The 72,089-nt window shown below is 44.8% G+C and overlaps 2 protein-coding genes across 2 annotated transcripts; one reads left to right on the forward strand and one right to left on the reverse strand.

Moving 5' to 3' along the window:
* Positions 1–313: 313 nt before the first annotated feature.
* LOC306930560 (rho-related GTP-binding protein RhoQ) lies at positions 314–19,419 on the forward strand. The gene is made up of 5 exons (XM_079511585.1): positions 314–1,058; positions 1,487–1,545; positions 13,024–13,188; positions 15,812–15,907; positions 18,544–19,419. Exons 1-5 carry the CDS (start codon positions 917–919, stop codon positions 18,703–18,705), a joined length of 624 nt encoding a protein of 207 aa, XP_079367711.1. The 5' UTR covers positions 314–916; the 3' UTR covers positions 18,706–19,419.
* A 6,078-nt stretch (positions 19,420–25,497) lies between these two features.
* LOC306930779 (GTP cyclohydrolase 1-like) lies at positions 25,498–28,070 on the reverse strand (the record flags this gene model as incomplete). Its single annotated transcript, XM_079511875.1, has 6 exons — positions 25,498–25,627; positions 26,149–26,233; positions 26,340–26,371; positions 26,467–26,522; positions 26,681–26,790; positions 27,722–28,070. 6 exons carry the CDS (start codon positions 28,068–28,070, stop codon positions 25,498–25,500), a joined length of 762 nt encoding a protein of 253 aa, XP_079368001.1.
* Positions 28,071–72,089: the final 44,019 nt, after the last annotated feature.

The raw sequence follows: 72,089 nt of genomic DNA on the forward strand, positions 1-72,089 counted from the left end.
AGGGGCTAGCGCCCCTAAAAAAAGAGAATAATAAATTGTAGGTCACCGTCAAGCCACGTGGGTGGGAGTGTGAGTGAGCGAGTGTATCCATGTGTAACTCAGAGACATTGTACATCTGTAGGATACACGTTGGAGTTAAGTTAATTAATTGATTAATTATTTAATTAATAAATAACAACAGTGCGAGCGGAGTGCACTTTCTCCAGAGCCCCTTGGCTTCAGAGCGTTAGCTCCGCCCCATCCATCCAGCCAGTGAACCCACCTTGTCCACACAGACTACTAGACTAGAGCCCCAATCCAATGTAAACGAGGCGAGGATCGGATCGAGGAGTGGAGGCACCGGAGGACCGCGAGCGAGGACCGCGAGCTGGCAAACAGGCACCGACTGGGGCTCACCACTACCACGCGGCGTGCGCCTCACTCACGGGGATCGGGCGTGGGGAGAGAGAGAGAGAGAGAGAGAGAGAGAGAGAGGGGAGGGACCGGGAAGGGAACCCCTGGCACCACTACTACTAGGGAGTTATATCATATTCTTCACGACTGGCCGAACAGCTGGACTTCCCAACCCAACTCCAGTCCGTACTAATAGCCCTACATTGTGTCCTCCACTCTCTCTGTATTGTAAAAGAAGGAGGGTGAGATAGAGATCTAGAGGAAAACTCACTCGCCCAGTTTCTTTGGAAGCGGTGGTTTTGTATTGTAACGGTTCGGTGGAGTGGAGACAGTGCTGCTGTGGAGGAGAGAGATGCAGTTCCCCTCCTCGGTGGTCGGGCTCCTTCTCCGACGAGGAGGAGGCTGGTGATGCCTGGCGTCCAGGGGGGATCACCACCACCACCACCGCTCCTCGGCTCAGGAAACAAACGGGGCGTCGGGGGATGATGGTACTAGTGTCGGGACTGGGAGGATCATCATCATCATGGCAAACGGAACCGGCACTATTATGTTGAAATGTGTGGTGGTGGGAGACGGCGCGGTGGGCAAGACGTGTCTTCTGATGAGCTACGCCAATGACGCCTTTCCCGAGGAGTATGTGCCCACAGTTTTTGATCATTATGCAGGTAAGGCAAGCAACAGTCTAGTCAGACAGGACTTTTACATGTGGCGATTTAATTAAGGGCATCAACAGTTGTCCAATTATAACGGGTCCTTTGTGCAAAAACATTACAACGTATCATAGTATTCTATCTGAATAGGCTTGTTACTCAAACCAAACATAGGCCTATACATAATATACAGTCTAGTATAGAGACACGATAATGTATTACAATGTGTTAGATCTTCGATGCCTTGTTTTCTGCTGCTGCTCTGTGAGCTCAAAATGCATTGGCTTAGTTGCCTTAAGCATCTGTTGCTATAATCAAAACCACTTGTTTGCCGTCTTCATAGGAGAGAAGGGTAGGAGAGCCGAGAGACCCCCTCCCTCCCTTCTCTCCCAACCCCTCCCTCCCTCTCTCTCTCTCAACTTGTCTTTGTCATTGCCTTGCAGTGAGTGTCAACGTTGGCGGGAAGCAGTACTTGTTGGGACTGTATGATACAGCTGGCCAGGTAGGTTTATTCTAAACACTGGCCCAGTGCCAAGCAAGCATGCCACATTCAAGGACACAGCCCATCCCTCCTCCCTCCCTCTCCCCCTCTCCCTCTCTCTCCACTCCCTCTCCCCACTCCCTCATAGCTGTTCCCATGTGCTCTCCAGGGACCACTAACTATCCGCTCTGCGCTGCACCCTCGGGCATCATATTCCGGCCAGACACTAAGCCACAACAGGTGATGGTTTTCGCACATGGGGTTTAGTGCCAAAGTGTGGTGTGTAGGCCGTGGACAGTGGCGGTAGTGAGGGGGGCTTCATTCAATAGGTCTATTATGTGAAGAACAGGGCTTCTATGTCCAGCGGTGATGTAACAGTTTTGTTAATAGGGCAGCCTAATGCCTGGGTTTATTCTCTACAATGTGCCATTCAGTGGGCAAGAGTTAACTGTATGGAAAATGCTGTGGGCCCACCCCACACACAATAATGTTTCCACACACACACACACACACACACACACACACACACACACACACACACACACACACACACACACACACACACACACACACACACACACAAGCTCATTCTCAATTGTCTGGCCAACAATCATGACCGTTAATCACTTAAGCTTGGACAATAGCTGATCTACAAGCTCAAAGAGCGTCATGTTGCAACAGGCGTGTGAGCTTGTAGATCAGCTATTTTCTTTGGAAACTTCTGCCCATTTACACCTTTTAATGACATGCCCAAAATACGAATGCCAGGTTGAAGGTGGTTAACCCCTGGGCCCTGCAGTTCCAGTTCCTAAAGTTGTCGCGTGTCATTGACGCTTTTCTCAGGACCACATTTAACCGTCTAAATGTCAAAAAAATCACAGACATATGCCTCCCTTTCCGGACTCAACTCCCAGCCAAGCCTCTACTATCTGTGACTTAATATTTCGGAGAAAACAGATGGCAGTAAAATCACTATCAGCCTATAACACTCACAGGAATGAAAACAATATATTTTATGTGCTCTGGACGGTACATCTGACTGTGTGTGTGTGTGTGTGTGTGTGTGTGTGTGTGTGTGTGTGTGTGTGTGTGTGTGTGTGTGTGTGTGTGTGTGTGTGTGCGTGCGTGCGTGTATTACGTGTTGTGGCTCAGGACTCCTGGTCTGGAGGGGACGATTTGTTTTTAGCTGATTCGAAGCGTCTGTGAAATGGAGAAGTTTCCCCCAGATGTCTGCTGTGGGCGCTGTGTGGCTGCCCAGAGTAGAGTTACTTCTCTTTCAAATGCAGAGTCGTTGTCGTCCCGTCCCCCCCCACCTCAGCTGACCTCTTTATGCTGAGCACAAGGCCAGCTAGTAATGTTTATAGCCTCAGCATTTGATCAAAGAAGATCTGGCCGCGGCGCCCCAGAGAGAGAGAGAGAGAGAGAGAGATAGAAACTGAAAGAGGGAAAGGAGGAGAGAGAAGCCCAGGGAAAGAGGAAGAGAAATACAGAGAGTGAGAAGGGGAACGACAAGTATGGAATAAGGTGTGGAGTGAGAGAGAGATGGGGGGGATCTCCAAAGGCAGAAAATCTGCTTTAGATAATGGATTTCCCCTTTTAAGTTTTACCCAAGGCTGTGTGGTACTTTATGTCAAAGAAGGACCCCCAAATTATTGTTACTATTTGGCGTCGGCGCAGACACCCATCTGAAAAAAAAAAATTGCCAGGAAGAGACATTCATAAGAGATTTCTTTCAAATAACCTCCCTTCACACTCCGCTCTTAGAATCCTGTGCCTCAGTCTGGTCTGGGCTACACATGTTGCATTGGCTTCAAGCGCACTTTAATATTTATATTCCCGGCATGGCTGGAACTCCCACAGTCCCATGTCGTTTCACAGGGGCATCAAGCTGGGGGTGAGTTACTGTGTGCCTGACCAGTTTTTGGGCCCTTAACTATTATAATGGAGTAACAAAAAAGCACACTTGTGTGAAGTGAGGGGCGCTCTTATTATCATACATCACATTCTGTGCTCAGCCAATCAAATCATCACATTCCATGCTAAAAAACACATTCTGTGCTCAAATGGACATGCACACAAAGCTGTGCATAGGAGGGGCTAGCGCCCCTCAAAAATACATAATATTTGGAAGACCGATAAATGTGTTGGGCTCTTGTAGTCTAGTTTGCCTACATTGCCATTGTCATGCCTCTAGTCCTAATCGGATCCAGTTCCAGGCGGTATGTATGATGTCAAGTGTCAAGGTTAGGCCTACATATCAGAGGCAGACAAATCACAATATGACGCACTCTGTCATCTGTTGTCTCCGCTTCCCGTGACCTGCCACATTCCTACCTCAGGCATTGATGGCGCTATTGAAATATTCTATATATATATATATATATATATATATATATATATGGTCTGCGAAGTCTGTGACGAGGAGGGAGCAGGGAAGGAAAGTAATTTCTTATGCCATGCTGCTGCTGATACGGCTTCTGCAATCTGCACTCACGAAACCCTGCGGCAGCAGCGGTCGCCGGCGCCCAAGGAGGAAGCATGAGGAAACAGGAAGTGGATGCTAAGTGCCTGTAGTACCCATGGCAACGCTGGTCCTTTTCATGTTTTTGTGTGTTCTGAAGAAGGCTCTGACTGTTTTAATGTGGTCCAGTGACCAGTCACATCACAGCAGGGAGGCAGAGGAGGCGTGTGTGCGTGTGTGCGTGTGTGCGCGTGTGTGTGTGTGTGTGTGTGTGTGTGCGCGAAAACTGTAAGTGGCTTTACCCAGCTGGTTGCCTCAGTCGAACAGCCACTCTTATACTTTATACTATTACAGAAAGTTACCTTGGAATGAGTAATTTTCAGCAAGCCACACATGACCCATCCACACAATAACGAAACTTAAGGACATAATATTAAGAGCTCTGAGTCTGCAACGAGTTCCGGAAGCTAGCACTAATGACGGGACAGTAAACTAGAAACAAATATAAACCCGCTCTGTTTTTGCAGGTTAAATGCATGCTATTCCTGCTTAGTGCTAAATCTGTGATGGGTGACTTTCACTTGAAACGTCTCAGATCTGTCCGGGCTTGATTTCTTTACCGGCGGGCGGCCATGTTGAAAGAAACAGCCGCCTGACTCTGTGACACACAGCCAGTTTCAGCCAGGGCCCCCAGGAGAATGGAGAGAGAGAGAGGGGAGTGACTCACGCATATCATATAGCTCTCTTATGTCCCCGAGTCAACAGACGCACGCACGCAACGCATGCACGCACACAGCTGAGATCACACATGCCAAGTGGGATTGCCAAGCCTCACCCCTGATAGAAATGTATGGACATGTATTAGAGAGGAGCTGATATGAATAACTTCTGCCTGTTATCAGCCTCTGGCATATTATTTATGCACTCACACGCAGGCATGCACTGCAAAATCCACAGTGTTAACATTTGAACCCTGAGAGATCTCCATGATCGATTAACACTGAGGATTTAGCTGTGTAGGAATGCACCGCGCGCGCACGCACGCACGCACGCACGCACGCACGCACGCACGCACGCACGCACGCACACACACGTACGTTTTCTCCCCTTGCTTAAGTCTTTCTCCCTGAGCCGTAATATTTACGGTACACTCTTCAGTAGTCAGTGAAGGTACCGTTACATAATGTGGTGGGCATGCACTCAGGAAACATGCTCAACTCTGTGTGTGTGTGTGTGTGTGTGTGTGTGTGTGTGTGTGTGTGTGTGTGTGTGTGTGTGTGTGTGTGTGTATATGTGTGGCGCGCGCGTGCATGCGAGGGACATGGGTGAACACTGCGATTAAAACTTCTCAAAGTCAAACAAGGTTGTATGGTACACACATACACGCGCACACACACGCACACCCCCCCCCCCCCCCCCCCCCCCCCCCTTGGCTTTTACCAGTGACTCCTACAGGTTGGTACCTGTTGGCACCTGTCGCAAAATGTCTTGCTCATGCTGGGATCTCTGTCGGGGTCTCCGCTCTACATTTAACGTGTCTTCAGACAACTTGTTTTGACACTTAATGTAATTTAATTTAACCTGTTCTGTGGGGCGTGGAACTACGAGGAATAGCATGTTCTTCTGGTCAAACTCCTTCGTTGTCAGGTGACAAGAAGCGACATTGAAGTCATGTGTATCAGAGGAGAGACACATGGTTGTCTGTGCTCTCCCTAACCGGGTTGACGAACCGTAGGAGTTATAGTGACAGGGGGACTACAATTATACGCTAGGAAAATGGTGCATGTGCTGGCTATTTATATAAGTTGATGATAGAGATGCTCCGATCAATCGGCGTCCAATCACGATCGGCCGATAATGTCTCTATCGGATCGGAGTTCTCAAAATAAATCAAAACGTCCGATCGATTAATGTCCTGATTGTCACGTATCCAACAAACTTTAAACTGAGCAGATTGGACCTCCCGTTCCAGAGATAATGGCCAAAACGTCTTTAGTTTAATGTGGGCTAGTGGTGTTTTTGTTCTCTCTAGAGAGGCTGCTGCACCACCACATACAGCAGCACCATGAAATATCTGGGGGACGCAGTGTTGACAAACGTGCCTCTGTTTAACGTCATCAAAGCCCCCCTTGCAATGCACTCCCTTCCCAGACCCCTTGTTAGGATGTTTACTGCAGTGGTAGAGTACTAGATATTACTGCCACCAACTGCCTTCCATTTACATTTCACAAAAGTTTTGCTCGTGTCATACGTTCCAGTCCAAAAAAGCCAAAGCCCCCGCTGTTAATTTTGCATCGCATTGTAAACAGCTGTGCCTCGTTATAGCCACAAGTTTCTAACTTGCGGCCACAGTCGCGCTACTTTTCAGTTGTGTGGTAGGCCTACTTTTATATGGATTTAACTGTAACAGAAAGTTCTATCCACATAGTCCCATCTCCCAGTCACGGAGCTGGGACTGACACACACAGAGAAGCGACGACGAGCAGCACGTTCATATCCAGCTAGAAGCCAGAAGTGTTGCCAGTATAACTCTATGGCAGAAACAAGCAACCTAGGTCTATACAAAATAAGCCAAAAAGAAGCAACACTGGTCGTTTCTGGCCAGTGTTGCCAAATCTGTTTATAAGCGATTTTGGGATTATTTTTGTAGATTGAAAAAATATTGGGGGTCCTTTGCTCTTGGCATGAAAATGTTTGAGAACCACTGCTCTAAAACAATATTAGACAACGTTTGAGCCACAAACACATTGCTCTCTCTCAGTTGGAAACAGTTGTTTGTGTTGAATGTGCTAATTGCACAGAATTATTCAAAAGAGAGAAAATGGGGCACGCCATAAAAGAATGCACATTGCACTTGTCTTTTCATACGTCATGTGGAAATAAGGTAAATAAAAAAGTAACATTAATGTTGTCATTTTATCAACATGCCCCTGGCCCCTTGCCATTTTCATAATGTGGCCCACATGTTCAACTATTTGAGTATCCCTGGTTTACTGTGTCAGAAAAGGACACCAAACTCGCAGTTTGCAAGGTCCAAGGTGGGTGATTTCACAACGCTGTGATCGGTATCGGTAATATCGGTATCGGCAGATACTGCTTCCGGTGATCGGTGATCGGCCCCAAAAAACCTGATCGGAGCATCTCTAGTTGATGCATTTGTTTGAATAGCCCAGTGGTTCCCAAAGTGGGGTCCGGGGACCCCCAGGGGTCCTTGAGGGAGTTCCAGGGGGTCCCCATCTAAATGATAGTTTGGAACCAAATGGACCCTTATGGGTCTGTAACTCGGGTCTATTTGGTTCCATTTGTACACTCAGTTAAATTAACATTGATTATACAAAATAAATTGGGGGTCCCAGAGATATAAATGCCATTAAATGGGGGTCTGTAGACTAATGGATGTCAATCTGGGGGGTCCTTGAAATTAAACGGGTTGAGAATCACTGCTAGAGGGGTCCGCGGGCAAATTAGTACCAATTTGGGGGTCCTTGACATGAAAGAATTTGAGAACCACTAGAATAGCCTATTGAATAAGCTTAATAATAGTGTGTGTGTGTGTGTGTGTGTGTGTGTGTGTGTGTGTGTGTGTGTGTGTGTGTGTGTGTGTGTGTGTGTGTGTGTGTGTGTGTGTGTGTGTGTGTGTGTGTGTGTGTGTGAGAAACAACTAAATTGTTCTATTAACTATTGTTAACTTCTACCACCATTCTGCATATACTGTATCCGTATCAGTGAAGGAACATGTACAGTAGCTGCTGTACATGAAGTGAAGCACAGTGAAATCCTCAAGTGTTCATTTGTAACTCTGCTTCAGGGAGTTACAAATTGCTAAATGTAAGGCCTCATTCACACCTAAGACACACTTGTGTTCTGTGTCTTCTGTGTGTTATGGCCGCCTCAATGCATTTCCAATGGGAGTCACATGGTTTCATGACACAACCTTGTTGCATGGCTGTCTTCTGCCCTCCCCCTATGCAACAAGGTTGTGTCTTCAAACCATGTGACTCCCATTGGAAATGCATTGAGGCGTCAGGCGGCCATAACACACAGAAGACACAGGACACAAGTGTGTCTTGCGTGTGTCTTAGGTGTGAGTGAGGCCTTAGTCAGGTTTGTCACCAGCTGTGAATGTGTGCGATAAGCCTATCTCACAGAATTTCCCCGCCCCCTTAATACGCCCCCTTTCGGGGTTAGTGGTGATAGCGTGACGTCACTCCATAGACGCTACATGTTAACAGAGGTAATTTAAGAAGTCTACAACTTTTGTTTTCTCAAGGTAAGGTTTGTTCTATCTGTTCGAGCTGATTTACCATCTTGTTTGCTTCATAATAATATTGGTCTGTCACATTTTTACATTAGAAAATGTACTTAGATTCTCCAGAGAAAAAAACGTGTAAATGCTAATGTTAAATGACACCACTATTTACCGGAAGTGGGCGTGGAAAGCGAGATAGGCCTATTGTATCAGGTTGTGTAAAAGGGGGTTGGCTCACTTGGCTGTAAAAAAAACCCAACCTAATCGGAACTCGGCTGACCCACCCAGGAAGTGGTTAAACAAAAAATATACATGCCCAAAATAGGACGCCAGGTTGCGGGTGGTTAATACACGGCAGTGCTGCACGATTCTTGCTCAAATGTGAATCTCTCTTGAGATCACGATTCTCATTGTTTCAGTGAAACTATTTATTGTCTTTAGTCTGTAGTTGTTTAACATTTATTACTACATTCAAAAGGTGGCACCTGGGGAGCCAGCCAACTGCAGTGGCTTTATAAACAGACAGCATCAAAGACTGCTTGACTAAAACCTCTCTTAAAGTCACTCTTGTATAGCAAAAACACAAGAGCAACTAAAATGAACTACAGCCAACTAGTGCTGCACGATTCTTGCTCAAATTTAGAAAAGAGACCACATCTATAGGTGTCTGAATCTAGATTTATTATTATTATTTATTAAACCGTGCAGCACTAACACATAAGGTTAAATCTGACAATGTGGTAGAGGTAGAGACTAGAGACTCAGAGAGAGAGGCTGCTGAGAACCTGACGGCCTGACACACACACACACACACACACACACACACACACACACACACACACACACACACACACACACACACACACACACACACACACACACACACACTCTACGGATCACTGGGGACCAGAGGAAGGAGACCAAAGGTCATGATAACACGTGCATGTGGACACACACACAAACACACACACGCATGAACGCTGTGCTGCTGACACATGTTCTCCCAAATAAGGTGAAATGAGCTGAAAAGTACAGTATATAGCCATATCAGCGTTTCTTGTACAGTACCATGTTGTTGAATGACAGAGCTGCTTCAGGTAATCCCTTTAAAGTGGAGTTCAATCTTAGGTCAAAAGCTATTTGTAAATTCATTCTGTTAAACCAGTGATCTTCAATGTATTTTTTGTTTTTTCCCAGCCAAGGACCAAATTAGCGAGATGGAGCAGGGACCCCCGCTACATATTGTATAGCATTGTGTTGCAGATAAAAAATGTTCATATAAGACTTGTTTGACAGCACTAGTTCTCCGTTCTATCAATTAGTAACGCTCGTTGCCCAGGACGGAGATTAATAAAAGGACAGAGATTTATTGATATCAAAACCGATCGCATCGCTCCACAGGCTGGGAGCGTCTGTTGCGCAACATTCAATGTTATTTCCCGGTGGGATGTCATCGAAAATGTCCCCCCCCCCCATTTTAGCCGATGAGACTAAAATCTTAAAACGTGAATAACTCTTGATCTAAAATTTTCTTTTTCTTTTTTTTATCCCACGATTTTGCAACCCATTTTTTCACCCAGTGTCAATGATCTAATCATGTAATCCTGGGCGCTACACTTCCTCTGCCAACCTGGGGGGGCAGTGGACTGACCTCATGCTTCCTTCAATGCATGAGGAGTCCAAGCTGCTTCTTTTCACCTGACAGGGGAGAGTTTCCCCGGCTGGACGTAGCGCGTGGAAGGAACACGTTATTCCGACCAGTTCCTTTCCCCTCCATCAGACACTCCGGCTGGCCAGGAGGAGGTAGTTTAGAGACCAGGATTACTGCATGTTTTTTGTGAGGGTACCTACCCTAGGGGACACGGGGAGAACATGCAAACTCCACACAGAAAAGCCCTTTCGCCAACCCCGCCTCGGGTAATTCCGTCCAATTCTAAGCAAAGATTATGTGTTAGACGGCCCATCGCGGTCCCATGGGGCGGTCCCGCCGCCCCACCTCCGTAGTAACTCTGAGGACACGCAAAGATTTGGCGGCCCCCCTGTAGTAACCTCGAGGACCCCCTGTATTAAAGTAAAGCAACTACATACTGTACATAGTGTAGTGAACAGCCATATGAAATGTATATGTCACATATCACATTTAGTATCAACAATGGTGAAGCAGTACTTTTTAGTGAATGAATCAATGTTTTATAGTCTTTTGCTTGATGGGTGGGGTTTTGTTTTCCCGTTAGGAAACACATCGACAGTGATGCAAATAGGCTGCATCCTGCATCCTTAGACTCACTGAATTGAGAAAGGACGCAATCATGTCACCCTCCGGGGGTCCTGGGATGCAGTACTGTACTCAGTCTGTACTGTACACCAACGTCGTTGAAGTAGAACTTATAAAATGTCCCTGGGACCCATCTAAAAGACCACCCCTGGGTCCCGGGACCCATTACATTGAAAAAATCACTGCATGCTATATTGTGTGATATAAAGCCAACATCAGAGAAAAACGTAGGCGCAGTATTAGTAGAGTGTAGAGAGTAGGGAGAACACCTCCAACCACTGCAGATGTGCTACTGTAGTTAAAATTACATACATACTCAACCATAATTGGTCATAAATATATTTAACGATATTTATTTAAAACAATGTCCCAGAATGCAGCTGTATGTACATAGTACGTGTGTAGTCTCAAACACTGCAAGCCAAGGCACGAGCCTGAAGATTGGTTCACGCTTCCCTTCATCTTCTCCAATCTAATATAAAGTCCATATATCAAAACGCAGGATACAAAATATGACACATTTGCATCGCTGATCTACAGCTGTTTGGCATATTTCATACTATTCACAATCACCTCATTTGCATAACCACTTCCCTCAGCCTATTTTGCTGAGAATGATTTGTCTCTGAGGAATCACTCCATATAAACAGTACTGCCATAATGCGCCGTTGCAGTTTTATCGGGAACGAGACCTGGCAAAAGGTCGGTCGGTCCTGGCAAAGAGATTAGAATATCATCAAGACAACGTTGTCCCGAGATGTTGCAGCAATTTTGGGCACAGTGCGGACATTGCATCTAATTTGGTTTGATTTCCAAGGACTTTGACTATAAATCATCTGGACAAGCAGGCGAGATTGATTCACTTCCATCAGCCAGCAGGTTGCATCAGGTTGAGTCACATCTAATAGCTGGACATCCATCGATCCTGACCTGCTGCACCAGACATCACTGCATAACCCCCCCCGTCCCCTGTCCCCGTCACTCAAATGTAAATGTCAGATGAGTCGTGACTATTCATATTATGTGTGGAATTCAGATGATCCCATCAACAGGGGCTTATCTGCCTGTGAGGAGTCGAGGACAAGAAAGCACTTCGATCTCGAGCGCAGTTGTTAGCGTTATATGCTAATTCGTTATTTACACCATCTGGAAGGATATCGGATGTGGCAGTGTGTCTGGTTTGAAAGGTCTCGTGGCTCGGTTAGCTTCAGAATTCCCTCTAGTGTTGGGAGAGAAATAAATGATGTGGCAAAGATGAAACTTTCATATGAAGGTCATTCTATGCGTATCCGGACATTCTTTCATTTTAACTGACTCAGTCCCGACTGCTTGATTATTTTCTGCATAATCATTCCCGCCATTATATTGTTCATTATTTGCTTAGAACAGTCTAGTAGAGAACCTTGGCTGTGTCCATTGGATTAAACAGCAAAGTTATCTCTCTCTCTCTCTCTCCATTCTAAGTGCTTCTCCATCTTTGTCTTGCTTCCTTTCTTCCGTAGAACAGAAAGTAGGCCTAGGAGGCGGGGTGTCTTCATTGGGAGCTCATTTTTCATATGCCTTAATAATTCATGATGAACAATAATTCCACGGATATGACAGGACGGTAGATAGTCAATGCCGTCGTTGCCCTCTGCTCCCTTTGTCCCTTTCAAGCAGCATTCTGAACCACCATCCTCCCAAGCAGTCCCCACTGCCCTAATCCACTCTGAACCACCATCCTCCCAAGCAGTCCCCACTGCCCTAATCCACTCAGGCCTGCTCCCAGAACCTCCACCCCTCTGAACCACCATCCTCCCAAGCAGTCCCCACTGCCCTAATCCACTCAGGCCTGCTCCCAGAACCTCCACCCCTCTGAACCACCATCCTCCCAAGCAGTCCCCACTGCCCTAATCCACTCAGGCCTGCTCCCAGAACCTCCACCCCTCCCAAGCAGTCCCCACTGCCCTAATCCACTCAGGCCTGCTCCCAGAACCTCCACCCCTCCCCCCGACCTGAAGAACTCACCACCCCATCCCAGTCCCCACTGCCCTAATCCACTCAGGCCTGCTCCTAGAACCTCCACCCCTCCCCCCGACCTGAAGAACCCACCATCCCATCCCAGTCCCTTCATGTCCTGACCCGAACACCCCCACTGTAATCAATTACAATGAATTGAATAACAATCGACCTACGTTGGGTATGTCAATATGGCTGAAAAAGTAAAAAGAACAAAGTGAATATAGCTCATCCACAAGCTCTCAGTGCGTCACGATGCGACATGTGAGTGAGTTTGTAGATTTTTCACTATTTTTGCACAACACAGTTGTGTAACAAAGTATAAAATAGGGCTTTTATGTACTTAATTGATTCGTTAGTATATATATTTATTTTTAAACAGGCTACTAGATTATTCCATGAATTGAAAAAGTAGCTACAAAAATAATCGCTATAGCTGTAGTCCTACACCCTCCTCGTCGCTTCATTTCGGAGAGCCACCCAGCTGACACAGCGCCTGCTCTTTCATCTCCTCAGGAGGACTATGACCGATTGAGGCCGCTATCCTACCCGATGACCGATGTCTTCCTCATCTGCTTCTCGGTCGTCAACCCGGCCAGCTTCCAGAACGTGCGAGAAGAGTGGGTCCCCGAGCTGCAGGAGTACGCTCCCAGCGTCCCCTACCTGCTCATCGGAACACAGGTCAGTCGCCGCGAAACCGCAAACAGGCTCAAACTGACCTGACCTGCACTACTTCACAAATGGAGAGACTTTTCCATTTTAACTAAAACTAAGATGAGAGAACATATTACTCCAGTTTTAGCTTCACTGCATTGGCTTCCTGATGTTTTTAGGATTGATTTTAAAATTATTTTACTTGTTTATAAAGCTCTCAATGGTCTCCGCCTTTCCTACCTACATGACTGCGTGCCTAGATATGTCCCAAACCGCCCCTCAGGTCTTCCACTGCTGGAACTAGAAAACACGGTGAAGCAGCTTTCTGCTTCTAGGCGCCGACGGCGTGGAACAAACTCCCACTATACCTTCGACAGGCAGCCTCTGTAGACACGTTTAAAGCACAGCTCAAGAACTACTTCTACACTCTTGCTTTTAGTTGATCTTTTAAATTCCTAAAAGTCAAATTTGTAGTAATTGCTGCCGCCAAAAACATTACATTGGCACGTCCATATATTTGAATAATGATGAACCTCTGTGAATGCCATGGCTCATGTTCCTCCAACTCCAAGTTCGAAGTACAGTATAGTCGTAAGCAGTGTTGATTTCGTCGACTAAAACTAAGACGAAAAATGTTCGTCGACTACCTTTTTCCACTGACAAAAACTACATGGAAACTAAATAAAAACTAAGACTAAATATACTGACAATTTTGTCAACAAATACAAACTAGACAAAAATGTTAGGAAGGGACTAGTAGTGGACAAGAGATCCAGTATAAGTCATTTTTCAATTGGTTGCATGCTGAAAATAGCTGATCTACAAGCTCACAACGCGTCGCAGTTGTGAGCTTGTAGATCGGCTATTTTCAGCAAGTGTAAAAACAGTCATTACGACGGCATCAAGGCCCGCCAAAATACATTTTAGTCGACTAAATCAACTGTAAATTTAGGCGACTAAAATCTTAATGATATTTAGTCGACTAAAACTAGACCAACACTAAAACATTCCAGGTGACTACAATGTGACTAAAACTAAATTAAAGCTATTCAAGAGACTGACTAAAACTAAAATCAAAATTTGCTGAACACTGGTCTTAAGTGTGGTCACGTTGAGGGGTAGCACTCTTGAGTTGGTGAAGAATAGAAAGGGGTGTTAAGGTCCCCACACACCGAGCACGTTTTTTCTGATTTTTAGCAGCGTTTCTCCATCGGTTTTCCAAAAAACGCGTCCAGTGTGCAACCACCTTTAGACTGTACTTTAGGTCAAGTTTCATGTCAGTTTGTGTCTTTGAGGGGTGCTAGCCCCTCCTATGCACACCTTTGTGTGTATGAGCACGGGATGTGTTGTTTGTAGCATGGAATGTGATGATTTGATAGTTGACTAGTTGATAAGGGGACATTTTAATTTAATTTTTTTTGTTTTTGTAGGTCTCAATTGTATTTGACGTACAACAAAGTAGGGTTAGGTTATCCACCCCAAGCTTCCAAGCTCATTGTCAAAACTATCGTATAAATCTTAAACGAAATCACACCCGTGTGAAGTGAGGGGCACTCTTATCATCTTACAACATCAAGGAGGGAATTCGGTATAGCTTGGAGCAGCTATAAATGTTACTTTATTCAATGGTCGTCCAATTCACGTCTATTCACTTATAAAAACAATCTTCTTTTTACAACGACTCAAACTTAACACATACAGGTATGTTTTACGTGTAACCTCTATTAATCTAACTCTAATATATGAAAGTCTAACTCATGTTGCTATGATTAGGTTATGTAATGATGATGTAAAACAAACGGTGTCAAAACAAACATTATTTTCTCTTCATTGTCAATGGCGTTTTTAAAACAAACATTAAACCTGTATATAGGAGGGGCTAGCGCCCCTCAAAAATAAAGACTTGTCTGTTTTTCTGCGTTCCCCTGGCAACAAAACGGCAGTGAAGTCCACTCCACTCCAGCAGCAATGGAGACGAAGGAGTAGGCATCTTATGTTTGTGTCGGCTGATGTTCACTGCTCTTTTTATCAGTTTCCCTCATTAATCACCTTGCTCTTTGCAGCTGCATGCTGATGTGTGCGCATCAATTCATAAAAGGGACCAGAGAGAGAGCAAACAAACCTAAAAGAACCCCAAAAAAGTGTTAATACTGTATGCCTTCACTCGTTATACGAGCCTCTGCAGCACACAGGTGAATGCATTTGTCCTAATTGGTTATTAGCGAGATATAGAGTGTGTGTGCATGCGCATGTGTGCCACAACAAATGCTGCACTGCAATTAAAAGACAGTTGGAAACGTTGTGGTTGGCTGCAAAATCACTTGCACAAGAGCCGACAGTGTGGGCCAATATGGCCTTGTTTCAAATGTTCTAATTAAAAAAAATGTGGCAATGCATTTATCTTCTGCAATGCAATAAGACTCATGGTGTCTGCACGTTGCATACAGTGCCAAGGAGTAGTGCATTGATATCTGACACTGATATCTGATACATGTCCGTTGGTTTTAGCTAACAGGAAGTATGCATTGTGTGTGTGTGTGTGTGTGTGTGTGTGTGTGTGTGTGTGTGTGTGTGTGTGTGTGTGTGTGTGTGTGTGTGTGTGTGTGTGTGTGTGTGTGTGTGTGTGTGTGTGTGTGTGTGTGATTTTTAGATTGACTTGCGGGATGACCCCAAGACCATTGCCAAACTCAACGACATGAAGGAGAAACCCATAGCAACGGAGCAAGGACAGAAGCTGGCGAAGGAGGTACATATTTTTATGTCTTTATGCCCAAACTCCCAAAGCAATGGAATAACATTATGCAGTTGGAGTCAGTGAGTTAGAAAGGGGGAAGACAGACAGACAGACAGACAGACAGGGGGGAAACAAGGATAAGCCTATTTTATTTCGTTGTAGCATTAAGCCATCATGTCCAAGTTACATTCCTGAGGAACACTGACCCTGGAGTGTCTCCATGGGAATGCGATTCCTTTCGTGAAATGATCGGAATTTAAAACCCATTGACAGCCTGCACCCTAAAATGTACCCAGGACCGCATCCCGGGTCCAGTGAGTCCACAACGTAGAACGTGCATGTTGGAATGTTCTGACCAAAGTAGCGTGTAGCTGTCGAATGTGGTCTACGATAACTCGCCAGCTGTCGAGACAAAACGTTGTAGCTCTGTCTCAGCAGGGTTGTTTTCGTCGACTAATAGAATGACGAAAAATGTTCGTCGACTACCTTTTTTCACTGACAAAAACTAAATGAAAACTAAGCCATGATGACTAAAACTAAATATACTATTGATTTTGTCAGCAAATAAAAACTAGACTAAAATGTTAGGGAGGGACTAGTGGACAAGAGATCCAGTATAAGTAATTTTGTTTGCATGCTGAAAATAGCAGATCTACAAGCTCAACGCGTCGCAGCGCAGCAGCTATTTTCAGCAAGTGTAAAATCAGTCATTAGGCCGGCATCAAGCCCCGCCAAAATACATTTTAGTCGACTAAATCAACTGTAGATTTAGTCGACTAAAATCTTATGATATTTAGTCGACTAAAACTAGACTAACACTAAGACATTCCAGGTGACTAAAATGTGACTGAAACTAAATGAAAACTATTCACGAGACGACGACTAGAAATTGGCTGCCAAAAACAACACGGTGTCTCAGCCAATACTACCATATGGCATCGACGTCCATGGATCTTTGACGATATGTAATTTCTGTGGCTACAGTTATTAAAGACTTGTGTAAGCCTTCATTTCAAATGGTCATAAGAAATCACGTTGACTTTGATGCAGCCCCTCCATCCATACAGCATCCATGCTCGATTTCTTTTGAGGGGCGTTAGGCCCCTCCTATATACAGCTTTAATGTTTGTGTTGTCTGAACAAACAATGAATGGAGAATTTACGTCACGCGTGTCTGAGCAAATCGGCATATGTATGTCAGTGGGAACCCTTGGCCAATAAGGGACCACCATTCTTGATGATGATGTTGTACGATTATTAGAGCGCCCCTCACTTCACACAGGTCTGATTATTATCAAGTCTATTTTGGGGGTTTTAACAACTGCCGATTGAACAGCATACGCTGTAAAATCTGTAGTCTTCATTGTCTCCACCAGGCCGAAGGCATGGGGAGAGAGTATGTTTTGCACTCCGTCCGTCCGTCCGTGTGTCTGTGTGTGTGTGTGTGTGTCCGTGTGTCCGTCCTTCCGTCTGTGAACAGCTAATCTCCGGCACCGTTAACCCGGTCGATGCCAAATTTTGCACACACACTGCCAACGATGAACCTCTGCCCCAAAATTTCCAGAACCGCCTGTTATAGCACCACCAGGAGGGCGCTTTGTGCAAAACAAGTTTTTGGAAAGTACACCTACAGATTTTGTCCAAACATCACGCAAATTGGTACACAGTCTCTCTAGAGCCAATCAACGAAATGGGTTTTTCAGATTTCTCAGACTCCATCCTGATCCTGAAGATTGGCTTCCAAAGTTTGCAGGAGTGCTCAGTTTCAAACAAAATGCTGCAAATCATGAACACATTGTGTGATTTCCGTGAAATTGTGCACGCACATTCCCACTAGGCCGAGGAGGAAATGCCACATGAACATTTTCAACTCGGCCTCATGGTGGCGCTATAACTGGCCAAGAAGTGTTTTTACCTCTAACTGCACGGATCTGTGGATAACTTTGTATGCCAACTCCCTAGAGGCCAAGGAAAAACCTTTGCCTGGAATTTTTCACATCTGCTCTTTATAGCGCCACCAGTAGGCCGACATATGTAAAACACATTTTCTAATATTACTCCTTCAGATTTTATCCAAATTTCACACAAATCGGTACACATGCTCTTCATAGTCATGTGATCAAGACGGGTTTGTTTGATTTCTCATAATCCACCCTCATTGGCTACGATTGGCTTCTAAACTTTTCAGGAGTAGCCCGCTTTGTACCCGTTTTGTACAAATCGCCACAACTACTCAACGCAGCGTCCGATTGTGGTGAAACTGTGCATGCATATTCCCACTAGGCTTTGGAAGAAATGCCACTTGACAGTTTTCAAATCAGCCTCATGGTGGCGCTACAACAGGCCAAGCCGCGTCTCTCTCACACACACACACACACACACACACACACACACACACACACACACACACACACACACACACACACACACACACACACACACACACACACACACACACACACGTTTATATTGCTCCTAAACATTTTGCCAAACATCACACACACTCCTATCCTCCTGGTGGAGACCTGTGCCCAGAAGGGCACTTTTTCTAGTTAGCTCTGTTACGGGTCTATTTTTGTTTTTCAAACTTTCACAGTTAAATAAGCACTCCAGATTTGTGTACAAACCGGTGTTTGTGCTTTCAACAGATCGGCGCGTGTTGCTACGTGGAATGTTCGGCTCTCACACAGAAGGGCCTGAAGACGGTATTCGACGAGGCCATCATCGCCATCCTGACCCCCAAGAGGAAGAAGGGTGCTCTCAAGAGAAGACTGGGGCCACGGTGCATCAACTGCTGCCTCATCACGTGAGGACGACGATAGCAGAACACGTTCAACGTTGAACTCATACAACCAAACCCGGACCGAAGGCAAAAGACAAGACAATGCAGGGTGGGGGGGGGGGGGGGGCAAATCGAATTCCCACATGAACCTTGGAGAGCAACATACTGTAGACAGAGATTATAGGGACCGAAATGGGACGATTCAAGAGCTGCTTTGGAGCTGTAGTGCTCTTTGCATGGCCATAACTCTCTCCTGCTGTCCAGCACCGACGTTTCGGATGCAGTTTACTACCAAAGGAGCACCAACCCAAGTCAATATCGTCTAGAAGACTTTGTTTGCCTCTAAAAGTACCTTCTTTTCTAACCAGTTTTAATTAATTTTACCTGTACAAAGTTATTATAAGCGGCCTATATATATACACACACATAAAATGGACATCATGCTGTAACTTTCAAGGGAACGCTCTGCTAAGGATTTCATTTTACATGTGATAACATATGATCTTGGACAGATTCTTAAAATAAATGCTGAAATGCTTGTGTGATGACACAAGCAGCGGAACAGTCCATCGATAATAATTGGGAGGTTGACACTCTGTGGATACAGGCACATGTCCCCATTATTTTTCTTGGAAGCTTAAAGGGACACTTCACCCTTTTTGCAAAAAGAATATATGTTAATGACGTTTAGAAGGTTTCCTGGGGGTCTTTATGTGTGTAATATGTGGTTTTAGATATTTTAGATTTTAGCAGTGAGCCCAGTGTCTCTGATGTCATGGACACTGGGCTCACTTCCTTCCTGGACTACAATTCCCATAATGCTTTGGTGCAATGCTACTCCTTGTGGATAGGGGGAGGGGCTGTGTTACTGAGACAACATGTAGTCCAGGAAGTAAGTGAGACCAGTGTCCATGACAGAGACACTGGGCTCACTGATAAAATATAAAATATCTAAAACCACATATTACACACATAAAGAACCCCAGGAAAGTGTTCTAAATCTTCTAAACGTCATTAACATATTAAAAAAGGCTGAAGTGTCTTTTTAAATACCTCAAAATATTTGAACTCCAAAATGTTTTTCAAATATTTTGTTGGCCCAAAAACTCAACTGCTAATTGCTATTTGAGGACCTATGTCTGTACTATTGACTGCAAAACTGATTCGAGTAGGTCATTTGTTTTCTGGTTTCCAGACTGTCCCAAGATCATTATGTAACAAATGCATGTAAAGTTTATTGTTCTTTAATGTTAGGGTTTCCCTTGAGGTTATATGTACTATATCTGAGTTATTCCCCCCCCCCCCCCCCCCTTTCTTTTTTGTAATCAGTGTTAATAATGCAAGGCAGCGCTTTCTTAGCACCTGCCTAGCAAGTGCTTTACAATTACAACACGTCGTGTTGGACAACGAACGAACGAACGAACACGCATGATCCACCATCCATTGAAATGCTGCAAAGAGAGCCAGGTGTAGAAGCCACAAGTATAGTCTGTTATGCTTTCAGTCATTTCCGCCTGCCACATCTCTCACAGCGTGGCTCGGTACAGTATGGTGAAGATACAGAAGTATACACTGTGCAAGCTCAGCCTGGTGTCTGGGACTGGAGCCAACATCAGGAAGCCCAGAGTTATTTTGCAACTCTACCCCGTGGAAGGAGGATCATCTGATGTTGATCATTCATTCATTATCTCTGAAATATTATAAATCTGTCTGTGAAAGTGCTATCGTCTTTTCAGAAAAGGTTAATGATATTACCAGCTATCCTTTGAAAAGTAAACGTGAACGCTTGTCTTTTGTTTTTTTTAGGCTATGAACCATTTTGTATGACTGTGTCATACTTTTTTTTTTCTTCCAGATTATCTCTCACTTTGGGATGAGTATATCTGGAAATGGAAAGCTGAGCTTAAACTGTCTCATTTGTTTTAACAAAGCTCTCTGATGCACAGCCGGTACTCTCAGAGAATGACACACACACGCACGCACACCGATGGTTTGCGATGACCCAATACTGTATGTCTGATGCACAACATGAAGCACAGCCTGTGTCCCTTCATCCCGTTCAACAAAAGCACATCCTTTCCTCTCCTAATCCCTGTGCCTGCCCATGGAAGGCCAGTGGAAGCACAGAACAGAACAGGGGCCCAGCAGTAACCCCTGCAGTGATTAACCATCCCTTAATAAACACAGGTTTGATCCTCAACAACAACCAAAGTGTCCTTGAGCAAGACACGTACTGAATGCAGAAAGATACCCCAACCATGCTCACTCTTTGTAAGCTATAGTCTGTGGTGGATAGCGGTGCCAGCTAAATGCCCAAAATGTAAATAGAGGTGACGAATGTGCACGCTCGGGGGGCCTGGCGATGGCATGACTGGCTTCTCGTCTTTGAACCGTTCATTGCTCCTCCAAAATCTTGTTACAGTGGCATTTACGATTTGAGGAAACGCGGCGCATTAGGCGTTTGACCGTTGGCCACATAATTGTGTAATTTCCCACTTGGCAACACTGTAGAAATGGGAAGCTGCAGAGTACCGTAGGTCTACCGTGGGGCCCTAAAAACCAACAGCCAGAATGCAACGCAACATTTCAAAGGCTCAAAATGTGATAGTAGAAGCCGTCAAAATGGTGGGACTGTGGGACAACGTTTGAGTTTAAGTCTGACTGAACTCGCAAGCCAAACAACAGAAGCACAGCCTCTCTCCGCTGTCTTTACGCATTTGTTATTGTCTTTTCCTATCCTATTTGTAAAAAAAGAAAAGAAAACAACATTAATCAAAGGTGCCAATACTGAATGACTTCTATTACAGTGGATTTATTTTTTGTTCTAATTCAGATCATTGATTTGAAGCTTTAATGTAAACGGTGCTCCTCTCTCTGTACAGCCTAATTTATGCTCTGCCGCACGCCGAAAATACTACAAGCTCACAGTGCGTGCAAGCTTGTAGGTCTGCTATTCTAGGTGTGCGACGAAGCCCATTTGGCTTTATTATACTGTACACTGGCCTGTTTTTGCTTGTGTTCGTCATTTGAGGTCCACCCTCAGGATCTAAGTGCCCTGCAGACACCAATGCATTTGATTTTCTTCTCAATAAATGTATGTACTGTGTTAAATAAGCTGGCTTGGGAAGGGTTTATCTTGGAAGCAAAATATGGATCAGTCATGGAGAGCATTTATGAAATTAACTTTTTCCATTGGTTATTTCTAGAACTAATCAACTTTGTTAATAATACACCAGACTGTAATGGAATGGGTTCAACTTGCTAAGCTCTAAAGCAGGTCACAGTGATCAAGAGTGAAGTAGCCCATGTCTGGGAACAAGTGCTTTTGATAGTCATTCTAAATGAGGTTTGCACCTTGATGCAGTATATATGTGTGTGTGTGTGTGTGTGTGTGTGTGTGTGTGTGTGTGTGTGTGTGTGTGTGTGTGTGTGTGTGTGTGTGTGTGTGTGTGTGTGTGTGTGTGTGTGTGTGTGTGTGTGTGTGTGTGTGTGTGTGTGTGTGTGTGTGTGTGTGTCATTTCTTAAAATCTGTCCTGTGGACTAGACCAAGAACCTTTCAACTTATAAAGCTTTAGCGCCCCTTACTGGTTAAATCTCAAATTGATTTCCCACACCCCATTTTGAATGTGTGTATTTCCTAGTGGCGAGGCTACAGGTACTGAGCATTTGCGCTTTGTTTAGGAACCACTCCGTTACACATTAATACAATTCGGACACTAAACATTTATGAATTAATTGAACCACAGTGCTCTTCTGGCGCTGCTCCACTAAACAGCAGCAGCATGACCGATAATCCACCTTGAAGTTCTCCATACAGTCTAGCTCAGAGTTACATTAACATTGATTTTACAATCTAAATTGGGGGTCCCAGAGATAGAATGGGGGTCTGTAGACTAATGGATGTCGAACTGGGGGTCCTTGAAATTAAACGGGGTGAGAATCACTCCTAGACATAAAAATCTTCTCTTATGGGGGTCCCTGCTTATCTTTTCAAAATGGGGGTCCGCAGGATAATTAGTGTCAAGTTGGGGGTCCATGACATGAAAACGTTTGGGAACCACTGGTCCTTTTTTGTGCCAAGGAATTTGGCTGCGGTCAGCCGGACACCCATCTGAAAAGGTTTGGTGTCAAAATGTCCAAAACATTTTCATATTTAAAAAAACCCCCAAAACTTTCAAAAATAGCAGCTCGCTGCTCGCAACCAACATATAAATTAATGAAGTGATTGTGACGCTATCTACTTTTGCTGGAGGCCTGAACACGCCCAAGGACCCCACTCTGAGAACCATCTAGGCCATGGTGAATCAGACTAGCAACCTGCATCCAGGACAGCCTGTTCCTGCATCCAGAATCCATTAAATAAAGCTCTTCAACCTGATGTATAATTGGTTCCCAAACTGTGGTGCGTGCACCCCTTGTGGTGCACGAGCGCCTTCTAGGGGGTGTGCCACATGAAAAGGCTAATGGTGGTGCTATGGTTTTATTTTAAATATATTAACAATATATGGCAAGTATATGCAGAATATAGCCTACCCTGCATATATATGCCATATTCAGGTTCATATATGTGCATATATGTGGATAAATAGGAAATGTATGTCTCTATATAGCTTATGCAATTTATATTTCCATGTGGGGGGGTGCTTCAGCTAGGTCGGGAGGTAACAGGGGGTGCGTCAGCTAGGTCGGGAGGTAACAGGGGGTGCATGGCCAAAAAGGTTTGGGAACCGCTGCTGAGTATATCCTATACGATGGTGTCGTGTCACACAGAGAACATAGCAGATCTACAAACTCACAACGTGTCATGGATGCGATGCATTTGAGCCTTGTAGATCCGATATTTCCGGCCAGCGCACAACACCACCTATGATGGAACACAAATTCAGCATCAAGACCCTGCTTCACAATCACAAGCTGACGGTTACATACCGCCACACCTGACCACAGTGACATGGTACGACTCTAGAATTCGCTTCTGGTGAGTAGGAGCCATGCAGTTGCACCACCACCTCACACTAAATTCAAATGTATAGCCTATAGTTATAGCTTACATGACTTAAAAGCCATTTAACCTATAACTAGTTAGTGTGAGGTGGTGCAACTGGCTCCAGCTCCACAGGAACCAGGCACGTGCAGAGAGTGTAAAGGCTCATTCATAGTCTGGATTTTCGGTGGTGAGGTGACCACTCGTGACGTCTTTACAGTTAGGGCCAGTTGCACAGTGTGTGCTATTTTAGATGATTTTCTTTTCTTCTTTTTTTATCTATTTAGCCCAGGGCTGGGCCCTCGACGATGGCGAGGGCCAATATATTCCCACACTCATTCCAGAGGGCCACAGTGCATAAGTACTGTCGTAGCAAAAATAGCCGATCTACAAGCTCAAATTTTGAGCTTGTAGATCAGCTATTTTTGCTATATTTGAATTGAAACCCTGAATAATTTAATTAAGTGAAGGTGGGGGCCGCATGTGGCCCCCGGGCCGACAGTTGCCCACCCCTGATTTAGCCTAATGTCTTATATGTGTTGTGTTCTAAAATCTCAACAAATTACCGTTGTAAGTGTACTCGGTTATTTAAAACAGAGAGAATAAATTACCGTTGTAAGTGTACTCGGTTATTTAAAACAGAGAGAATAAATTACCGTTGTAAGTGTACTCGGTTATTTAAAACAGAGAGAATAAATTACCGTTGTAAGTGTACTCGGTTATTTAAAACAGAGAGAATAAATTACCGTTGTAAGTGTACTCGGTTATTTAAAACAGAGAGAATAAATTACCGTTGTAAGTGTACTCGGTTATTTAAAACAGAGAGAATAAATTACCGTTGTAAGTGTACTCGGTTATTTAAAACAGAGAGAATAAATTACCGTTGTAAGTGTACTCGGTTATTTAAAACAGAGAGAATATTTTATTGATTTGAAAATACATATACAGTACAGTTCCGTTCAGGTAAAATACATGTATTACTTAATACATTATCCCATCGTATCGACGTTTCACAACATTTTTAAGATCATGATCCGTCATCATGTACATACATGCTCTCTAACCCTAGTAAAAACTGAAAAATAAAATAGAATATCACATTTATAGAACAGCAGAATGAAGTGGTGGTTTCAACCAACAAAATTGCAGGAACATCCACTATACATGTAACCTCTCTGCTGCCCCATCTGGCGGAGTCAGGTTACTATACATGTGCATTGTTGTCAAAATCTACACAAATCACCCTTGAGATATTGCATAGAAAATACATTAGCACAAAATGCTAATTCCAAAACTTCCCAAAACAACAAAGACCTCACATTTTGTGAAGGTTCTCAAGTTTAAGACAAGCCCTAAATCAAGTGACAGTAATTACTCTTCTGAAGGACATGTGATACATCTAAATGGATAATAATTATCAGATGTACAGTGTACTACTGTACATCATCCAGTAGATGATTATGATTGATGATTTATTGCACACTGCATGGTGACTATACACTGGCAGTGCTAAAGGGAATTAACATTTTTGAACACAAGAGAAATGTCCTGCCGAAATGGAAACATCCACCATCTGAAAAATGTGGGAAAATTATTGATGGCATGAATGTCGTAACATTATTAAAAGATGACTGAAGTCTGTGGGCGTATGCATGAGCCTGCTACAGTACTTAGAGTGTGCTCATGTACAGTATGTTTTTTTTTTTAATATATTGAGCAGTGAACACCTGGTAAGATTTTCTCTTGTGTTGTTTAGCCCCCCAACCCCCCCAAAGTGGATCTCTTGCATTGCAATGCAAACTCTTCGATTGCCAGATGCGGTATAATAACGAACATTCAGTTCTTTCTCGTGAGAGACAGAAACTCCTCGCGGGTCTTGGGATCTTCTTTGAACACTCCCAGCATCACACTCGTTACAGTCCTGCAGTTTATCTTTTGCACGCCTCGCATCACCATGCACATGTGACTGCAAAGACATAAAAAAAGCAAGGCATTAATACGCAGATTGAATTAAAGCTTCAAAGCGAGTGCTGAAAGCTTCATGCGTGATGCATACCGAAAACATTTGGTCCCACTTATCCAGAGAAATGTATGAAAGACTGAGCAACGAGAGTGTGTTTCATGGCTGCTCTGAACTGAATCTATTCGATTATGTAGTTTATAAACCCACTAGCACCTCGTCTTGTCTACCGATTAACCCTCATGTGATCTTGAAGGCCTGTTGTCAATATATATATAAAATATAGCCTACTGAATGTTACACTGAACTGCCAACATGTGTTAAATAACACATGTTGATTGATTGAAATGGTTAACCTCTGTTCAACACCCTGTGTGTGTGTGCGTGTATGTGTATGTGTGCGTGTATGTGTATGTGTATGTGTATGTGTGTGTGTGTGTGTGTGTGTGTGTGTGTGTGTGTGTGTGTGTGTGTGTGTGTGTGTGTGTGTGCGTATGTGTGCGCGTGTGCGAGTGTGAGACACTCACGCTGCCTCCATCACCACTGCTACGCCTGCTGGCTCCAACGCCTCAGAGATGGCTGTGGCAATCTGTTTGGTTAGACGCTCCTGAACTGCATGGAGAGAGAGAACGACACATCGAAAATACCAATGGGAAAGATTGAAAAGTGATGACAGTGAATAATCCATAGCCTTAATTGACAGTAATAATGGGCCTACCTTGCAGTCTTCTGCTGTATATCTCCACAATTCTGAAAAGTTTAAATATGACTGTTAGTACTAATCTGTGTGCGTGCAATATGTGCGCGCATGAGAGAACATTTTGAAATCATTTGAACGTGCTTACTTGGCGAGCTTGCTCAGGCCAACCACTTTTTTGTTCGGGAGGTATGCGATGTGAACCTGAAACGTTGAAACAAAGCATAAAGCAAGAAATATATTTACAACGCACAACCTTACATCATTATTACGCCAGTCAATTGCTGAAGTTTCTCGTCAAACTGCAAACTCCTCAGTGTTTAATTCAACTCAGACTCAGGTGTGGTGAATGTTTTAATTACCCTGCCAAAGAAGGGCACAAGGTGGTGTTCGCACAGAGAGAACACATCTATGTCCTTGACAATCACCATCTCGTCGTGGTTCTCATCAAACATTGCATCGTTCAACACATCTGTAGGGAGATGAAAGGCGGATATAATACAAATACAATTATTGATATGATAGAATGACAGATGGGAGTGTGGAATGTTTTTTCTTCTTTTTTGCGATTATTAAATTCAAATTGTGTAATGCGGTGCAATGACTAAAAAAAGATAAACCATACAATTTCTATAATTATGATACATTGATTTTCTTTACATGGTTCTGGCTAGGAAAAACAGGATATATAAAATGTTCTTTTTTTTTAACCAGATAGGCCATTCTGTTCTCAGTATCCTGGAGAAAATGTTATCATTGAACATTCTAGCCTACTAATAATGTGTGTGAACAAGTTATGTCTCCAGAGAGAGAGAGAGAGAGATCTTAATATTGTTATTGGCATTTGTCAGTTACAATAATGTACTTTATATAATAAATCAGATAATGAATCAGATTCTTCTAAGAACATCTGTTCTGAATCTTGCATCCCTGGGATGTAGCATGGTGTTTGCGTTTCTGCTAATCACACTACAGCCATTTCTCATATCATTACCGAGGCACAGATTGCAATGATGACTGCTATAACACCATGGTGCCAAATAAACAACTTACACACCCACATGAATAAAACCACTTATGACTAGGACAACAATAAGCTGTTAATTGTCAACATGAGACATGGCAATGGGATAGACTAGAGACCCAATTTATTTCATTGCCATAGTGAAATGCCCTCCTGTTGCAAAGTACTGTAGCCGTGCTTCTGAGATGCCCCGAAGTCACACCTTTGGATGTTTGAATCCACAACATTGCCGTCTAGTGTCCTTTTAGCCTGAAAGGATGTGTAGTGTACGCAGGACAATTTATCCAGATTTGAACTTCCAAGAGTGGGTTACTTTTTTACAGTCCACAGAATCAAACAATAATGAACATAATACTGTTAATCATCAAAGTGCATTCACCTCGAACTGATTCATGATATCCTTTGGTGAAGTTCTGCATGGCTTTGGCCGCGCGCAGTGGCGTGCGTACGAGACCCTCGCGGTGCACGTCCTCTCCCAGCTCCATCAATATGGTGGCATATGCCTTCTCCATGCTGGACAGCTTGGACGCTTCCTCCACGTCCTTCTGCAAGCTCCTCCTGGACGCTTCCTCCACGTCCTTCTGCAAGCTCCTCTTGTCTTCTCGGCACAGCTCGGCCTTTTTAGAATCCACTGATTTTTTTTCACTGAAAGAGCTCATGTACTCAAAGTTCCCATTGGAGACGCCGTTGTTCTGGGAGGCGGCGGGGTGGTGGTGGTTGTACTCCATTCTTCAGACTGTTACTGTTTGCTATGATGGGATATAAGTGTGAGGCTTGGTGGCAGGTTGTTATAGAATGTGGGTCGGAGAATGGTGTGGTTGCTTTTTAAAGCATTTTGTACAGGCCCGGATGACGGCCGGGCGTGCCTTCAATTGTACTTTGAAGGCCGGCGTGCATGCGGTGCGGGTTCTCAGGAGAAAATGGACCATGAAGAGTTGTCTTAATATACAATTTCCTTGCATGCAATGTTGCAAAGACGAAGGGGCCCCGAGACATCTGATCACTTTGGTAAATTGATTTCAAGCAAATTAAAATAAGTTATGCAAATGGCGTAATGCACATATGGCTTCAGATTACTTTTTTTTGTAGGATGGCCTTCTGAGTTACAGACAGTACACAGCTTATCTTTAGCTGTGGCCTGCATACTCATTTCTTTAACTAAAGCACCTGCATGTGCTTTGAGAAAATTCTTGGAGCTATACTGACCTCTGACCGCTGACCTCTGACCCCTGAAGAAATGTGTGTGCTTGGCTGCTGTCAATAAATCCTCAACAAATGTCTTCTAAATCATGACCGTTTTCTGAAAAACCCATGTTTCTAGGTCAGTGGTTCTCAAACTATTTCATGGCAAGGACCCCCAATGTAATTGGCCGCCGACCCCCATCTGAAAACATGTTGTTCCAGGGACCCCCCCAGAAGCAAAGATTTGAGTTAAAAATGTCCGCTCTGAAAGAATATATACTCAAAGATTTGCGCCACATTTTCACAATTTAAAAAAAATAGCAGATCTACAAGCTCGTAGCGCGGCACTCGGTGCCGCGCTATGAGCTTGTAGATCTGCAATTTTTTCAATAGCTAAAGCATAACATAATGCCGCCCAGAATGTTAATTGAAATCTGATCGTGATATATACCAAATATGGTATAATCACCTCTGACCTCTTCAGATTTGGGGACAACAAAGACAAAATACTGTATGGTTTCAGTGCATACATACAGCAGCGGTGGCCGAACGGATAGCGGAGCGGTCTTGATACCGGAAGGTCGCCAGTTCGAATCAGTGGTCTGACACGTTAAAATTACCACCGCTGAAGTGCCCTTGAACAAGGCATTGAACCACTACGATGAAATGTGTTCTATGAGCAGGGCCTGGCTGGAAACAAGTTATTGAGCTTAGCCCAGATACCCTGGGTAAATATAGTAATCATTTCATTTCATACAGTATGGATAGGCTAGTAACTGCTTCTGCAACCGATATGACCAAACTTCATTGTGCACATGACACCACTGGGATCACACTGTAAATTGAGTTATATTTGAGTTAACAAGTTATATATCTCTGCTGTCGGGAGGAAACCTCATACTCCAAAATGTTATTTTTTCAGGAAATAAAGAGAACCTTATATACAGCCTCATCAAAGTTGGTGTTGTGACTTTATATATTGTCAATTACTTCCATGAGAGGGGGAGAGGTGGTGGAGTTAGTTGCTTTAGCAGACATTTTGAGGGTCCAATGGAGTTAAGAGGTGTTGTCCAAAGCACTTTTTACTACTTTCCATTGGTTCAATATTTTCGAAACAACACACAGACGTAAAGGGTGTTCAATAGCACCGATTTATGCCAAAAATAAATCAAAAACTTCAAAAATGGAGTTATGAGGTTTCCTCCCGACAGCAACGATATAATCTACCTCATCTATCTCTTCTGGCCAAGCAAATATTCCATTCTACACGCACATTTTATATGTCTTCCTCTTTTTTTTATCATTCACGAGTGAATGCATCCGATCTATTAAAATACATTATATAAGGAGCAGTTGTAGAAAAGGGTTACAGACAGTATATTACATTTTCACTCTACACGTTATATAATTTAATTTACATGTGACACAACGCGCAGAGGGAGATAGCAGGACAGATGTGTGAGAATGTTGTGGTATGGGATTTAAATCGGAAGCCTATCATGGCAACACATTTTATGTCATAATACTTGTGTATCTATAATGTCATATAAAATAAATCTAGGAAAATTGCTGCAGTGATGTGAAATATTGGAAAGGAGTGCCAATATTAATTTAATACATTTATAGCCTAATGCATTTTTGCCTGGGCAACTAGAACAGTGAAACTGAGGAATTGTCTGTTTGAGCTAGACAAATTAAGTGTACATCTTCAAAAATTATAGTCTTTTAGTGTGAAATTCCCCATTTATTTTATTATTATTCTCGGCCATATGTATATAAGACTTCGGCTCGAAACGTTACCACTTTAGTAAAAGATATGTCTGGGAGCAGAAAGAAATTGGTGTGCGGACTCTTTTATTTTTTTGAGGGGCGCTAGCCCCTAGCTCATATATACTGTACAGGTTTAATGTTTGTTTTTAGTTGTGTTCCCTCTGCGCTATGTTCCCTCTGCTGGTGGGAATGCAACAATCTCCATGTTGAGGGCCATCTCAGTTCATCCCCATTTTTACAAAGGACTAAAGAGTAAAGACTCCTTTCTTCTCCCATGTGATGTACTCTATTTCAGCTTTTATTTGATCATGTACTCAATTTCAGCTATTATTTTTTTTTGTTTTAGTCCCTTTTGTACTCCCTCTATTTTATTGTCTATAATACTGTACTTGAATTTTATTTATTTATTCGCTCTTGCTGGGAAGCACTTTGGAAGTCCTTCTGAGAAATGTTAAATGGTGCATTTATATAGCGCCTTTATCCAAGGCGCTTTACATATTGTGCATTACATTCACCCATTCACACACACATTCATACACCGATGGCGGCGGAAACCATGTAAGGCACCAACCAGCACATCAGGAGCAATTAGGCACTTCGACACTAACTCTGGGGAGCCCCGGGGTCGAACTGGCAACCTTGCGGTTACCATCCTGGGCCACCGCTGCCCCGAGAGGTGCTATATAGATAAAAAATATATATAGGCTACTTATGGAAGAAGAACTAATGTTAAATCAAATAAAACTGAATGATTTTGCTGCAATCCTTGCTAACACAAGTTGTGGGAAATCTAATTACTCCAATGAATTTCTATGGAAAAACACAGGCATCTACTAAATATGACTAAAGAGCAAGCTAAGCTGTTGAAATTCGCATGAAATGGCAAATGGGGATGATTTTCATCATGCCCTCACTCCCAGCAATCTATTCTTGGTCATTTCTTTGAAAAGCACTCATGATACGCCTCATAAGACATATTCACTGATCATTTCTCAAGGGATTTCAGCGTGGAAAAGATGCTTCTATATCAAATCAGAGTGACCTTACTGTAGAAGGAATTCATGTGAGCATCATACAAAGAACACCCTTACTAGTCACAGACTGGTGGGCTTTAATAGCTGATCTTTTATGCCATATATGTGGTTAACCAGACCAGTATACTGGATCTCTTGTCCACTACTTCCTAACATTTTAGTTTAGTTTTTATTTGTTTACAAAACTTGACAAAAACATAGTCACATTTTAGTCATCATGGCTTAGTTTTTATTTAGTTTGAATGTAGTTTTTGTCAGTGAAAAAAGGTAGTCGACGAACATTTTTCATCATAGTATTAGTCGACGAAAACACTGTTTTACATCATGGCTGGGGGATGTACTCACACTACAGAAACAGGAGATACTGCCCTACAGTGCATGGACCACATGGCATGGGAACTTTTGGTTCCCAATACTTACTTACAGAAGTGCTTCTCAAACTATTACATTTCAAGGTTTGGTTTACATTAGGGCCTAATGAAATTAATACCAAACTGGGGGGGTCCTTGAAATCTAAAATGTTTCATTCATGGCCTAATGATTAGGCCATGAAACTCATAACTCAGATAGTGTAACTTCTCAGAGTTATAATAACTCCTCAGAGTTTCAGACCTGTAAGGGTCCATTTGGCTACTTATTTGTCTCCACCAGGCCGAAGCATAGTATAAAGAAGGATAGAGACTGAACCGGCGCGATAGCCCCGCCCCCCCTCCGCTATTCATGTCAGTGGAAGTTGCTCAGTGGTGTTTTGAAGCACCCGGAAGAACCGTCTACTTCCGCATTTGACCACCAAATTTTGGTGGTCTGAGGTACAGTATGTCTGAGGTACAGTATGTCATTATAATCCCTTAACCCGGATGTTCACGTCCCTATTGTCCCAAAGCAACATGCAATCCTATACAGGGAAAAGGAATATTTATAGTTGAGTACCCTGCTGAAAGTAAATATAACATGCTTGCTTGCTTGCTTATTTGTAAAACCATTAAAAGTAATGCAACATACTGTTGGTTTATTCATGTATTCATACAGTTTCCTTTAAAACATATTTTGTTATTGATCATAAATGGGAGAGTTGGTAAAGCACTGGTGACTTATTTAGTTTGATGCAGTTGTAAGTAAGTTCATTTTTTTTAATCGGTGTCATCATTGACTTTTCCATTTTCTCTTTATATTTCAAAGCACATTGAGTCTATGCTTGTCCTATGAAATGTGCTATATATACATATTTTTGACAAGTAGTACAACTAGGAATAGTTGCAGTAGTACAGTAGCAATGGCAGGAGTGGTATAGTCGTATAGTAGTAGGAGCAGTAGTCATACAGTGGACAGTACTGTACTGTAATGATAATAATGTAATAATCAATGTAGTAATCATAATGCTGGTACTGTATTATGTGAAGCAAGGGTGCCCAAAAGGTAGATCGCGATCTACCAGTACATCACAGCGGCTGTGCAGGTAGATCACATGACCTGCCCCTAAATAATATATTAAAAAAACTATTTTTGGCATCTGCCACTTTAAGGTGACTTGATTGATTGACATCAAAAGGGCCTGTCAGCTCAAACCCACAATGCAATGTTTTGTTTTCAAGAGTGTTAGTTAGTATAGCATTAACAAATTAAATACAACAAACCCTACCCATTCCATTTCTCCCGCTCTATTTCCCATTCCAAGTGCATTTGTCTTATATATGTAATGCATATATGTATTCCAAAGCCCCCTCGGGTAAATATTTAAACTATTTTCAGCAATGACTTTTTTCTTCTTCCGGTGGGTAGCTCTTGTTGAGCTGGTAATTTTGAAAGTAGCTCTCTCTCAAGTAAAACAAAGTGTGCACCCCTGATGTAAAGTATCAGCAACAAGACCGTAGCACAGATTGAACGATGCATGGTTCAATCTGTGGTTGTATACAACCACAATGTGGTTCCTTGTAGCGTCTTTCCACCTTGTGATTATTAACCTTATAGCAGATCAGTGATCAATGCACTCTGAGTGAACTATGATATGAATCTAATTTCCAGCTCATGTATTTGGCACGTTGCACATGCACTCTAAATTCTCAACGCACCAGATGCATGACTGTGACTGGAAGCATGACTTGCGTTGGGCATGCGAGGGCCAACTTGCTGACTGTCACAATGCTGCCATATGACCAATACAAGATTGGTGAATTCTACATGCATGGCAATGTGTGCACTTATCCCCTTATCCCTTATCCATTCATGCTTTATTGTTTATTGTGTAGTGTTACTAGTGTATAAAAACTATATGCGTTTCTTCTGACACCATGGAACCCTGGAACCCTGGAAAATAAAATACAGGTGGGTCCACTCAAAGTTCACCTACAAAATATTTTGTCATCCAACTGCAATTAGTAATAAGAAATAAGTAAATGCACTATATGTCGAGATGCCAACTTGCACATTGCACACAAGTAGGCCAAGTATGGCCTACTTGTGCACAAGCAGAGTGCGCCATGAGGTGCACTTCTCTATTTGAGTGCTAGTAACCATGTCTAATACAACTGCTGTTTTAAATCCTTTAGACCCATTATTAACCTTAAAGGGCCACTTCACCCCTTTTGCAACCAGATCCTATTTTAAGGATGTTTGGGAGACAAGAAACACTTTCCTGGGGTTTTTATGTGGGTAATATGTGTTTAGATATTTTAGTATTTCAAAGTGTCCATGGGCTCCATGATGTCATGGACACTGGGCTCACTTCCTTCCTGGACTACAATTCCCATAATGCTTTGGTCCACTGCTCCTCCTTGTGGATAGGGGGAGGGCTGCCTTACTGAGACATGTAGTCCAGGAAATAAGTGAGCCCAGTGTCCATGACATCATGGAGCCCATGGACACTTTGAAATACTAAAATATCTACAGTAAAAACACATATTATACCCACGTAAAAACCCCAAGAAAGTGTTTCTTGTCTCCAAAACATCATTAAAATAAGATCTGGTTGCTAAAGGGGTGAAGTGGCCCTTTAATATCAACCCTGAAACATGCCTTAGTTACGTCACCAAGAACGATGGTCCCTTATTGGCAGACCAAGGCGCAGTTGAAGGAAACACATCGACTCACTGCCCTTGGAACGTTTCGGGATCCCCCAGGAGGAAGTCACTAATGTTGCTCTGGAGAGAGAAGTGTGGAACACTCTGGTGGAGCTGTTGCCCCCGCGACCCGACTACGGATAAGCGGTTGAAGATGGATGGATTGAAGCCCAGACGTCATGAGGTGCGCCCCGACATAGGCAGGCACACACACACACACACACACACACACACACACACACACACACACACACACACACACACACACACACACACACACACACACACACACACACACACACACACACACACACACACACACACACACACACACACACACACACATTATGGGTTCATAATTTCATAATCGTGCACCCCTACCCCTACTCAAAAATCGACTTATTTAGGGCCTAAGATGGCTTAATTTACTTTAATAATGTTGACCAAAAATACCAGAATTTCTGCTATTTTATTCATAAAAGACCACCAATAAGCTTGACAAAAGTCATGTGTAATTGCACTTAAACATTGTGTAATTTTCTTTCCATTATCCTGCAGCCACCAGATGGCAGCGCTGTCCTTTTTGCCTTGGCAAAAACAGACTGCTGCTCTGTAACTTTCATGTCCTCCTAAACCCAGATTTTAACCCATTTCCCCTACAGAAGATATTCACTGTACCTGTCTTTAGGACAAGCTCCCGGGGTGCCCGCTGGCCTAGTCGTCCAGGCGCATGCCAGCACATATATACATCTGACCTCAAACCTCAAACCCTTAGATCTCCATATATGGAGCTGACCTGTTCTGACATTCCATATGTTGATCCTACCCCACCCGTCGATGTCTCCCTTTTGACTGATACCTGTCCAATCAAACTCTAGACGGGCCCGCACCAAAGTTCTCAACAGGCCTGAAGATTAAGGCCCGGCCCTACCCGGGCCCTCATCAAACCCTGTACAGCAGGGGTGCCCAAAAGGTAGATCACAAGGGCTGTGCAGGTAGATCACATTACATGCCCCTAAAAAAATATATGTAATTTAAAATTTGCCACTTGAATTAAGGTGACTTGATTGACATTTAGAAGGGCCTGTCAGCTCAAACCCACAATGTATTACTTTGTTTTCAAGATTGTTGTGCACAAACGTCAGTAGCATTACAAAGTTATATACTGTGGAGTAAGGAAACAGCAAGACAGGAGACCTTGGGTGCGTCGAGGTAGTTTACTCACTTTCCACATACAAAATATTACAGTACACACTGTCGGTAGAAAGAAAAACCCTACCAATTCCATTTTCCTTCTATTTCCCATTCCAAGTGTGTTTGTCTTATGTCTTACTGTAGCCTACTGTATGTAACACCAGCGCCGCCGCCCCCCAGGTAAACAAATTTCAGCAATGCGATCTGATAATTTTTTTGGTGGGTAGATCTTGTTGCATCATAGTCATTTTGAAAGTGGCTCTCAAGTCAAAAAAGTGTGGGCACCCCTGCCATTGAGAATGCATTGGGCGTTTAAGTTACTCCGAAACTACAAATCATTTCAAAGTAAAAAGTTCCAGCATGTGTCTCCACAGTAAGCTGAATTATAAAAAGTGTGAATGGAGTTTCTAGGTGAAAGTGCTTTTTTGACGTGCCAATATCTGCCATTGAGCCCCATTTCTCAAATTTGAAAGCACTATATTTCTAAAACTATGAAACATTTCAAAGATTTCTTTTCAGGCAAACATGTCCACCGTAAGATGAACCTAAATAGGTTGTATTATATAGAAATTTCACGAAATACCTTTCGTTTATGGGTAGGTTTCCTTCAAAACCTAGCTGCAGAACATTATTTTATGTACTCCCAGGACAGAAAATTCTAGAATTTTCGCTGTCCTGGGCTCTAAGGGTGACGTAGGAAGCCACGCCTATCCCGTATAGATACCTGCGTGGCTACGTCAGCCCTCATTCAACTTTTCTTCTGCTAAGCTGCGAGAACGAACTTTAACATTCCAGTGTGTGCAGGGTAATATATCTCGCAAACTCGGCCGAGAGATTAATTCTTTAGGACCGTGAGATCTCTGGCACACTCTCGAAGCAAACAGAAGGATACTTCTCGAGAAAAAAAGCCGAACTTCGACACAAGTGAGTTCTAGGCAACTTGTTGCTACGCTAGCTTGTCGAAAAAACAGCTCGCGCCTCTTTTTCTCTCTCGCTAAAGCTAGCGTTTGTTAGCTTAAAGCTATCGATAGTTAGCTTAGCGCTACTAGGCAGATACGCCTGTGGTCTACTATTACACGCCACGAGGAAGATAAACCTGTGGCTGTTAAGCACTCGGACTCCTCTCTCTACAAGCTACCATGTCGCTGACGAGGGAGACCCAGCCCGGGGAAAGACGCCATCGACGACAGCCGGTGCCCGCCGACTGTCAAGAAGGCCCCAAACAAAAGACGTGCTCCACCTGGGGATGCGGGAACACGATGTCGGGCAAAGACGGGCATGACGAGTGCATGTATTGTCTCGGCCTCACCCACACCCGTGAGTCCATGGAGGAAATCGGTCCCGTTTGCCTCCATTGTGAGGAAATGGATGACGACATCCTAAACAACAGGCTCGGACGTGTCCAAAGGTATTATGACAACTTTGCCGCCCACGGACTCCGAGAGAGGAGCCCCACTCCTCCCCCGCGACGAGCTCGCATACAAGTCCCGCCAAAGGGGCTTTGGCCCCGCGTCACCACCGGAGAGGGACAACGAGCTACCCCGAGACAGAGGCTCGACTACTCGGGCAACAGAGCCCCAACCGGAGCCTCTTCTTCAAGAGCAGCACCTACCGGCGCTAGCCGAGACAGGTACGCTACTTCAGCCTCTGCAACCAGGGCTCACGAGGCCACTGATTACGAGGCTCATGGCGCGAGGCCAAGGGATACCTTCGCACCGCGCCGCTCTTCCCCAGCTCCACGTGCTCGACAACACGTCGTGCAGGCCACCATTGAGTGCCCGCCCAGACATACAGCTAGACGCAGACAGCCTGCTGTTGCACCCAGCTATATGGTGGACCGCCTGGACCCTTCCCCAGACCGCGCAATGACTCCCGGTGGGGAGCATTGGACTACCAGGGAGGAAGGGGAGCTTCGTGATGACGAGCTCCCTTCCTTCCAGGAGCAACTCCAGGACTACCACGTCCTGGACGAGGCCTACGCGGACGAGCGAGATGGCCATGATGACCTCTCCCCCGGGGACTACGTCAGCACCACTCGTCGCCCCTTCGACGACCTGGATGCCATGGACATACAGGGGCACCAGCAAGCCAGGGCTCCTGTCCCCCCGCCTCCTGTACCCCCCATGGATGACTCCAATATCTATGAGATTTACAGGAAGGCTAGTGCACGTTGTAACCACACATGGCCTAAGTCAACTGTCAAGGTACTACCATGGGAAGGCAGGACTGATGAGTCCGCCCCCCCCCCTGCACCTAGAAGACAGAAGCTCCCTATGGCACAGGGCTTCGAGGAGGCCATGATGCACGCCTGGGACGAACCCCTCCTGAAGGTCGATTTTCCCAAGGCCAGCGCCAAGGGGCCCAACGACATACCAGATAAACAAACCCTCGCCATAGACTTCATGCCAGCTATGGACAAGGCTATAGCGGCCTACCTGGCCAACCCTGCAGCTCCTAGAGTGGATCACCACGTAAAGGAACCGCAGCTCCTGTCCAGCAGCGTGAGGGAAGCCTCAAAACTGAACAAGTGGCAGTATGCACACATGTCCTTCGTGGCGAAGGCCCTCAATGCAGGAGCACTTCTCCAGGGTTACCATGAAGAGCCTCCTCATTGAGATGGGACAGAAGTCCATTAAAGTCCAGCTAGCGGAACTGCCAGAAGACCTGGCCGAGTTACGCCGCCTGAATCACGAGATGGCCACCCTCCAGAGGGACTCCACTCTCCACAACGCCAAGGCAATGGCATGTTCCATCCTCCAGGAGAGATGGCGTTGGGTCGATCAGACCAGCGCCATCTCCCTGGAGACAAAGAAAGAGTTTGTGGCTGGAAATATCCACCCAGACAGTATGTTTAAGGACGCTCTGGCCAAGATGTCAGAAACCATCCAACAGCTCGAGTCCTCCACCAAGACGATGAAGGCGCTCGAACCGCTGGCCAACCAGGCCGCCCCGGTAGGCCGCCCCAAGGCTAAGAAGGCACCCTGGAAGGCCAAGACCGATGACAAACCCAGGTCCCAGGACCGGAGCGGAGATAGACAGCGACAGCCTGCAGGCCGAGGCAGAGCAGACCGCCGCACCTCTCCGCCGCCCTACAAGGCCAGGAGCGCTCCCAGAGGCCGAGGCCAGGGGAAGCGCAAATGACCTGCCCGGGCCGGGTCATCTTCCCCACCACACTCAGAGTTCAAGGCCAGAGGTGGGGATCACAGATCTCACCTCAGAGCCTGCGCTGAAGCGCTTAAAGGGGCCTATACACAGTGCTGTGAGCACCGTTGTACAGACCCCGAAAATTGTTATGTGCAATTCACATGTGTATGTTTTTCCACGTTGTTCAATAAAGAAAACAAAAAAACAAAAAACACGCCTCAAGCCTGCTTAGGGAGCGTGTGCCAATGTTCTGTTTACGCAGCCGCTTCCCCATTATAACCAGAAGCACCCCTAGAGGGGGAAATATACGTCATACTGTGATGTCCTGTGATCCTGTGGAGTTAATCTGACAAATATCTGCTCAATCCTTGTTATTTTCCTTTTCAAAGTTTCACAAGTGGTTAATGATATCCTACTACACCTACAAGTGAAATTGTGAACCTGAAGGGGACTGAACTTAGGCCACAGTAGTGGCCCAGCTACCTGGCAAAATCCAGGCTGCAGCAGCAGACCAGCCACCTCCAGGCAAAGCCCAGGCCTCAGCAGCGGCCTAGCAGGCAAAGCCTAGGCTACAGCATCAGCACAGGCAAGACATTGATCAAATATTTACAACTGACTGTTTAAACAAAGCTAGAATACTAAGAAGATCATACTATGGCAGACAAAAAGGCTGCCATGTCGCTTAGGAGTGATAACACTGATATCATGCAGGAGCTCAAGGCACTGAATCATAAACTTGACCAAGTGCAAAACTACATTAAAAAGGATCTGAATAGTAAGGTGGATGGCCTTAAATCCTCTTTGGAGAAACTTGTGATTAAACATAAAAATGAACTCAAAGCTGAAATAGAAAACAAAGCTAAAGAGATCCAAGACAACATTGATCTTGAAGTTGGACACCTGACTGCACGTATGGACTCACTGGAATCAGCAATTCATGGGGGACAAACAAAGGCTGTGACTAGATTTGACCCTGATGTGTCCATTATCATATCGGGGCTTGAGGCTGATGATGATGAGGATGTGTTGGAGAAGGTGCGCATCCTTCTAGAAGAGGGTGCCCAGTGTGAGCCCATGCCGGAGCTGGTGGCAACCGAGAGGATGAAGGGACGAGGAAATAGTCCAGGTGTGATTAAAGTGGAGCTACGTACAGTACAAGAGAAGGTGGCAGTTCTTCGCCAGAAAAAGAAGCTACAGGATGACGATCGGTATACAAGTGTCTACATACGATCTGCCAAGTCACATACAGATCGACTGATAGAGCTGAACTTCAGGACCCTCCTAAGGGAGATGCCGACTGGCAAGAACTTTTACATCAGTGGAAATGGGAGGGTCCTGAGGAAAAATGACAACCCAGAAGGTGGCAGGGATCGCCGAGCTCCCTCTCCCCAGGAAAGGGATGACCCCCCTGAATGAGAGACCCTTGCCCAGCCTGTAAGTGACGAACATTTCAGCTTGATCCAGTGGAACGTGAACGGATGGACGGATTCAAATTGTGGTTTAAGAGCATTATTATTGCAGTCCCTTCACCCTGACTTTATTTCTTTAAACGAAACGCATCTGAAAAATGACACTATAATTACGTTAGAGGGATATACTTGGTTTGGTCAAAATAGGAATATGCATATTAAAGCCCCCAAAGCCTCAGGTGGGGTTGGCATTTTTGTTAAGGACCTGTTACTTCAGTGTTTCAAGGTGACTGTTGTTGATAAGGCTGTAGATGGTATTCTTGCTTTAAGATTTGAACATAGAGTATCACAATATGTTTTTGTTATTTTTTCATGTTACCTATCACCTGAAGGCTCTGCACGGGGAAGGGACTCAATGACCTTTTTTAGTCACCTGCTTGGCCTGGTGTACTCATTGGAAGCAGACGCATTATATATTTGTGGAGATTTCAACAGTCGAATATCTGATAGGGAAGATTGTTTAATGTCAGATGGGGTGCCACCAAGAATGGCAAAGGACTTTGTTATAAATAAACACGGTGACACTCTAATTAATTTCATTAAAGACTCCAAATGTTGTATTGTGAATGGCAGAGTCACCCCCATTAATGATGATTTTACATCTATCTCTCCCAAGGGTAAGGCAGTGGTCGATTACATCATGGTCTCTCAAGACTGCCTTAATTTATGTACTGAATTCCGGGTTATTACTCCCAATGATTTGATACAGAATAATGGTCCAGACTGCCTAAAACTCTTGGGGGATAGATGTAAAGTGCCAGACCACTCCCTATTGTTGTTGAAATTTAAAGCCAGTGCTGAGAGGTATCTAACTGTTCAGCCCACAACAGCCAAGAGCAAAACTAGGCGACCCAGAGTTTTTCCAGATAATTTTCTCTCATCAGAGTTGTGTTGCACTGTTCTACTAGAATTATTAAGTAACATAGAGGCGTGTCGGGGTAATCAGGAGGATGTGGATCTCTGCTACAAATCATTGTGTAGTGTGCTGTATGCGGAGATGGATAGACACTCTTCCACCAAGACCCCTACTACCGCAGGTAAAAATCTAGGACGTCAGCCTAAAGGTAAATCCTTTTGGAATCATGAATTGAAAGCATTATGGGCTGATGTAAGAAAGGCTGAAAAGACTTTTTTAAAATGCCAGGACATATTGCAGAAAAGGCATTTAAGGGATGAGTTTAAAAGATGTCAGCATATTTTTGATAAAAGATTACGTTTCTTTAAGCGGAGATTTAATAGAGGTCAAGCAATGCATTTGGAACAGCTTCAGTCCAACAATCCTCAAAAATTCTGGAGTGAAATCAACCGATTGGGCCCTAAGAAAACTGTTAAAATACCTATGGAGGTAAGATTACCTAATGGTGACTTGGAGGATAGGACTGAAAGTGTTCTGAAAATGTGGGAAAGTGAATTTGCTAATTTGTATTCAGGGCACTGTATCCCACCCATCTTTGATGAGAGCTTTCTGGCCAGCATCAGTAACTCCAAAGATGTTCTTGAGAGGGCGATGGATCAGGATAGATATGTTGTAAACCAACCCTTAAATGGTAATCTTACCTTAGAAGAAGTTATGAGGGCCATTGATAAAGCAAAAAAGGGAAAAGCAGCTGGAGTAGAGGGCCTTTATAATGAAGTTCTTAAAACTCCCAAGATATTGCCTATTTTGTTTAGTTTATTTCAGACATGTTTCAAATATAGTATTATCCCCTCCCTTTGGTATAAGTCTATCATTAAACCCATTCCTAAGTCTGCTAAGAATGACCCAAGGGTCCCTTTAAATTATAGGGGTATTAGTCTCATGAGTACGGTTTACAAACTATATTCAAGTATCCTGAACAGCAGGCTCTCCTATTATTTGGAGGTATCTGATACACTGGCTGATGAGCAGAATGGATTCAGGAAGCATAGGGCCTGCATTGATCACATATATACTGTTACCACAGTAATTAGAACAAGAATTGAAGAGGGAAAATCTACTTATTCATGTTTTATAGACTTTCAGAAGGCTTTTGATTGGGTCAATAGAGATTTGCTTTTCTTTAAACTAATCCAGAGTGGTGTTGATGGTAGATTTTATAAAGCTATTAAATCATTATATCAGGTTCCAGTAGCATCTGTTCAAGTGAATGATTTCACTACTGGTTGGTTTTCAACACCATTTGGGGTGAAACAGGGAGATGTTTTATCTCCAACTTTATTTGCTATCTTCGTTAATGATCTAGTCCAAGAAATCAAACATTCAGGTTTAGGGGTAATGTTGGATGATGTTGCTGTAAGCTGTTTACTTTATGCAGATGACATAGTCCTCCTGGCAGAGTCCGGAGATGCTCTACAGAAGATGCTGGATATTGTTCAATCCTGGTGCTCAAAATGGAGGCTTATGATTAACCAGAGTAAAACTCAGGTTATGCACTTTAGAAAAAAAGGTACAGAAAGATCTTCTCTGAATTTCTCATTTGGTACTCTGCCTCTGGTGTATACTGAAGCATATAAATACTTGGGTTTTATGCTGGATGAATTCATGTCCTATGATCTTGGAATTGGAACATTGGCGGACTCTGCTGGTAGAGCTGTTGGGTCAATAATTAGTAAAATGAAATTTTGTAAAGATCTAGGTTATTCCACATACTCACAGCTCTATGATGCATGTGTCTGTCCAATACTCACGTATGCAGCTGGTGTTTGGGGTTTTAAGGATGATAAAAAGGTTAATTCTATCCAGAATAGAGCCATAAGGTGTTTCCTTGGGGTACATGCATTTGCCCCTTCTTTTGCAATCCAGGGAGACATGGGTTGGGAACCGATGGAGACTAGGCAAAAGGGAGAAGTGATCCGCTTGTGGAACCGTCTTATTAATCTGCCAGAAGATAGGTTAACAAAAAAGGTATTCAATTGGGATAAGGCACACAATGGCCCCTGGATGAAGGAAGTTTTTTCTATTTTTAGAGAGGCAGATCTGTCGTATATCTTTCAAAATATGCTTTGTGGTAATATCAATAGGTTGAGACAAAAACTATTTAGTAATTACAAAGATAAATGGTCAAATGACATATGGTCTAAACCAAAACTTAGATCATATGTCCAGATGAAGCAGTGTTTTGGTACTGAACTGTATGTCAAATCCTTTCTGACCAGAAACCAGCGGTCATTGTGTGCCCAGCTGAGAACTGGTATCCTGCCTCTGGCTATTGAGGTAGGGCGGTTTTCAGCGGTCCCAGAAGAGAATAGATTATGCATTGTATGTGACCTAAATGATGTGGAAAATGAATTTCATTTTATGTTTTATTGTACCCTGTATGATGATTTGAGGGTTCCACTGTTTGAGGTAATGCAACAAAGAAATCCTGATCTATTCTGGGAAGATGATGGACAGAAGTTAGACTGGTTATTTAATTATGAAGTATTTAGGACAGCACAGTTTGTTTCTAGAGCCTGGAGTAGAAGACAATCCCAGCTCTTCAAGTAGGTACATGTGTCTCCTGTCACAGGCCTAATGGTGTATTTTATTTTATGTTATATATTATGTAATCTGCTCGTAAGGATCTGGAGTGTCAGTTTGGTATTCAATTGATCATTGTTTGCAAACCGTCATGTCGGTTTATTGTTATTGTAATTGTTCATGTAAACTGTAAAAAGTGTCCTGTAAGTCCATATGGGCTGGGCTTCTTCGGAAGCATGACACTTAAATAAAGAATCAATCAATCAAATCAACACAAAAAACAATAAAACCAACTCTGAAGGGCATAGGCCCAGTGGGAAAGATAACAGCTGTCACAGGCCAGAAACTCCACGCCAATTTTTTCCAAACTCAATACCGAAAAAATTCACTAGAGGGAGACATTTCACACAAGGTAAGTCTTCCCCTAGGCAGGCCATGCACGACGCTGACAAGCACAGGGAACCCTTTGTCACGTCATCTGTCACAATGGCGGATATCCGGGGCTTCCCCGTGGATAATGTACAATTCAGACAGGATACAGGCTACAGTTCACCTCGAAACCGCCCACTTCCAGGAAAATTATTTTCTCAGAAGCGAGCGGGCAAAAGGCCGCCATTCTGCAAGAGGAAATCAATTCATTAATGCAGAAAGGCGCCATCACAGAGGTGGCCCTCGACCAATCAATGAACGGTTTTTACTCCCGCTATTTCTTGGTAAAGAAAAAGGGGGGCGGACTCCGTCCCATTCTAGACCTGAGGGCATTGAATCGTCACTTAAAAAAGCTGCGATTCAAAATGCTTACTCCACCAGTCCTCCTACGCCTAATTCGCGAAGGGGACTGGTTTACGTCAATAGACCTGCAAGACGCATATTTCCACATTCCGATTTACCCGCCGCACAGAAAATTTCTGCGCTTCGGGTTCAGAGGAAAAGTGTACGAGTACACAGTCCTTCCCTTCGGAATGTCACTGAGTCCCAGAGTCTTCATAAAGTGCACCGCGGCAGCTATCGCTCCGCTCCGACAGCAAGGGATCCGTCTCGCTACATACGTAGACGACTGGATCCTACTTGCAGACTCTCCACGAGAAGCACTGTCGCACACACATCGTGTGCTCAGCCACCTCGACTCGCTTGGGTTTATAATAAACCACGAGAAGAGCATGCTTATGCCAACACAGTCAATAGACTTTATAGGCATAACACTGAACTCAATCTCTTACACGGCCCGCCTGAGCCAAGAGAGAATAGACGCAACACTGCAGTGCGTGGCGTCATTCAAAAGGGGACGCTCGATTCCTTTTCATGCATGCCTCCGGATGGCGGGGTTAATGGCCTCTGCGGTCTATTTAATCCGCCTAGCAAGGCTACATATGAGACCTTTCCAACGATGGATAGGCTCTCTACATGTACCAATGCACCGTCGGCACCAGAAGGTAACAGTAACATCACAATGCATACTAGCCCTTCAATGGTGGTCAGACAGGAAAACCCTCTCAGAGGGCGTCCCCATGGGAAAGCCTCTGATCAGGAAAGTCATCACCACAGACGCCAGCATGACAGGCTGGGGAGCCACGATGGAAGGACTCACAGCCAGAGGTTTATGGTTGGGGCCACTACGTGCCCTTCACATAAATTACTTAGAGCTCATGGCAGTCTTCCTCGCCCTGAAACACTTCGAGCAGCGCATCCTGGGTTGCCATGTCCTAGTCAGGACAGACAACACCACGGCCATGTGCTACATCAACAGACAAGGTGGACTCAGGTCCCCTCGTCTTCATCAACTGGCTCAGAAACTGATCCTGTGGTGCAACACACGCGTCCTCTCAATAGTAGCGTGTCACGTCCCAGGTCTTCTGAACACAGGGGCAGACCTGCTGTCCAGAGGACCTCTCCGCTACTCAGACTGGTCACTACACCCTCATGCAGTGGCCCAGGTCTGGAGCAGGTTTGGGAAATCCAAGGTGGATCTCTTTGCCACAGAGGAGAACACGAAGTGTCCCCTCTTCTTCGCAATCAGGGGACCATCAACGTTGGGGCTAGACGCTCTGTCACACCAATGGCCCAAAACCCTTCTCTACGCCTTTCCCCCGCTATCCCTCATCAGCCCCACTCTGGACAGAGTGAGGACTCAGGGTCTGAAGGTGCTCCTAATAGCCCCGTCTTGGGGGGTCTGGAGGTCGGAAATAACCCCTCTCCTCTACGACCAGCCGTGGAGAATTCCCCTTCGAGCGGATCTCCTCTCTCAAGTGAGGGGGGAGATCTTCCACCCTCACCCCCAGGACCTAGACCTATGGGTCTGGCCCGTCAAAGGGTGATGTTGACTGCCGTGGGTCTACCTCCGAACGTAATCGAAACGATTCAGAAAGGCAGAGCCCAGTCAACAAGGGACCGTTACGACACAGCCTGGCGCGTCTTCGAGCATTGGTGCTCACGAAGACCAGACCAAACAGTCCCCTACCAGGCCTCAGTGATCGACGTCCTGTCATTCCTGCAGGAGCTCCTAGACAGCGGTCTAGGCCTCTCCTCAGTCAAGGTCCATTTGGCGGCAATTTCTGCCTGCCACCCGGGCTTTGATAACCAGACGGTGTGGAAGCACCCGCTGGTAAAACAATTCATGAAGGGTGTACGCAGGGAACATAGGACATGCAGATCCCTCGTTCCCTCGTGGGATTTGTCCCTGGTTCTAAAGGCTCTGGCTACAGCACCCTTTGAACCACTACAAACCGTGAGCCTCAAGCTCTCCTGATCGCACTCACGACAGCAAAAAGGGTCAGCGACCTACATGCGCTCTCGATCTCTCCAGACTGCATGAGGTTCGATGAGGGGTCGACCAAGGTCACCCTAAAGGCAAACCCCGCCTTCATTCCCAAAAATGCTCTCTCAGTGTGTGTGCCAGTGAACCTACAGGCTTTCCATCCCCCGCCGTTCTCCTCTGACGAAGACAGCAGGCTTAATTGCCTCTGCCCAGTCAGAGCTTTACGCATATACGCGGATAGACTGGCTCCTTTCAGACAAGGAAGCCAACTGTTCGTGTCCTGGGGTGCCAGGACCAAAGGAAAGCCCGTCACGAAGGTCACTATCTCTAACTGGATAGTGGAAGCCATCCGTCTGGCCTACACTAGCCAAGGCGTGGATTCCCCTCAAGCCCTGAGGGCCCACTCCACAAGAGGTGTGGCAGCTTCCTGGGCACTCTACAAGGGTGTCTCCATTCAGGAAGTCTGCACAGCAGCAAGCTGGTCTACACCCTTGACTTTCGCCACATACTATAACCTAGATGTGGCAGCGCCTTCGCTAGCGCACGCGGTCTTGGGGGCCGCTGCTCAGTAAAGCATCAGAACAGCATAGCGCTGCCTCCTGCTCTCCACAAGGACTAGGTTCTGGACCCAAAAGGGTCCGAGCCCCTCCCAAAAGGTTTACCTGGGACCCACTGGAAGTTCAGGTCACGGGAGTTCATAAAGTCCCATAAACGAAAGGTATTTCGTGAAATTTCTATATAATACAACGTTAAAGGTTACTTTAGTAACCACGGTTGTATATATAAATTGAACGAAATACCTTTCGTGGAACGCCCTTCTGTTCTCTAAAGCAGAAGAAAAGTTCCGAATGAGGGCTGACGTAGCCACGCAGGTATCTATACGGGATAGGCGTGGCTTCCTACGTCACCCTTAGAGCCCAGGACAGCGAAAATTCTAGAATTTTCTGTCCTGGGAGTACATAAAATAATGTTCTGCAGCTAGGTTTTGAAGGAAACCTACCCATAAACGAAAGGTATTTCGTTCAATTTATATATACAACCGTGGTTACTAAAGTAACCTTTAACGTTTGAATGGGGTTTCTAGGTGTAAGTATGTAGGACTAGTAGCATGCCAAAGTTTGTGCTATTGCCATTGAGAATGCATTGGGCGGTTAAGTTAAATAACTCCGAAACTACAAATAATTTCAAAGTAAAAAGTTCCAGCATGTGTCTCCACAGTAAGCTGAATTATAAAAAGTGTGAATGGAGTTTCTGGGTGAAAGTGCTTTTTTGACGAGCCAATATCTGCCATTGAGCCCCATTGTGAATTTCTCAAATTTGAAAGCACTATATTTCTAAAACTATGAAACATTTCAAAGATTTATTTTTAGGCAAACATGTCCACCGTAAGATGAACCTAAATAGGTTTGAATGGGGTTTCTAGGTGTAAACCCTGTACACTCAAGACACGCTCCTTACATGGCCAGTATAGAATTCACTGTTGATCTGACCCCCCCATCCCAAAGTGCCAGCACTCGCCCAGCAGTCTGCTGTCACCCAGGCGGATGCGTGCGCAGATCTACAAACACACAATGCGTTGCATCGCAACACATTGTGAGCTTGTAGATTGGCTATTTTCAAATGGCTAAAATGTATACAGGATTGAAGTGGTTATTGCTAGCCCTAGAATGACTCCGTTTTTACGGAGTTCTGGCACAAAACGCGTATTTAGTCAATTATCTCCACTTTTTCACAAGATGCACACGGACAACTTTCTCTCCGGGCAAAGGGGCCCGGAATGACAGCTGGACTTCATTTATCAAAACTTCCTCCGATCACCACAAACGTCATCACCAATTGACCAGGGAAGCACAAATGTTTGGGACACACAATTGGCAGGTGCCTTGCGATAGGTGCTGGGTAATTAATCACACCACTTGCCAATTGTGTGACCCAAACTTTTGTTTCCCTGGTCAATTGGTGATGACGTCTGCAGTAAACAACAGGAAGTATTGGAGAGAAAGTCTTCCGTGTGAATCTCATGAAGTGAAGGAGATAATTGACTTTGACTTGAATTCACATTTTGTGCCAGAACTTTCACATGGATATGAAACTAGAGGACCATATTTCACTCCACGTCTTTGGAATGATATAATGGGTGAGTACAAACGGAGCATTTATCACATTTAGGCCGCGCATATTTTATTTCAACCAGGAGTGGATGGAAGGGATCTATGCCTGTGATACAGAATTTATAAAGTATATGAATGATCACAGACATTCTAGTTCTACTGTAGGTTATTGCATGCTTTGAAATAATCAAAATCTACAAAGTAACTACTCTAGTAACTAAAGTTTTCAAATAATTGTAGTGGAGTAAAAGTACAATATTTGCCTCCCAGATGTAGTGGAGTAGAAGTTAAAGTATTGCAAATTGGAAATACTCCAGTAAAGTAAAAGTACCACAAAATTGTACTTAAGTACAGTACTTGAGTAAATGTACACAGCTACTTGTAACTTTACACCTGCTGGCAAGCCTCAAGCCAAACGGAACTTTCTTCACCTGTAGCAGGTGAGGCAAACCATTACAAAATGTATGCAAATCTTTTGAAAATAGCAGATCTACAAGCTCACACACACACACACACACACACACACACACACACACACACACACACACACACACACACACAAAATATTTGCCTGAGATGTATAGTGAAGTAAATGTCCTAAAAATTGGAAATACTACAGTAAAATAAAAGCTCCTCAAAAGTGTACCCAAATACTTGAGGCCTGCATAGCCTGTCTCAGTATCACAATCAAACAATAGCTCAATAACACAGCATCATATTAACTTCATAATCACATCACACAAAACAGTGAACACAATGCTTCATCCTGACTATAGTTGCTGCTTTACCAAGGAACATCAAAGTGGAAAAGTTACACTATAATTCCATCAATTCCTTTAATGCTAAGCTAATTAGCTAAGCTAACACCTGTGGGAACTCACCTGAGCTTGCTAGAGACTTCTGTTTCCACAGTCTTGTTTAGAAGCTTTTTTCCACCATCCTGGTAAAACATCCATGTCGATTAACGTTACAATAATAAATGGTTATTTGACTCCCTTTTTTTAAAACTTCTAATCAAACAGTTTGTAACAAACACAGTGTGCTTGTTGATTGTGTGTATGTGTGTGTGTGACCGCAAGGGGGCAATGGGCTATGCCAACACTTCCGTGTTCATCTTCCTTGGTCTCAATTGCGCATGTTTCTTTCCTTCCAGGGAGCAATATGGAGTCCACTGTACGGTCTTCGCTTCCTAACCTTATTTAATTAACCTCCATCACTCCCTTCCTGCCAGGAGTGCTGCAGGACATTTTGAGGGGCAGATCAAGGGGCAGCTCAAGTGAAGAAAGGGCACCTTGTGCGGCGCGTGGAACCGCCGGCTGCCTTAACAGTGTGTGATATTTAGAACACTCTACTGTACACTCTACAAAGTACACATACTGTACAGTACATACTGTACACTCTACAAAGCAAAAATAAAATAAACTTTACAAAAAACAAACTTTCAAAAGGGCACATCTGAGGTTCTCTCCTCCGCGTCATCAGTCCCCATACCCGAGGCGGGTGTTGGCGAAAGGGCCTTTCTGTGTGGAGTTTGCATGTTCTCCCCGTGTCTCCTAGGGTAGGTACCCTCACAAAAAACATGCAGTAATCCTGGCCTCTAAACTACCTCCCCTTGGCCAGCCGGGGCGTCTGATGGAGGGGAAAGGAACTGGTTGGAATAACGTGTTCCTTCCACGGCCGGGGAAACTCTCCCCTGTCAGGTGAAAAGAAGCAGCTTGGACTCCTCATGCATAGAAGGGTGCATGAGGTCAGTCCTGGGGGGGCAGTGGTATGAGGACTGGAGGTTTCTGGCTGCCAGTGTAATCTGACGTAACGAACCGAGGTCGTTTTATGTGACAATGAACTAACTAATAATCCTACACGTTGCCTGGCGTGTTAGCTGTCATGACTCATCACTCATGATGATGAAACGTTTAGCAAGTCGCAGGCAGCAACATGGAGCCCCATCATCACCACCACTACACCCATCCGTCCTCTAGGGCCTGCGGTCTGTTTGTCATGAACTGCTGGTGCTGCTTGCTTGGCCTTGGCTGAGACAGGACACTAGCCTGCCTGGTTAACCATTCCCCCATGTTTTCAAGGGGGAGTGAAATATTAAAACTGACCAATAAAAACTTGATTAAAAAAAAAAGAAGAAAAACAAACAAAAGAAAATCTAGTTTTAATTGCTCAGTTTTTATATAAAAAATAAATAAATAAAAAAACCTTTTTGGGGTTTTTTGTTTTTGTTTTATGTTTTTCCTGGGGCAAAATACAAAGTTATTTTGTTTTTGTCTGTTTTGTATTGTTGCTCCCCATCCCCTTTCCCCAAGAGGACCACAATGGAAACAAGCCTAACAGCTTTCTTTTGTCTGTATCCTTTTGAATGTATTTTCAATTAAGTAATGAGCCACTTAATTCTTTGGATGCCCGCTAGGTGGTAGCATAAGCACACCTAACCTCTGCCATCCGTCCACTCTCACTCTACGCTCCTCTGTTTCATTCCCGGGTTATCAGTGAGGTGGGGGCTGTTGTTGAGAGCACAGTGATCAGTAGCTCAGCTCATAGCCCTTAGCTCTCGTCAGAAACGGTTACATGTCCGGCGTGATGCGAGACAAAGTCACAAATGATTTACGATCGTCGGGATGTGCGACGGCTCACCATGGACGGCGCTCGAAGCTTTAGAGATACAGGGCTTTGAAAATCATGTTATAATGGAGGCTCGTTGGAGCTGGATGTAAAAAGTCCCATAGCTGGTGGGGACGGAGGCTCTCCATAGCAACCCGAGCAATGCTAAAAGGCAAATTGACGGCCGCCGCTTTCACATATGGAGTATACGGGGGGGATACGAACATGTACGTAGCTGGCACCTGCCGTACCCTAGCCTAGGGGGTACGATTATAATCGTAGATAGAATGTCCAGATTGATGCAGGACATTTTTAACAGGTGCACGGTCGGGAAAGTAACTTTTCAAAAAGAGAACACCAGCACTCACGGAACTGTCCTTTAAGGCACTTTATTTATTTTTTCATTGGCATGGTATATATGCTGCAGAGCAGACAACACAACGTATGCGTTTCGCCATGTATAGCCTTCGTCAGCGGTGTGTCTCGGGGCAATGCAACAGGCCTTCACACGGGGCATATATTTACACGTTGGTCCGTCTGTACATAACCATAGCGCCATTACCCCCTTGGTGTGTGGATTAACTTAGCTGAACTCTTGCTGTGTATAGTCTCACGGGAGCCCCGCTGGTCTTTGCTGCGCTGGCAGCCATTCCCATGGTGCTAAACTCAGCCCAGGGCCCAGTGGAGAAGAATGGCCCTCTCACGCAACTGGATACTGGGCATGGAGCCCAAAACTCAGTCAGTCAGTCGGCCCTGAGTCATGGCAGCCGAGCATAGAGTGGTCTGTTCAGATGCATGTCATTAACTCTGTCTTCTCATCAGGTGGTATGGATGGAGATCTGCGGCATGGTGTCATCACAAACAAGACAACAGCACATCCCTGGATATTTGTTGAACAATATCGTTTGTTTGTCTGTATTGTGATATTACAAAAAATGTAATATGAAACACTGTTGAATTATGAATGTGCACGAGCGCAAGAGTATACACACATACTGTGCGTGTGCGTGTGCACGTGTGTGTATTTGAGAGAGAGAGAGAGAGAGAGTGAGAGACGACTCACCTTCCTAAAACTCTGAGACCCCTGTGATTCCACCACCCTGAGGACCCGCCGCAGCTGGTGAGCGCCCTGAGCCAGGTGCCTGACGCACGCGCACACGCACACACACGCAGGCACGCACGCACGCACGCATGCACGCACGCACGCACGCACGCACGCACGCAAATTCAACAGCTTTATCACGCACAAGCACTCTCTCTCTCTCTCTCTCTCTAAGGCTTACGTTATGATATGAGTCATTCACCACTGAATTAATATACATACAGTATGTGTGCGTGCGTGCGTGCGTGCGTGCGTGCGTGCGTGCGTGCGTGCGTGCGTGCGTGCGTGCGTGCGTGCGTGTGTGTATGTGATACAAGTAGGCATGCTGCGTTTAATGTTGTGCATGTGAAACGTCTGTCAACAGGAGACACATGACCTGCCGGGTGACAAGTGTGACTCCTGTACAACTTGTAAATCAGCAGATCAAACGCGCTGCGTGCGAATGTGTCTCACTGATACATTGATTTGTATCCCCCGCCATGCAGTTCTCTCTCTCCCTCCGCTGAAACGCAACACCCTGTACGCAGCATACAGGGTTATTATAGCTTGTATACTGTAGATCGGATGTTTTCGCTATTTTTCAGAGCTTTTTTTAATCTGATCGCCACCCATATAGGCTATATATACCCAACATTACAATACAAACACAAATCTAACACCACCCGAGTAATAAACATGTTAACTAAAGCTAAGCCTTTTCACAAAATGAAAAAGACAAACCAGTAAACTAGCAAACTCATCAACAAAAACCTAAATAAATAAATAACTGAAATCGAAAACATGAAGTAAAAAAAAAAAGGATCTAATCTATTAGTAATCAATTGGTACTGAAAAAGCAGACAGGATCAGATTTTTTTTGTACACAAATGCCATCGTTGAGACTTGCCAAATTAGCTCTGGAACTGACATTTATTTTCTTGAGAAAGTCGTCCCTCTTGCCTTATTCTGACTGTTCTTTTACGCACAGCACAGATGTCTGATTTGATTCCTTGTGACACACATGGCAGAGCCAGGTACTTGATGGCAGAGCCAGGGCCTTGATACTCTTGTGGTGTATTATGAATCATCGAAGGGATTTGATACCACACTCTCTATGTTTTGTGTGTGTGTGTGTGTGTGTGTGTGTGTGTGTGTGTGTGTGTGTGTGTGTGCGTGCGTGCGTGCGTGCGTGCGTGCGTGCGTGCGTGCGTGCGTGCGTGCGTGCGTGCGTGCGTGCGTGCGTGCGTGCGTGCGTGCGTGCGTGCGTGCGTGCGTGCGTGCGTGCGTGCGTGCGTGCATGCCTGTATTTTTTTAATTTGTGAGATCCAAGTGTCCCCACAGGTTTTGTAGAATTTGAGAAATACACATTGTGAACACAATTTTCCTATAATCCTCACTATAGAGAAATGGTTGCTTCATGGTTAAAACATTTTTTTTGAGTTACACTCACAATTAGGAAAAGATTCAGGTTGAGTCTAGTTTCAGGATGAGGTGTTTAGAGGTTGGGTTTATGGGTTAGAGTTGGAGTTATGCCTGATTAGTTACGCACCGAAAATAGCCAGATCTATACACAGAGTTTGTAGATCGGCTATTTTCGGCTTTAGGGTGAAAACATAATATAATCCTGTCCTAAAATATTGACGTCCTCACAAGTGTAGTAATATAAACGCGCGGGCTTGTGTGTGTGTGCGTGTGCGTGTGTGTGTGTGTGTGTGTGTGTGTGTGTGTGTGTGTGTGTGTGTGTGTGTGTGTGTGTGTGTGTGTGTGTGTGTCGGCCTTGCCAAGCCCTCTACACTCCATATTCAGCTCACATGTTTCCAGTCCCTGGCTCATGGTCTGAGCCAGAAAGCCTCCAGCACAGAACAACACATTGCGTCTGTCTGCTTATACTAGCTCCAACTGTCTGTTCTGAACTTTCTATCTATCCGTCTCTTTGCCATCCTACACACAACACAACCCCCCAGTATGCCTTTAATTCAGAGTGTGGAAATAGGACCAAATGGACCTGTATAAGGGCCCATTTGGTCCCATTTGTACACTCTGTATAACACTAAAGGGTCCATTTTTTTCCCATTCGTAGGCTACATTCTCTGAGTTCCAACGGTAGGGGTCCATTTGGGTCCATTCTTTCTTTTTCCTTTAGCATTTTTGTCGTTCTGGCATGCCAATTGATTACACATCATGTGTGTCAGAGGTGTTCAAAGCTCCAATTCGCCTAGCTCTGGTCCATAGCCTGTATACTGCTGTTGCTGCCGTTGCATTAAGGCAGGGGTGGGCAACTGGGCAACTTTGACGATGGTGATATGTCGTAGCAAAAATAGCCGATCTACAAGCTCAAAACGTGTCGCAGTGCGGCGCGTTTTGAGCTTGTAGATCGGCTATTTTTGATATTATTTGAATTGAAACACAGATTTTTTTTGTTGCTATTTTTCAATTGGAATCCTGAAAAGTAAATTTTTTATTTAATTGCAAATGCCTTTAATAATAGTTACGTTAACTTTTTATGAACTAAATACAAATACATTGGATATAAAAAGGACATTTTAATACTCATTAAGCTACTAATTTAGACTGAAGTAAGTAAAGCAGTATTCTGACATTAACCTGAGGGCCGCTTTAAGTGAATGCATTAAGGCTATGGAACTGTTTGGCCTTTTGCCTCGCATGAAATGCAGACCAGCCTCTCCTCTGTAGCGAAAATAAAAAATAATGTTTTACCTCACCAATACAAAGACGGGTTGTAAGTATAGAAAGCCTATCTACTTTCCTTAGTGGACGCACTTTGAGGCCCCCACCACACATATGAATGCACTTTTTGGACAGAAAGGGATTTTGTTTTCACAGAAAAAAAAAACAATTTTAGTTACTCCACTGCGCCCTCTACCAATATTGCCAAGAGAAAACCGTCATAGAGAAGATTTTTCCTTCGGGTGAAAAAAAAAAGTTAAATTCACAACACTTTCACGACATCTGCTATTTTTCTGCCATTATAGGTTTCTGAAGACGTTTGATTTTTCCTTTTGCATGTAATAATCACACCCAAAGTAGATTGAAAGTAGTTAAAAAAATGGCTCTATTTGAGATGAAAAGGTTTGAGAACCACCGCTGCACTGTACAGTACAACACGCTGGCACATATACAGGCTATAGAAGAATACAAGCACCTCTCCCTGTTTCTGTAAGCATAATCTTTCCATCTTTCTATTTTTAGGTCTTAGCGGGGGCCAGAGCCACAGGAAAGTTGAATATCTGTGTTGGAGCGTAGTGTCCTGTGCACAGCTGCAGCTCTTATGGACGCTCTGGCAAAGTAATAGCTTCCATAAAAACAAGCAGCGGTGGACAAAGTATAGTCAACCCCAGGGTGTAGACTCCTGGTCATACTGTATATATTCCTGAGTGAAAATTGCTCTGTCAAATCAGTAAGGGGAGTGGTACTGTTTGAGCGGTGGGCACACCGTCTGTCATCATGTGTAGCTTTGTGTGTCCCTACATCTGTCTGTCTGTCTGTCTGTCTGTCTGTCTGTCTGTCTGTCTGTCTGTCTGTCTGTCTGTCTGTCTGTCTGTCTGTGCCTAAGTGTTGCTGTTGTGCTTCACACTGACTATACAGTTACCAGTACATCAGTACAGTATAACAATTATAGTATAGTTCCACCGCTCACTTCACACAGGTGTGATTTCTTTTTTAAATACTTCAGTGTTCAAAAGTACATGCAAAAAAATACTTGAATGTATTAATGTGCAAATGACAAAGTGCATTTTCTTTTTAAATGCATACTGAAATGTTGACAAAGAAATAAACAAATTAACCTTTTCAAAAATAGTGAAAACATGATTCACAAGCTCACATCGTGACACGCTATAAGCTTTTTCATCTGCAATTTTCACTATTTTTGAAAAAGTAATAATGTACCTTATCCCTTCAGTGGAGTCAAAAGTAGGCCTACAATGTTGGCCGTTGAAATGTAGTGGAGTGAAAGTCAAGTATACAAAAAATACTAATGCTCATTAAAGTACATACTCCATTACTGGAGTAAAATGTACTTCTTGGTTACTGTCCACCATTGAACATAATGTAGGGGGCGCTAGGGTGGCATAGTGGTAAGCAGTGAACATAATGTAGGGGGCGCTTGGGTGGCATAGTGGTAAGCAGTGAACATAATGTAGGGGGCGCTTGGGTGGCATAGTGGTAAGCATTGAACATAATTTAGGGGGCGCTTGGGTGGCATAGTGGTAAGCAGTGCCGTTTAGTTGAGAGAGTTGACAACTCCGTTCACTTCATGGGGCCAGTCCAATGGCGGCTCTTTTACATAGACTTCTACTGGCGAAACAGTTGTCATGTTGCACACATGCCTAAAATTGCTGATATCTTTCTGCGCCACTCACCTGTCAGCAGGGCAGGGAGTGTTGGGCGGGAGGGGCAGTCCTCCTGGTGGGGGTGCTCAATGGCAGGCGACTGAGGCGAGTCAGCAGCAGTGACAACACAGAAATGTTTGTGAGGAGGGATTAAAAGGGATTAATAAATAATCAACCAGACAGTGGCCTTGTGGTTAGAGTGTCCGCCCTGAAACTGGGAGGTCGGGGGTTCGATCCCCAGCCGGGTCATACCAAAGACTGTAAAAATGGGACCCAATGCCTCCCTGCTTGGCACTCAGGTTTGGATTTGGGGTCAAATCAACTAATGATTCCCGATCGCACACTGCGGCTCACCGCTCCAAGAGATGGGTAAAATGCGGAGAACAAATTTCACTGCGGTAACGTGTGTGACTAATCGTACGACTTTGACTTAATTGGCATAACGAACGACTAAATTGGGGAGAAAACGTATAAAATATAATGATTATAATATGTAGGTCTGCTGTACGCTTGATAACACACAGCCTCACAAACGCCTCGCCTCGAATATTAATCGATTCCAATGTTTCGTAGCTATAGTGCAAATCAAAGCACAGAGCCTTCTATCTGTTGAATGTCCCATGCATGCTGTGCAGACTGATAGTGTGTGAATAATAGGGCTATCTGTTGGCTCTATACGGAGCGGCTCATCCAAAGCATTCTTAAATCTATCAATAGAATCTGAACGTCTCTAGTCGTCAACTACAATACATGCAGTAATATGTGTCTGCATGGATTCCTAAGGAACGCACGCACGCACACGTACGCGCGCGCACACACACACACTCCGTGTGTGCACTCGTGACTAAACAACATACATGCGTCCATATTCACATAATATGCAGTTATGCACTCGTATGTCTGACTCTGCATACAATGAGTACTGTATACGCAATTCACACACGGTGGTTCAAGGGTAGAGTGGCCGGATAGTTCGATCCCGGGCTCCCCCAGAGTTAGTGTCGAAGTGTCCTTGAGCAAGACACTGGACCCATCACTCCCGATGTGCAGGTATAGGTGCCTTGCATGGTTTCCTCCATCATCGGTGTATGAATGTGTGTGTGAATGGGTGAATGTAATGCACAATCTCTGTAAAGCCCGCTTGGATAAAGGCTACAGGGATAACGACAAACGTGCACTTTCAGTCCAACATGGCGTCCATGAATGTATATAGTGCATGCATGGCCCCGCTGCGTGTGTGCACGCATGCATGCACGCACGCAGCGGGGCTCTTGTGTGGTTGTGGCCCATGTTCAGTACGGACACATAGAGGAAATTCTTCCCTCCCAATTTCCCGGGACTGAACTGGGAGTGACCTGGCTGGCAGACACACAGCCTCATGGAAGGAATGTAACCCAACTCCCCCCGACCCCCCTATCCAACTCCCCCCCCTATCCAGTCTGCTGGCTGGCTCTGCCTTGAGAGATAGAGAGACACACACAGACAGAGAGAGAGAGAGAGAGAGAGAGAGAGAGAGAGAGAGAGAGAGAGAGAGAGAGAGCTAGACAGACAGACAGACAGACAGACAGACAGACAGACAGACAGACAGACAGACAGACAGACAGACAAGTCCTTAGTGTTAATTTAACTCTGAGTCTACAGAGAGAGAGAGAGAGAGAGGTTAAACAGAAAATGAATGAAAGAGACATAAGGGAAGTATAAGGATATATGGGGAGCAAGGAGTGTAAGTAAGGGGAAAGGAAAGAAATGAAATAAGGAAAGAAGAGATAAGGAGATAACATTTTATTGAAAAATTGTGGATCATGATAAATTATGGGGTACCATTAAAAAACTAGCCTATATAAGGCAACATTTTCCATTTTTAATTATGCTTTAAGTAGCATGTGATGAGTCAAACTAGGGGTTATTCATGATTCTGAATCAATTGCAAGCATTAGTTTTGTATGAAAAACACTCCTTTGGCTAAAACGGCCATAGCCGTCGTCACAAATGTGATATGGTCATCACATTTGGGCACATTTGGGCAATTGGCTATGGCCGGATTGTGTGTTTTTCGTGCAAAACAAATGCTTGGAATGGATACAGAATCATGAAAACCCCCTAGTTTGACACGTCACATGCTACTTAAAGTATAATGAAATTTAGAACATTTTGCCATATATTGGTTGTTGATGGTATACCCCAACTTTCAGCAGCTGTCAAAAATTCCCCTAGGGCGGTTGAATATAAACCAATGTGGGATATGTTAGTAGACACCTTTACAAACACATTGGTGAAGAAAATTATTGGTAAGAAATGTATTCCCAGATTTTATTAATATCCCCTGACTACAGTATATGGAGCATAAACATTTCCTTATGACCCCCCACCCCCCTCTGAAAAAGAAAGAAACACGTAGGCCTATCTGCAAAAAAGTAAGTAAAATAAATGCTTATTTTGTGACGCCTGTCTAATTATGAAATTACACCCGCAGGTTCCTGCGGCTCAGCGGTTGCGAAACCCTGCCAACGCATAAACAATCACGTAAACCTTCAGTCCCCACTGAGGGGAAAAACGGTGAACACACAGCCAGAAAGGTTGGCAACGTCACGTGGCTTTTTTTCATTTTTTTTTTACATGACAGCTGCGTTAATTTGGTTGATGTGGGCATGCTGCAGGCCATGCAGGGCAAGGTGGGGAAGCATTGAGCCCATATAGGACTGCCTAGGATGACTCAGCGCTGCAGGTCAGGACCGCACAGCACATCGGTGCCCGTGGCAGCACTCCGTGTTCTCTCTTCTCTCTCATTTCAGTTGGCTGGCCGGTGCTGCTGTCATGCTAACCCTCTTGCACTGTGGGAGCCTCAGTGGGAGGTGTACGTCTCCTCGCCTACAAATATATAAGCTAGTATGTGCTACTCAACCAGTGCACGACGCAAGGTGAGCTTGTAGATCGTCTATTTTCCACAATACTTATCCGTGGAACTGAGTCAAACTAAATGTAATGTAGGCTCATCAACTCCTACAATTCCAAGTTCTCTGTGTGTGTGTGTGTGTGTGTGTGTGTGTGTGTGTGTGTGTGTGTGTGTGTGTGTGTGTGTGGGGGGGGGGGGGGGGGGGGGCACACAGTTCACATTGTGATTATTTTGAGGGGGGGTCATGGCCCGAAAAGGTTGAGAATCACTGGCCTAGGTGATACTAATATTAGTTCAACTGGTAACAACCATAGAGTATAAAGAAGGATAGAGACTGAACTGGCGCAAAGCTCCGTATTCATGTCAGCGGAAGTTGCTCAGTGGCGTTTTGAAGCACCCGGAAGGACGATCTACTTCCGCCTTTTTCCGATTTGGGCACCAAAATTTGGTGCCCAAAATGCAGAAGTCTGTCTGTCTGTCTGTCTGTCTGTCTGTCTGTCTGTCTGTCTCTATCTGCAGCCTGCCTGCCTGCTGATGATGACTGGTATTGCGGAGTTATCATGGGGTGACAGTGGCTCAGGGGTAGAGTGGACGGTAGAGAGGCCGGATGGGAACCGCAAAGGTTCCCAGTTCGAACCCGGGCTCCCCTAGAGTTAGTGTCGAAGTGTCCTTGAGCAAGACTCTGAACCCCTAATTGCTCCCGATGAGCAACTGTGAATTGTCACTGTGAATGGATGAACGATAATGCGTACAGTCTATGTAAAGGCGTCTGAATGTGTGTATGTGAATAAAGCCCCTTGGATAAAGGCGCTATGTAAATGCACCATTTGGATTTACCATTTATCAGGGTTGTGTTGGGGAGAGCTTGCGTGCAGGGCCACAGGTGGCCGGGCTGGGGGGGTTGCAATAAAAGACTGTTAGAGGGGGGAAAGAGGACACCGGCAGGAGAGTCTGGACATGAGGAGAGGCATCCAGACAACAGCTCTGCACATCCACCACCACCAGACCCTCCTTCATGCCAACAGCTGAACCTCCGAGGCTGCCGAGCATTCGGAGCACGGACGTTATGCACCGCAGACCTAGCTAGCTGCGCCCTCCCTCCCTCCCTCCCTCCCCACCGCCCGAACGCTTCACTGGCACACTCCACTAGGCCATTTGACTGACCACCGTACCACCGTACCGCTGCCCCAACAAGCCTGCAGCACAAACCTGCACCCTCCCTCCCTCTCGTCTCACTCTCTCTATAAGTACATTTATACTTAAAGCATTATGTTATACTTTAGCTATTGAAAAATAGCTCGTAGCGCGGCACTAGTATATAAATGAGCTTGTAGATCTGCTGTTTTTGAAAAATCGTGAAAATGTACAAGCTCATAGCGCGGCACCGAGTGCCGCGCTACGAGCTCGTAGGTCTGCTATTTTTGAAAAATCGTGAAAACGTGGCGCAAATCTTTGAATATATATTATTTCAGAGCGCAACTCAAATCTTTGCTTCTGGGGGGGTGTCCCTGGAACTACATATTTTCAGATGGGCGGTCGGCAGCTAATTACAGATAATTCTGGAGGTCCTTGACATGAACATGTTGAAGCACCAGTGCACCACTGATAAGTTTTTCAGAAAACTGTCCGGATTTAGAAGACATTTGTATAGAATCGTCCTCAGGTCTAAAATGGGTTAAGTAAAACATTTGAGTACTTTCCCCAGCCACTGCCACCCTCCCGTCTGTCTCACTCTCTCTTAACGCCGACCAGTCATTTTGTCCCGTCGTTGCTGTGCATGTGGGACACACGTGTGCCCGTGCCGTTCATGATGCGACGCGCTTGTGGGCCATGCTCTTCCTCCTCCCCCCCATAACCCACATGTGCACTCTCACTCGCATGAGCACTCGCATGCACAGCCCATGACCCCTGGAGGAGGACCGGTATAGGGTTTCACTAGCATTACAGTGCATTTTGTATAGTCCACGCACTATTCCTGGCGTTCGTTTCGTCCAGAGCGCTTTGTAACAGGGAAGTCATCGAGGAACGACTTAGGAATAGAGACGCATTTCTACAAGTTAAAGATGGATGTTTTACACATCAGTCTGTTCTGCTTTTAAACCAAAATTGGTAAACCAAGAGGATATGTTCTATTGTTCTTGTTCCTGTCTGCTTCTGTGATTGGTGTCCTGTAATGTATCTTTTGTAATGTATTGTGTATGTCTTGTCTGTATCTTGAACGGTGACGTCATGGACGCAAAACAAATTTCAGTGAAAGCTGACAATAAAGTTGTATCGTATCGTATCAGTGAGCCATCAAGTTAAGTATCTACTTGCAAGCAAGCTTTCTAAACATGGTTCCTTATGTTACCAAGTGGACCTTTTGACGTATCATAGAGGATAAACGCATGCTGAAGGTAAAGGGTGCATTTATATAGCACCTTTATCCAAAGCGCTTTACACAGATGTGCATTACATTCACCCATTCATACTGTACATCGATGACAGAGGAAACCATGCACCAACCTGCACATCGGGAGCAATTAGGGGTTCAGAGTCTTGCTCAAGGACACTTCGACACTAACTCTGGGGGAGCCCGGGTTCGAACTGGCAACCTTGCGGTTCCCATCCGGCCTCTCTACCCCTGACCCACCGCCACCGGTAATGATAAACTTTTATTTGCAGACACTATAGGTCCAAAATACAAAAACAAGACACAAAAAACAAACAATAAAACAAGAGGTAGCCTATCACAATCAGGCTATTATCACTCCATACAGCATATCAATTAAAAAACATATAAACATTTCCTCCAGTGTTTCCAAAAGCAAGAGGAGAACCTTGTATCACCATGATTAATGCATTATTTGACTCCTTCAATCTACACATAAATCTGAAAATTCCTCAGTACAGCATAAAAGGTGGATACATTACTAGTTACAAACATCTCACTTGCACTGGTCCATCTTGGGAGTTTCAAAAAGATTCTAAAAGCATCATTATATGCCACCTGAAGTTTTTTCATTTTTGCACTGCTAAAACGGCACCACAAGTGAGCCGTGTATAGTGGAGTGCAATATGTTTTAAAAAGTGCTATTTTAACGTTGTCTGTACACATGTGAAACTTTCGTGCCAGCATATTAGCTTGGCCATATAATTTACAGCACTGACGCTGCACATCATCATCGTCACAGAAATCATCCCTGATTATGTGACCAAGGTATTTAAACTTCTTTACTACCTCTAATACCTCACCTGCCAATAACTTATGTTGCCTTATTTTGAGTAGCCCATGCTATGTAAATGATACGTAGCGTTGCATTGCTATGTGGGTGTATTCAGTGTGTGCAAGACCCCAGGGACGGATTAACCCCCACCAGGGCCCCTGGGCCGGTAATTCTTGCAGGGCCCCCATAGCGTGCGTGCGCGCGACATTTTCGTGTTTTTATCATCTTTTTGACCTACATTTAACAAAATCAATGGCCAATGAAGGGCCCCAGCCGCCCTTTTCAGGGTGTCAAACCTAGTACCGCACGGTCCAATTTCCCCAAAGGGCCCCTGAGAGCCAAGGGCCCCTGGGCCACGGCCCCACTGGCCCAATGGCTAATTTGTCCCTGCAAGACCCACATGTCATTCGCTGATGTGGCAGACAGCTGACCAATTGGGCGGGGTATTTAAGCTCACTAGACTGCATGCTTCTTCCTGCCTTCCTTCTGCTTATAGGTCCTGGTTGTTGTTATGTGATGTTTGCTCCCACCACCACCACCCCAGCACCGCCGGTGGGCTCTGTTATTTATGTTCCCCATGGGGGGTGGTTATTGTATATCTATATCCCTGCTCTTAATGTTTAATGATCGTGTTTAATTGTGCCTAGCAGGGAGAAAAATGTAGCAGAACGCACCCATATGGAAATTGTTGGCCGATACCGATGTTTAGAATAACAATTTATCCGAGAGCCAATACTGATACCGATTATCAGTTATTTAGCTTTGTTGTTTTTATTTTTGTACCAGGGAAACAAATACATCTTACAAGAAATACATGTTCAGAAAACAGCTTGGTAGGCTGCAGATAACCAACACACCAACATAGAATCTACAGCTTGGTAGGCTGCAGATAACCAACACACCAACATAGAATCTACAGCTTGGTAGGCTGCAGATAACCAACACACCAACATAGAATCTACAGCTTGGTAGGCTGCAGATAACCAACACACCAACATAGAATCTACAGCTTGGTAGGCTGCAGATAACCAACACACCAACATAGAATCTACAGCTTGGTAGGCTGCAGATAACCAACACACCAACATAGAATCTACAGCTTGGTAGGCTGCAGATAACCAACACACCAACATATAATCTACAGCTTGGTAGACTGCAGATAACCAACACACCAACATAGCCAATGCAAAATGTATGCTTATCAACAACAGATAAAGATCGGCTACTGCCGTCGGTTAATGTCAGTTTTATTTGCAGATTTACCGATATTGACCGACGGCCGATATGGATATGTGGCCCATACATGGGTGCATCCCTAGTTCATGGACCCCCCCGTCTGAACATATGATGTGCCATCCTGCCATGCGGGGACCATCTGGTGTAACATATGATGTGTCATCCTGCCATGCGGGGACCATCTGGTGTAACATATGATGTGTCATCCTGCCATGCGGGGACCGTCTGGTGTAACATATGATGTGTCATCCTGCCATGCGGGGACCATCTGGTGTAACATATGATGTGTCATCCTGCCATGCGGGGACCGTCTGGTGTAACATATGATGTGTCATCCTGCCATGCGGGGACCGTCTGGTGTAACATATGATGTGCCATCCTGCCATGCGGGGACCATCTGGTGTAGCATATGATGTGTCATCCTGCCATGCGGGGACCATCTGGTGTAACATATGATGTGTCATCCTGCCATGCGGGGACCATCTGGTGTAGCATATGATGTGTCATCCTGCCATGCGGGGACCGTCTGGTGTAACATATGATGTGTCATCCTGCCATGCGGGGACCATCTGGTGTAACATATGATGTGTCATCCTGCCATGCGGGGACCGTCTGGTGTAACATATGATGTGTCATCCTGCCATGCGGGGACCATCTGGTGTAACATATGATGTGTCATCCTGCCATGCGGGGACCATCTGGTGTAACATATGATGTGTCATCCTGCCATGCGGGGACCATCTGGTGTAACATATGATGTGTCATCCTGCCATGCAGGGACCATCTGGTGTAACATTCCTCGTCTAAAACATTTGAATGTGTTTACACGTTGTAGAGCATACTGTAGTAATAATAACCCTGTATGTGCGTGACTGAGTGTGTATGTGGGAGTCTATGTTGTGTGTGTGATTGTGTGTGATTGTGTGTATGCGTGTGTGTGCGCGTGCGTGTGCGCGCGTGTGTGTGTGTGCACCCCCCCCCCCCCCCCCCCCCCCGCAGCTCATGGAGGTCTGCTGGTACCAGCGGCAGCCACGCCCCCAAAACACAGCTGGATGGACAGGAGCACATCACCGCTTAAAACTACTGGCACGCACGCACGCACACACGCAGACAGTCAGGGGTTTGACGGTGGAAATGCACTGCTAATGCGCCGCAGGGCTGAGCGTGCGCTTTGAACCACAGATTTGAAGGCACATTTTGATGAGTGTTGAAAGAGTGTGTGTGTGTGTGTGTGTGTGTGTGTGTGTGTGTGTGTGTGTGTGTGTGTGTGTGTGTGTGTGTGTGTGTGTGTGTGTGTGTGTGTGTGTGTGTGTGTGTGTCTGTGTGTGTGTGTGAAAGAGAGAGAATGGGAACAATGTGGCCATTTACATGATGAATAGCGTTGCTGGGAACAAGGACCCTTAACATATTTGCCATGTGACCCGCTAGAGCTCAGAAAATGTTTAGTACGCACGCACGCGTACACGCACACGCACGCACGCACGCACGCACGCACGCGCACACACACACACACACACACACACACACACACACACACACACACACACACACACACACACACACACACACACACACACACACACACACACACACACACACGCACACGCACACAGTCAGTCATTCTTCTCTGCCCCGACTCATTGTCGGCTGCAGACGTCTAGACAGAGTGTGACTACAGTTCAGATGGCTATTTGAACTATAGCGTTAACTTAAACCTTATAGAAATAGCAACTTATACGCAGTTGTATTTGTCTCAATTTGACACTCAAATTGGCCCCAACGGTGAGATTTAGTCAGGGTGCTAAATGTACAATACTGTACCTTGAAAGGGCAATTTGTGTGATGTGACGTCCACTTGTGGATCTTCCGCGGGGGGGGCGGGTGGGGGGGTACAGGGGGCTCTAGGCCAGTGTGTGAAGTTGGTCAAATGGCTAACACTCCAAAAAGTAGACAAAGCCCAAGAATGCTAGCCTGGCTCCAGCCCTGAATCGCTATACCATTAAAAAAAAAGATGTCCTGGCGATTCAAGTCTGGTGACGCTGCCTACGACGGCGTCAGTCTCGATCGAAAATCTGATCGCAGCAGCTGATTGGCCATCAGCCCCGTCACTCGACAGTGTCAAATAACAAACATGGCTGCCCCCACTCATGCGGTAACTGGCGACCGTATCCATCTGGCTATTAAATCGACCTATGATAAATAGTTTCTTTACAGAAACGACAGGTGTTATAAACCATTATCATCAGACATATTTAATCGCTTTTTTTTTACATGCTAGTATAAGAAGAAGATTCCACGCTCGCTTAACTGCAAAGGAGAGACAAGTGACAAACAATTAACTTATTTAAACACAATTTCAAAAGTAGAAGAGCTTAAAACCACAAATAGACCGTGATTGTTTTAACAATGCATCGAGGAAGTACAGACGATTCTAGAGGAAACATGCAAGAACTCGAAGACGCTTCCATAAGCCAGCTTGATGTTAACTGGAAGCAGCTGTGTACTAGTTTGTGTGACAGTAATTCTCAATCACTGTGTTTTAATTTCAAGAATCCCTTCTTCCTCCCCCCCCCGCCCCCCTTTTAGGCAACGGGACCACCATAACCCTGAGTGTGCACATTCAATCAATCATTATCAATCATTTTAGCTGCAGGGCCCCCTGGAACCCCCTCAAGGACCCCTGGAGGCCCCCCGGACCCCACTTTGAGAACCACATGCAGCCTTTGCCCCATGCATGGAGTCTATATATGATGTCACCCCAACACACAGAGCAGGCAGGGCTGGAAAAGAAGAAGAAGAAGAAGAAAAAGAAGAAAAAAAACAACAACTATGAAACACAGTCCAGTGGAATAATTATATGAGAGAGGGAGTGAATCAGGAAATAGCTTTTGGTTTGGGAAACTCAAGGGTTTGAGGGAGCAGTGCCATGTACTAAATGAAAACAGCATTTGAAGAAAAAAAAAAAAAGGAAGAAAATAAAGTGAGAACGGAGAGAACCGTGAGAGAGGGAGAGACAGACAGACAGACAGACAGACAGACAATACACTAAAGAAAGACAGTATGTGCCAGCTTTTCAGGGTAACCAATGGTCAGCGAGACTGACTGGCACCCTCTTCCATTCACTCACTTCTTCTTCATGTCTCTCTATCCACCCCCCACACCCACCCACCCCCTCCTCCTGTGTGCCCGCGGGGGCAACACCCCCCTCGTCTCCCCTTCCTCCTCGCTCTCCCATTTACTCATTTATTTATTATTCCGCTATGCAGCGGGGGGCTGGCGCGCTCTCAGCTCTTTCCTCACACTTTTTAATGGGTATCTTCCCAATCAGGTTTTTTTTATTGCAGGAAATTTCAAGCCCACCACATTGCGTGAGTTGGAGGAGCGCTCCATTCTTAGCTCGGGACCGCTGAGTGCCAGGGAGCATTATGGACCGCTGAGTGCCAGGGAGCATTATGCGCTTGCCAGGGGAGGAGGAGGAGGAGGAGGGTGGGGGGCCGCCAGGGGTGTCCGTTTGGTGCCAACCTTAAGCCTTGGGTGTATATACTTCATCGCAGAGCGGTGTACGCTCGCCGAAAATAGCAGATCTGCAAGCTCACATGTTGTGTTGCAACAGGGGTATATAAATGAAGCTTTACACTCAGTTCTGAATGCTCTTTATAGTCTTTAACACCCCCCGCCCCTTTCATAACGAGTCTGGAGTGCCGGGAAGGGGTTTAAGACCATTGAGAAAAAGAACCACAGGCCCTCACCCAGCGCTGCCTTCTGAGTCACACTTTTACTAAGACTGTGGCATAAATTTATAGGGATCTTTTCTTTTTTGTTGGTCAGAATACCCACCCCCTCAAACCAACCTTTGACTCGCTCTTTTTGTAAGGGCTTTCTGCTCCTACACATTCCTCACCTCTCTCTCTCTCTCTCTCTTTCAATTCAATTCAAAGGAGCTTTATTGGCATGAGAAAACGTACGTTTACATTGCCAAAGCAGAAGTGGAACGACAATCAAAATAAAACAATGTATTTACAAATAAATATTGGATATAAATAGAAATTAAATAAAGGTGTAAACAGAACTGTGTTACATTAACCACACTTTGGGAAATACTATCTTGCGAAACAATAAAAAAAGATTCCATTTGACATCCTTCTCCTGTCACAGCAGCTCACAAATCTTGCTGCTGTGTTTGCACATTGTTGTACTTCACCCAACAGATATGGGAGTTTTTTTTGTCATTGTCTCCACCAGGCTGAAGGCATGGGGAGAGAGTATGTTTTGCACTCCGTCCGTCCGTCCGTGTGTGTGTGTGTCCGTCCGTCCGTCCTTCCGTCTGTGAACAGCTAATCTCCGGCACCGTTAACCCGGTCGATGCCAAATTTTGCACACACACTCCCTGGATGCCAACGATGAACCTCTGCCCCAAAATTTCCAGAACGGCCTGTTATAGCGCCACCAGGAGGCCGCTTTGTGCAAAACAAGTTTTTGGACAGTACACCTACAAATTTTGTCCAAACATCACGCAAATTGGTACACAGTCTCTCTAGAGCCATTCAACGAAACTGGTCTTTCAGATTTCTCAGACTCCATCTTGATTGGCTAAGATTGGCTTCCAAAGTTTGCAGGAGTGCTCAGTTTCAAACAAAATGCTGCAAATCATGAACACATTGTGTGATTTCCGTGAAATTGTGCACGCACATTCCCACTAGGCCGAGGAAGAAATGCCACATGAACATTTTCAACTCAGCCTCATGGTGGCGCTATAACTGGCCGAAAAGTGTTTTACCTCTAACTGCACGGATCTGTGGATAACTTTGTATGCCAACTCCCTAGAGGCCAAGGAAAAACCTTTGCCTGGAATTTTTCACATCTGCTCTTTATAGCGCCACCAGGAGGCCGACATATGTAAAACACATTTTCTAATATTACTCCTTCAGATTTTATCCAAATTTCACGTAAATCGGTACACATGTTCTTTCTTCATAGTCATGTGATCAAGACGGGTTTGTTTGATTTCTCATAATCCACCCTCATTGGCTACGATTGGCTTCTAAACTGTGCATGCATATAGGCTTTGGAAGAAATGCCACGTGACAGTTTTCAAATCAGCCTCATGGTGGCGCTACAACAGGCCAAGCCGCGTCACACACACACGTTTATATTGCTAAACATTTTGCCAAACATCACACACACACACTCCTATCCTCCTGGTGGAGACCTGTGCCCAGAAGGGCACTTTTTCTAGTTAGTCATGTTTTCAAACTCTCCTTGGGTGATTGTAATCCGTGGAAAGTATATGTCTCAGATGTCTTGGTACAATGGACAGTATGTGTCTCTGATGTCTTGGTACAGTGGACAGTATGTGTCTCTGATGTCTTGGTACAGTGGACAGTATGTGTCTCTGATGTCTTGGTACAGTGGACAGTATGTGTCTCTGATGTCTTGGTACAGTGGGCAGTATGTGTCTCTGATGTCTTGGTACAGTGGACAGTATGTGTCTCTGATGTCTTGGTACAGTGGACAGTATGTGTCTCTGATGTCTTGGTACAGTGGACAGTATGTGTCTCTGATGTCTTGGTACAGTGGGCAGTATGTGTCTCTGATGTCTTGGTACAGTGGACAGTATGTGTCTCTGATGTCTTGGTACAGTGGACAGTATGTGTCTCTGATGTCTTGGTACAGTGGACAGTATACAGTGTCTCCGATGTTTTGGTACCGTGGACAGTATGTGTCTCTGATGTCTTGGTACAGTGGACAGTATGTGTCTCTGATGTCTTGGTACAGTGGGCAGTATGTGTCTCTGATGTCTTGGTACAGTGGACAGTATGTGTCTCTGATGTCTTGGTACAGTGGGCAGTATGTGTCTCTGATGTCTTGGTACAGTGGACAGTATGTGTCTCTGATGTCTTGGTACAGTGGACAGTATGTGTCTCTTATATCTTGGTACAGTGGACAGTATGTGTCTCTGATGTCTTGGTACAGTGGACAGTATGTGTCTCTGATGTCTTGGTACAGTGGACAGTATGTGTCTCTGATGTCTTGGTACAGTGGGCAGTATGTGTCTCTGATGTCTTGGTACAGTGGACAGTATGTGTCTCTGATGTCTTGGTACAGTGGACAGTATGTGTCTCTTATGTCTTGGTACAGTGGACAGTATGTGTCTCTGATGTCTTGGTACAGTGGACAGTATGTGTCTCTGATGTCTTGGTACAGTGGACAGTATGTGTCTCTGATGTCTTGGTACAGTGGACAGTATGTGTCTCTGATGTCTTGGTACAGTGGACAGTATGTGTCTCTGATGTCTTCGTACAGTGGACAGTATGTGTCTCTTATGTCTTGGTACAGTGGACAGTATGTGTCTCTGATGTCTTGGTACAGTGGACAGTATGTGTCTCTGATGTCTTGGTACAGTGGACAGTATGTGTCTCTGATGTCTTGGTACAGTGGACAGTATGTGTCTCTGATGTCTTGGTACAGTGGGCAGTATGTGTCTCTGATGTCTTGGTACAGTGGACAGTATGTGTCTCTGATGTCTTGGTACAGTGGACAGTATGTGTCTCTGATGTCTTGGTACAGTGGACAGTATACAGTGTCTCTGATGTCTTGGTACAGTGGACAGTATGTGTCTCTGATGTCTTGGTACAGTGGGCAGTATGTGTCTCTGATGTCTTGGTACAGTGGACAGTATGTGTCTCTGATGTCTTGGTACAGTGGACAGTATGTGTCTCTGATGTCTTGGTACAGTGGACAGTATGTGTCTCTGATGTCTTGGTACAGTGGACAGTATGTGTCTCTGATGTCTTTGTACAGTGGACAGACAGTATGTGTCTCTGATGTCTTGGTACAGTGGGCAAACGGTTAGGAAGTGTGCAGTCTCTACCTCGTTTGGGAGCACAGTCTGTCTTCTCTTGGGAGCCGCAGGTCTGCCTATGGCGGCCTTTCTCAATCGCAAGACTGTGTTCACTGAGTCTATATCAAGTTAATGTTCTCTCTCTCTCTCTCTCTCTTCACTTTTCCCCTGGCAGCAGCCACCTGTTTTTTTTTTCTTCCCCCCTCTGAAAATAAGGCCGCGGTTTCAAGCCCTGCGGTTTAATTGAAATAATATTTGCTGTACTCCGCTGCCTCCCCATGCTCCATTCTCCCTTAACAACGGGCATTATTTTTAGCCTTCTGCACCGAGTTCTGTCATTTCCTGTTGGACTGGCTCGAGCCAGCGCCCGCTCCCTGCACTCCAGTCCTTTTGCCATGCCGTGCAGACTTTAAAGATGCAATCCAGAACTTTTAGCGTCCGGTCCTGCATGCCCGGGATTCAAACCCACTCTTCACCAAGACGGATTCTGCTTGGTTTAGAGAGGAGGTGTTATAGAATGTATGGCTTGATGAAGGTCACACAGGAGCAAAGCTCCCTTGAGGTCAACCAGTGCACTGTTCTACCTACGCATGGATGTATTAAACATCAGCCATACTTCTATTTACACAATTAGAGAATGTAGAGGACTTGTTATTTTAATCTGTAATTGTTTAAAGAGTGCAAAATCCTGTTCCAGTCACAGTCAGGAGGAGGAACCCAAAAGCCAAGCTGCACCTGAACAATAAGGCACTCAACTCCAACCAACTAAAAAAACACGTAGGTTTTGGCCCGGGCCGGCCTAGCGGTCCAGGCACCTGCTAAATCCTAAACCTGACAACGTGTCGCGGGTTCGACTCCGGATGCCAACGACCTTTGCGCCGTCTGCGTGTTACTCCCCATCTCTCTCCCAATTTCCTGTCAGCTTACTGTATACAGTTATACACTATCAAATCAAAGGCAGAAAAAGACCCAAAAATATCCAAAAAAACATTTGCAGATAAATATTATTTACACATAATAAACATTAACCCCCCTTGAATAAAGCCATTTTGTGAAATAAAGTTCTCTCTCTTGTGCTTTATGTGTCAGGGTCAGAGTTGCATGTGTCCAACTATAAGTGCACGGTTGCAATGTCGCCAAAACGTATTAAATGTTTCAACACTATATAATTAACATACTGGTACATTAAGCCAGTGGTTTTAAACCCTTTTCATATCAAGGCCCATTATGTATTCAGCATATGAGCCACAGACCACCGTTTGATGAGATTTAGCCTCTCAGGCCCAAAACTATAAAGAATATATTGTTTGTCGTTTGATTTGATTTGACAATTCCATGCATTATTGATTTTGGTAGTGGTAAGAATTATTCTTAAAT

This window comes from Electrona antarctica, assembly GCF_951216825.1.
Source record: "Electrona antarctica genome assembly, chromosome: 10".
Taxonomy (NCBI): Eukaryota; Metazoa; Chordata; class Actinopteri; order Myctophiformes; family Myctophidae; genus Electrona; species Electrona antarctica.

What these genes read in the sequence shown, in the direction of transcription:
- LOC306930560 (XM_079511585.1), top strand. Translation starts at nt 917, where the DNA reads ATGGCAAACGGAACCGGCACTATTATGTTGAAATGTGTGGTGGTGGGA. An exon ending in AGTTTTTGATCATTATGCAG is followed by an intron (nt 1,059 to 1,486) that starts GTAAGGCAAGCA and finishes ATTGCCTTGCAG; the next exon opens with TGAGTGTCAACGTTGGCGGG. An exon ending in TGTATGATACAGCTGGCCAG is followed by an intron (nt 1,546 to 13,023) that starts GTAGGTTTATTC and finishes TCATCTCCTCAG; the next exon opens with GAGGACTATGACCGATTGAG.